The sequence below is a fragment of the Heterodontus francisci genome, chromosome 2 (genome assembly GCF_036365525.1).
Source record: "Heterodontus francisci isolate sHetFra1 chromosome 2, sHetFra1.hap1, whole genome shotgun sequence".
NCBI classification, from domain to species: Eukaryota; Metazoa; Chordata; class Chondrichthyes; order Heterodontiformes; family Heterodontidae; genus Heterodontus; species Heterodontus francisci.
In genome coordinates, this window is record NC_090372.1 from 165308721 (window position 1) to 165380809 (window position 72089).

Below are 72089 nucleotides of genomic sequence, written 5' to 3' on the forward strand. Positions count from 1 at the left end.
TTCTGCAGCTTCCTGCCATGGATAAGTTTGATGTAGAATTCCCATCACTTGAGCTTATAAAGACCATTGATTCCTTAGCAAGCAAAATGGCAGCTGGCAAGGATGGAATTCCAGCTGAATTGCTCAAGCATGGAAAGTCCCATCTATTGCCACACCTTCACGACCTCCTTCTTCTCTGTTGGAGGGCAGGATCCGTTCCATAGGACATGCGTGATACAAAAATCATGTTATATAAAAACAAAGGTGACAGAGGAAAGTGCAACAACTACAGGGGCATCTCACTTCTTAGTATCACAGGGAAGGCCTTTGCTAGGGTCATGCTGAAAAGACCCAATCAGCTTGCAGATCAAGTGTATCCAGAAGCACAGTGCGGTTCCCATGCTGACAGATCAATAGTAGACATAATCGTCTCCATATGCCCACTACAAGTGAATTGTAGGGAACAGGACAAACTCCTCAACCTTGCTTTTGTAGATCTCATGAAAGCATTCAGGGCAACACTCTACAAGATTTTGGAGTAAAATTGACTGTCCACCAAATCTCCTCAGTCTCATCCGCTCCTTCCATGACAAACTGCACTGCACTAGACAGTTTGACAGCTCTACTTCCAACAGTTTCAGAGAGAAGAATGGAGTGAACAAGGCTGTGTCTTAGTCCCTGCTTTGTTTGGCATTTTCGTCTCCATGCTCCTGATCTTTGCATTCCCTGCAGGCATGGAAGGAGTTTACCTGCATATTAGGTCAGACGGTAAGCTCGACAATCTGTCCAGGTTGAAAGCAAAGACAAAAATACAGCATGTCTTGATCAGCGAACTCAGCTACACTGATGATGCGGCACTAGTCACCCACATAGAAACTGAGCTACAAAGACTCATGGATTGTCTCTCCCATGCCTGTAACCTGTTCTGATTTACCATAAGCATCAAGAAAACTGTGGTTATAGGACCAAGTGTCACATCTCTGCCCTCGAGCACTTTGCTGGAAATGGTTCGCAACTTCTGCTACCTTGGATCCACAGTGACAGACAATTCAATTCAATTTTAATTTATCGTCCATACGGAAATTTATTTCTGCTACATTGCTCATTCATTAATATATTACATAAGAATAATAACAAAAAATTACCCTATACAAAAAATCTAACTTGATTGAAATATATATAAATTATAAATGAATTCCAATACATTACGATGCAGAATTTGACACACGTATAGGGAAAGCAGTCACCATCTTTGGCTGACTCACGAAACATACATGGAAAAACAACAAGCTGATCCTTAGGACCAAGATACTGGTTCATGAGGCCTGTATTCTCAGCACCTTGTTGTATGGCTGTGAAGTATGGATGACTTAAAACTATCAAGAAAGGAAGCTCATCAATTTTCATTTTTGATGTCTGCGCTACTCTTGGTGTCTCACTGAAGGACAAAATCAAGAATGCGAAAGTCCTCTCAAAAGCAAATATCCCAAGTGTGCTAACACTCATCAAGCAGAGGTGACTTCGCTGGCTTGGAGAACATTTACAGGATGGAAGATGGATGCATTCCCATGGATATTCTGTCTAGGGATGTAGCCAGAGCCAGAAGACAGGTAGAACGCCAATGCTCCACTTACAAATGTGTCTTGAAGGCCCTAACCATTGATTTTCATATGTGGGAGACACTAGCCAACAACAGAGGGAAATGCTGACGTTACCTGTGAGCCACCATGATGATCAGTGGCTACAACAGCTTGACAGCAGGTGCCAATGCCGAAAACAGCACCCCAAAACGACACCTGATAACTACTTGTGGCAGAAGCTGCCTCTCATGGATTGGTCTCTTCAGCCATCAGCAAAAGTGCACCTTTTGAAACTATCCCATCACCAGTGGATTTGCTGAACGTCCATAATCTCATGTAGATGGCAGGATGCCACTGCCGCCGACACACCAGTTACAGGATTGCCTAATGGGCATTCTCTTGTGTTCAATTATATTGGAGGAGGACCAGCAGCCCTGTAGGATGGTGCAAAAGAAGAAAGAAACTTACATTTATATAGCACATTTTACAACCTCAGGATGTCCCAAAGCACTATACAGCCAATTGAAGCACTGTAGCAATGTAAAAAACACAGCAACCAGTTTGAGCACAGCAAGGTATCATAAACAGTGATGTGATATTGAGCAGATCATCTGTTTTAGTTATGTTGGTTGTGGGATGAATACTGATTAGGAAAACATAGGATATTTTAAGTCCTCCTAGAGGGAACCTGGGGCCTTAGTTAATATGTCATTTGACAGGTAGCATATCCCCAACAGTGTAGCATTCCCTCAGCACTGCACTAAAGCATCCATCTGGATTAAGGACTCTAGTCTCTGGAATAGGGGTTGAAGACACAACCTTCTGATTTTAGAGGTAAGAATGCTACTAACTGAGCCACAGCTATTTTAATGATCTACTGCCCTTAAAGCTATTACCTCCCCCACCAAACAATTTGCAGTCCATACAGATCCTTTGAAGACCCTAATGAGCATCTTTGTGTTAGAAAAATGTGCTTCACCAAAGGGGCACTCAAGGGATTGTCCCAGCTATTACATGAAGACTAATGGCCAATGCCAGCTGCCAGGACAGCCTGCAACTGTGAACGTGACAGCTGCACTCAACTTTTACGCCATGGGAAATCTGTGTGATATAACCCAGGGTGTCATCCAAATAAGAATTTGTCAGATAATTGATCCACTTTCTAGGAGAACTGGGGAATTCATCCAGCTTGGCAAGGTAGCAGCGTGATAGGGTCATCCAATTTTAATATATTGCTGTGTTGGCCAAAGTGTAGGATCCAATAGATGGTACTCATGCTCCCATTGTTAACCCCTTGACTTTTTCAATACACGAATAACCATTCACTGAACATTCAGATTGTAAGTGAATACAAAGGGCTGAATTTTACCGGCCCCTCACGCCACGGGCCGCGGTGGGGAGGTTGGTAAAATTCTGTAGGGAGGGGTCCGCCTCAACCTATGACGTCTAGAAGGGCCCACCATATATTACCGGCGGCGGGGGAACCTTGATGCGGCCCCCCCCTCCACTCAGCAGCGGCACCCCAATTAGAATATGTAAAACGCTACTTACCTCTCCAGATTATGCATCCCGCCGCCTCTCGCTCCATACTTACATATTTTACGTCCTGTTCACGAACAGAAAACTAGATGGGACATCAGAAGCAGGAGTACTGGACAGTGAAGGTAAGTTCAGATATACTGGGGTCTCAGCTCTGCATTCTTAAAGGGAGAAGGGGGTGATTACAGGGTCTCAGCTCTGCATGCTGGAAGGGAGGGGGTCTAGGATTACTGGAGGGAAAGCTCTGCAGTCATGAAGGGAGGTACTGTGTACCCTCCCTCTGTACACAGTATACTCTCTGTGTTTGTTTGTGTGTGTGAAGGAGCAATGGCACTCTAGTCACCATGTGTGTGGGGAGGGTGTCAGAAAGGGTAGGAGTGTTAAAGTAATATGGATGGTGGGGGCAATTGATGCAGCTAGTAGGATCTTGATGTGGTTGTGCTGTGCCACTCTAAGTGTTAGCCAAGATGGGCAATGTCATGCCACGCCACACAGTTGATCCATGAAAGCACCTGATGTATCTGTCAACACCAATCACTGCCCAGTTAGGAACCTTCTAATAAATGAAGGATACAACTTTATCTATCACATGGAAATAGATATGGCTCATCCTACATTGTGTGATCCGCTTCTCCTGAGGGTCCATATGCGCCGAAGGCAAAATCAACTGGCAGGTGTAGTCCACATAGAGGCCCCCGGTCATGAGCAGCAGCCCCCAAGGGGAGCTCGCCATTATGGTCGCTGTGCATCGACAGGCCCCACATGACATGCCATCGGATGTCAGAGCGCCAGTTTCAGAGGCGATTGTGCATGTAGAGAGGGTAGTGACACGTCTCTGTGCCCTGCTCAATGATAACCTGCAGCTCATGGGCTTCGGGTGAACATCCAATGCCTGCGGTCCTCATTGTGGTGGCGGGTCTTAAGCTTGACGCCTATGCTACATGTCAGGGGCCCACCAGAGACCTTTGTGGGGTCAGACAGTCAGCAGTGCTCTGCTGCATTAGGAAGGTCGCCGATGCTCTGCACCGGAGGGCCAGTGAGTATGCCCGCTTCAGGACAGACTCTCACAGCCAGGCCCAGAAGGTTTTGGTACCATTGCCGGAGAACCATATGTTTTTGGGTTTATAGACGGCACCCATGTGGCCATCAGGCCTCCCGCCAGGCTACATTACCATTAAAGGAATCCTCTCAATCTAGATGCAGCTGGTATGTGATCACTGAAGATGCTTCATGCAAATCTGTGCCCGCTTCTCAGGCAGTTGCCATGACACCTGAGTCTTGCGCCAGTCCTGGCTGCCACCGCTGTTCACTGAACTGGCTCAGATGGAGACGTGGCTTCTTGGAGATAAGGGATATCTTTTGCAGACATGGCTCCCGACATCAATGAGAGACTCCACCACTGCTGCAGAGGAGAGATACAACTCCAGCCACTGAGCTACATGAGCCACCATTGAGCAGGAGATTGGCATGCTGAAAGAGCACCTCTAATGCCTGGATGGATAGGGTGATGCCCTGTACTACAGGCTGAAAAGGCCAGCTCCTTTCTTTGCTGCTCTGCACAACTACGCACCCAATAAGCCTGGCATGATCAGGAGAGACTTTAACAGGATTCCTCCGTGGACTATGAGGACACTGAGGACCTACAATATGAAAGATGCATGGGAAGGCAAATGGCACCCAGGCTCTGCATGCAGGGCTATCAGTGAGTTAGGGATGTACGGAAGTGGCTTATCAGACAAAGGCTGTCTGCTCCATAGGAACCGACATGAACTCTGCAAGCAACACATCACCCTCGCTCACCTGCTGTGCAGCAGTCCACATCTGCAGCATCCCTGTGTAAACCATTAGAGGCAGCATCTGACTGAGCCAATGTCCATGTCACTGAATCCGTGGAGACGCTCATGAGTAATGGTGGCATGGCAATGCTGTTATTACATACGTTGGCTCTCCTGAAGGGCCAATGGTGCAAAGGGATGTGACACTGGTGCTACATGCTGGCACACATCATTCACATAGGGAAAAGGACACAAATGTTGGTGAGGAACATTTAGTGAAAGATGTATTTACATTGCTGTGACACCTGTGCATTCCCATTCGTGTCAATGTGTTCTCTGTAAATGCCTGCGAGTGCTCCTTCTCAGTGCAACCTCTGTGCTAGCAGCCTGACTGGAGGAAGGCTCCTGATCAGATTGTCCTTTGGCTGTGGATGACTTTGGCGCTCGTACCCTGTGTGCACAAGGCCAAGAGGGCCCCCGCTGGCTGGGGGAGTGCTCGTTCATCCCCTTCTGGACCCTTTGACGCCGGATGGCCTCATGACTACTCACCTCCTGTGCCATCTCCAGCCCGGCTACCTTGTTCAGGCGGGAGGGCCTCTTCTTAGCTTCATTTTGGAAAAGGACCTCCTGCCTTGCCCGCACAGCCTAGAGGAGAGTGAGCAGGGGGCTTTGCTGAACTGTGGGACCATCCTAGAGTACCCCTCTGCCAACCTCAGTTTTTTTGGTGTGGTCCTTTAAATGCAAAGGTGACTTCGCCGTGAAACTGCTCTAACTTCTGGCTGCAAGGTTTTTCTTGCACATGTTTGAAAACCAGTGCAGGACTCGTGAGGAAATCTGTGCTGTTGTCATGGTTTTTCATGTAGAGTCATAGAGTCGTACAGCATAGAAACAGGCCCTTCGGCCCACCACGTCCATGCCGACCATAATGCCTATCTCTACTAATCCCACCTGCCTGCATTAATTCCATATCCCTCTATGCCTTGCACATTCAAGTACCTGTCCAGATGCCTCTTAAATGTTGCTACAGTTCCTGCCTCCACCACCTCCTCTGGCAGCTCATTCCAGATACCCACTATTCTTTGTGTGAAAAATTTACCCTTTTGATCCCCTTTAAACCTCCTCCCTCTCACCTTAAATCTACGTCCTCCAGTTTTAGTCACCCCTACCATGGGAAACAGACTCTGGCTATCTACCCTATCTATGCCTCTCATAATTTTATATACCTCTATCATGTCCCCTCTCAGCCTCCTTTGCTCCAGGGAAAACAGACCCAGCCTATCCAATCTCTCTTTATAACTCAAGCCCTCCAAACCAGGCAACATCCTGTTCTGCACCCTCTCTAGCTTAATCACATCTTTCCTGTAGTGCGGCGACCAGAACTGCACACAGTACTCCAAATGCGGCCTAACCAACGTTATGTACAACTGTAACATGACGTCCCAACTCTTGTACTCAGTGCCTCGGCCGATGAAGGCAAGCATGCCACACGCCTTCTTCACCATCCTGTCTACCTGTGTTGCCACTTTCAGGGAACTATGTACTTGCACCCCTAGGTCTCTCTGCTCAACAACACGCCCCAGGGCCCTGCCATTCACTGTATATGTCCTGCCCTGGTTTAACTTCCCAAAATGCATCACTTCACACTTGCCTGCATTAAATTCCATTTGCCACTCCCTTGCCCACTTTCCCAGTTGATCTATATCCTGTTGTAACCTGAGACAACCTTCTTCACTGTCCACTATACCACCAATTTTGGTGTCATCTGCAAACTTACTAATCATGCCCCTTACATTCACATCCAAGTCATTAATATATATGACAAACAACAGAGGGCCCAACACCGATGCCTGCGGCAAACCACTAGTCACCGGCCTCCAATCTGAAAAACAACCCTCCACTACCACCCTCTGCCTCCTATCACCAAGCCAATTTTGTATCCAATTTGCTAGCTCACCCTGGATCCCATGTGTTCGAACCTTCTGGACCAGCCTACCATGCGGGACCTTGTCAAAGGCCTTGCTAAAGTCTATGTAGACAACGTCCATCGCCCTGCCCTCGTCAATCCTCTTGGTCACTTCCTCGAAAAACTCAATCAAATTAGTGAGAGATGATTTCCCATGCACAAAGCCATGCTGACTATCCCTAATCAGACCATGCTTTTCCAAATGCATATAATTCCTGTCTCTCAGAATCCCTTCCAATAACTTTCCCACCACTGATGTAAGGCTCACCGGTCTGTAGTTCCCTGGCTTATCCCTGCTGCCCTTCTTAAATAAAGGCACAACATTAGCTATCCTCCAGTCTTCCGGTACCTCACCCGTGGCTAACGATGATACAAAAATCTCTGCCAGGGCCCCAGTAATCTCCTCCCTTGCTTCCCATAGCATCCTAGGATACACCTGGTCAGGCCCTGGGGATTTATCCACCTTAATGTGCTTCAATACCTCCAACACCTCCTCCTTTGTAATGTTGATATGCTCCAGGATATTGGTGTTCCCTCCCTTGAACTCATTAGCTTCCATGACCTTCTCCACGGTAAATACGGACGAGAAATATTCATTTAATACTTCGCCCATTTCCCATGGCTCCACACATAGATTGCCACACCGATCATTAAGGGGACCGACTCTCTCCCGAGCTACCCTTTTACTCTTAATATACTTACAGAATCTTTTAGGATTCTCCTTTATCTTATCTGCCAGGGAAATCTCTTGGCCCCTTTTCGCCCTCCTAAATTCCTTATTAAGTATAGTCCTACATCCCCTATACTCCTCGAGGGACTCGCTCGATCCTAGCTGCCTATACCTGACATATGCATCCTTCTTTGTCCTGACCAGACCCTCAATATCCCTCGTCAACCATGGTTCCCTAAACTTGCCAGCCTTGCCCTTCCATCTAACAGGAACATGCCGGCCCTGAACTCTTCCTATCTCACTTTTAAAAGCCTCCCATTTGCCAGACGTCCCTTTACCTGTAAACAGCCTCTCCCATTCAACCTTTGAGAGTTCCTGTCTGATGCCATCGAAATTAGCCTTCCCCCAATTTAGGACTTCAACCTGAGGACCAGTCCTATCCTTTTCCATAACTATCTTGAAGCTAATAGAGTTATGGTCACTGGTCCCAAAGTGCTCCCCCATTGAACAAAGAACAAAGAACAGTACAGTACAGGAACAGGCCATTCGGCCCTCCAAGCCTGCGCCGATCTTGATGCCTGCCGAAACTAACACCTTCTGCACTTCCAGGGCCCATATCCCTCTATTCCCTTCCTATTCATATATTTGTCAAGATGTCTCTTAAACGTCGCTATCATATCTGCTTCCGCCACCTCCCCTGGCAGCAAGTTCCAGGCACTCACCACCTTCTGTGTAAAAAATTTGCCTCGCACATCCCCTCTAAACTTTGCCCCTCGCACCTTAAACCGATGTCCCCTAGTAACTGACTCTTCCACCCTGGGAAAAAGCTTCTGACTATCCACTCTGTCCATGCCGCTCATAACTTTGTAAACCTCTATCATGTCGCCCCTCCACCTCCATCGTTCCAGTGAAAACAGTCCGAGTTTTTCCAACCTCTCCTCATAGCTAATGCCCTCCAGACCAGGCAACATCCTGGTAAACCTCCTCTGTACCCTCTCCAAAGCCTCCACGTCCTTCTGGTAGTGTGGTGACCAGAATTGCACGCAATATTCTAAGTGTGGCCTAACAAAGGTTCTGTACAGCTGCAACATGACTTGCCAATTTTTATACTCTGTGCCCCGACCGATGAAGGCAAGCATGCTGTATGCCTTCTTGACTACCTTATCCACCTGCGTTGCCACTTTCAGTGACCTGTGGACCTGTACGCCCAGATCTCTCTGCCTGTCAATACTCCTAAGGGTTCTGCCATTTACTGTATACCTCCCACCTGCATTAGACCTTCCAAAATGCATTACCTCACATTTGTCCAGATTAAACTCCATCTGTCATTTCTCCGCCCAAGTCTCCAACCGATCTATATCCTGCTGTATCCTCTGACAATCCTCATCATTATCCGCAACTCCACCAACCTTTGTGTCGTCTGCAAACTTACTAATCAGACCAGCTACATTTTCCTCCCAATCACTTACATATACTACAAAGAGCAAAGGTCCCAGCACTGATCCCTGCGGAAAACCACTAGTCACATCCCTCCATTCAGAAAAACACCCATCCACTGTTACCCTCTGTCTTCTGTGACTGAGCCAGTTCTGTATCCATCTTGCCAGCTCATCTCTGATCCCGTGTGACTTCACCTTTTGCACCAGTCTGCCATGCGGGACCTTGTCAAAGGCTTTACTAAAGTCCATATAGACAACATCCACCGCCCTTCCCTCATCAATCATCTTCGTCGCTTCCTCAAAAAACTCAATCAAATTAGTAAGACATGACTTCCCCTTCACAAAACCATGCTGTCTCTCGCTAATAAGTTCGTTTGTTTCCAAATGGGAGTAAATCCTGTCCCGAAGAATCCTCTCTAATAGTTTCCCTACCACTGACGTAAGGCTCACCGGCCTATAATTTCCTGGATTATCCTTACCACCCTTCTTAAACAAAGGAACAACATTGGCTATTCTCCAGTCCTCTGGGACCTCACCTGTAGCCAATGAGGATGCAAAGGCTTCTGTCAAGGCCCCAGCAATTTCTTCCCTTGCCTCCCTTAACAAATTCTTCCCCATTTGATCCCTTAGCACTAAGGCAGTCCCAGTCAATATTAGGGAAGTTAAAATCCTCGTTACAACCTATTACTACCCTATAATTCCTACACCTATCTGTGATTTGCCTACATATATGCTCCTCCACTTCCCTCTGCCTATTGGGGGGCCTATAGTATAATCCCATCAAAGTGATCACCCCTTTCTTATTTCTAAGTTCTACCCATATGACCTCGCTGGACATTCCCCCCGGGATATCCTCTCTAAGTACTGCCGTGATGTCCTCCCTAATCAATTGTGCAACTCCCCCTCCTCTCTTACCTCCACCTCTGTCACGCCGGAAGGCTCGGTACCCCGGAACATTGAGTTGCCAGTCCTGCCCATCCCTCAACCACGTTTCCGTAATAGCTATAATATCACAATCCCATGTACCGATCCATGCTCTGCGTTCATCTGCCTTACCTGTAAGGCTTCTTGCATTAAAGTAAATGCAGTTTAGCCTACCAGACCTTCCACACTCCCTGTCCTGCCCCTGCACGGCCTGCCTACTGGACTTGCTTGCTTTAACCTCTACATTTGCCTCAACTATCTCATCTGAGAGACTACTACTTTGGGTCCCACCCCCCTGCAAGACTAGTTTAAACCCTGCCGAGTAGTACTCGCAAAGCTCCCCTCAAGGATATTGGTCCCTCTCCAGTTTAGATGCAACCCGTCCTTCTTGTACAGGTCACCTCTGCACCAGAAGAGATCCCAATGATTCAAGTTGCTGAAGCCCTCCCACCTACACCAGCTCTTCAGCCATGCATTCATTTGCCCAATCCTCCTATTCCTACCCTCACTAGCACATGGCACAGGGAGTAATCCTGAGATTACAACCCTAGAGGTTCTGCTTTTTAACCTTCTGCCTAACTCCCTATATTCACTTTGCAGGACCTCATCTCTCTTCCTGCCTATGTCGTTAGTACCAATATGGACCACGACTTCTGGCTGCTCACCCTCCCCTTTCAGAATGTCCTGCAGCCGCTCCGAGACATCCTTCACCCTAGCACGTGGGAGGCAACATACCATCCTGGAGTCTCGTTTGTGGCCATAGAAACGCCTATCTGCACCCCTTACGATAGAATCCCCTATCACTATAGCTTTTCCAACCCTTTTCCTTCCCTGCTGTGCAGCAGAGCCCTCCGTGTTGCCACGAACCTGGCTGTTGCTGCTTTCCCTGGGAGGTCATTCCCCCCAACAGTATCCAAAGTGGTATATCTTTTTGAGAGGGGGATGGCCACAGGGGACTCCTGCACTACCTGCCTGTGCCTACTACTCCATCTGGTGGTCAGCCATCTCTTTTCTGCCTATGCAGCCATAATCTGCGGTGTGACCACCTCACTAAACGTGCTATCCACGACTTCCTCAGCATTGCGGATGCTCCAGAGTGAATCCACCTGCAGCTCCAGCTCCGTAATGCGGGTAGCCAGTAGCTGCAGATGGATACACTTCCTGCAAACATGGTCGTCAGGGACACTGGAAGCATCCCTGATTTCTCACATAGCGCAGGAGGAGCATATCACGGGGCTGAGCTCTCCTGCCATGACTTACCCTTAGGTTAATTAGTTACTCCCTTAATTAAAAAAATACTGATTATACTAGGGGCCTTTTTCTACCCACTTCAATCTAAAGTCCTTAAAAAAAAACACTTTAGTGGTACTCACCTTATCACCAGAGATTTTTTTCCAACAAAAAAAACAACTTTCCCATTTTTTAAAAGATATTCTAACAGCTGCTACTCACCAACCAATCACCTTGCAGCTCTCCTGTGATGTCACTGGTTGCTTTTTTTTTCAAAACTCCAGCGTGTTGGAAGAGGTTCGACTGCTCTCTGCTCCCGGAAGGTAAGAGACTAGGCCTCAATCTTCTGTGTTGATTTATAGGCTCCAATCCCGGCGTTCTCTCCACAGGTCCGCTCCGCTCCCGAAAGGTAAGAGACTGGGCCTCAATCCTCGGGGTCGATTTATAGGCTCCGCTCCCGGCGTTCTCCCCACAGGTCCACTCGGCTCCTCTCCGCTCTGCTCCCGGAAGGTAAGAGACTGAGGCTCGATCCTCGCGGTCGATTTATAGACTCCACTCCCGGCGTTCTCCCCACAGGTCCGCTCGGCTCCTCTCCGCTCTGCTCCTGGAAGATAAGAGACTGGGCCTTGATCCTCAGGGTCGATTTATAGGCTGCGCTCCCGGCATTCTCCCCACAGGTCCGCACTGGTCCTCTCCCTCCACTCCCGGAAGGTAATAATTAATTACACATCGACACATGTTCACGAACACTTTGCTTATGCAGCAGCTGATCATAGTTATTGGTATAATATTTCTAGTTGGCAATGCAGCTAGAATATGAACATATTTTTCTTGTGTTTTACAAAGATAGTTTAGTTGCATTGCAAGTATTTTCACATAGCAGTTACCAGAGAAATGAATACCGATTCCAAATGCATATTAGTCTGTGGCTTTTCACAGTCAAATGATTAGAAGCCCATAGTACGTAGATATTCTTCAACTATGGTTTTATTTCTGTTTTGTATTTGCCTTTTATGGTACATTTATGTCTCGCGTCCTGGAATGTGCGAAATTGAGATTATTCACCCGGGTGCGGCACGCCTACAAGAAGGAACATTACACTTTGAGTGGAAGAAGAGCATCCCAACTTCACAGGACACTGGGACACAGCAGGGTAAGTATGTGGCAGCAAAGCAGAAAGTGCTGGGGAAATCAGCAGATCAGGCAGCATCTGTGGAGCGAGAAACAGAGTTAACTTTCAGGACATTGAACTTGGTGACAGACCTGAAAGTTAACTCTGCTTCTCTCTCGACAGATGATGCCTGACCTGTTGAGTTTCTCCTGCACTTTCTGCTTTGCTGCCAGATTGACAGCAGCCCCACACTTCAACAGTGAGGTAAGTATTTCTTTGGCAGCTGTCAGGAAGCAGGTGCTGAGGTGCTTTAAATAGGGCCCCAGCACCTGTTGGGGGTTGGCACGTCACAGTGATGCTCATGAGCCCCCGCGCGTAATATCACGGGGGGCTCGGCAGTTACTGAGTTCAAAGGGCGCGGCCAAGGTGCGTGAATAAAATTCAGACCAAAGAATTCTTCATCAGCCATATTTGCTTTAAGTTGCCATGTAACATTCATCCTCAGAAATTCTGCTGTCCCTGAGCTCCTGAAGGAAAATTAATCAAATGCATAGATAGCTTGTAGGTGTCATGGAGGATGAACCCTATAAGAACTGCCAAATTAGTAACAGAGGGATGCTTAAATGAGACAAGGGCTTCTACCAGTCGTGTCACTGAGAGAGCCATCATGATGAGGTGCTTTTGATGCATTGATGGATTAGGAGAGGCTTTCTGATGCAGTCCAGACAGAGTGTTCTGGCTTTCACAACATTGACATCCAAAATTGCATGGAGATTCCAAAGGACATGAACTTCTGGCAATATTCGAAGAAGAAGAGCAGAGGAGTTCTCCTGATGTCCTGGCCATTTATGTCTCGCCATTTATGTTTCTTGAGGAAATGCAGAGAGAGGAATGGGACGGGAGGGGGAGAGGCAATGGGGGAGGATGATGGGGAACTAAAGGGGGAGGATGGATGGGACAGAGGAGGAGGGGTTGTAGGATGTTTGGGCCAGGCAGTATAAATAGGTTTCAAAGATATTGAATATTCTCACAGCAAGAAAAAGGGATTGAGAAATAAGGTGAGAAAGTGGGAGCTGACTGCGCTTTCAATAAGATAGTGTGTATTTATTCATATAGTACATCCTTTGTAAAACAATGCAATAAAGCAATGTGCAATAACATATTGGATTTGTAAGATTGCTGGTGCAGTTAGCAACTCTAGTCAACAAATGAGGTAAGAGACAGCATCAAGCTAAAAGAAAGGTTTCACACAAATGTGAGGAAAATGGAAATCCATTTGGGAGGGCTATAGAAAGCTACAATGGGATAGTAAGAAAGTAATAAGAGGTGCTAAAAGTGTATAAGATAAAAACTTACAAGACATATTAAAGCTAATTACGAAAGTATGTGGCAAGGGAGAAGTGGGTCCATTAAACACAGAATTAGGTGACGCTGTGATGGACAATAATGAAATAGCAGATAGTGTAAAATGAATACGTCATATCAAATTTCCTCGTAGAGAAAGAAGACAAAATACCAATGGTACGTGGGAACCTAAAATCAGTCAATCGGAGGAAATTAATGGATTTAACATAAATTTCAAAAAAAGGTAATGGGGAAAATAGTGGACATTGAGATAGACATATTTCCAGGATGGCTTTCCCAGTGGGGAATTAAAAGAACTAGGTAAGGAACTTATAAGCTCATTAATTACAATTTTCCAAAGCTTTCTAGGTTTTAGAATCGGATTGGAAAATTGCAAACGTCGCTATGTTATTGAAGAAGGGAGGGAAGGAGAATCCTGGAAACTGGAGACCTGTCAGTTTTTTCTTCAGGAAGGAGGTTAGGAAGATGGAACAAATATGATGGCCTATCTCTGTTCCTATTTGCCTACATAATTGTGATCGGAAAATCGACAAGTCATAAAATCAAATTTGTCTGGCCAATACTATTTCCTTCTGGCCATCCTGAACTTTGATTTGTTCCTGTCAGGCCGTTCCATTAGTGAAGAACTTCTTTAAAGGAGACAGTAGTGAGAACAGAGGGTCTGCTCTCTTAAAGAAGTGCTGCTGGCAAGGGGAGAGAGCAATGAGGGGCCAGTCAGACAGACAGATTGGCAAAAGATTGGCCTCAATATGCTAAGGTACAGAGTCCCCAGGAGGAACACAATGGCCCATGAGAGAGTGGTGAAAATGATGAAGATAAATTAAAATAAACAGTGGCAAAATTGTATGTAATTCTACACTTAGGGATGTTTTGGAAAGTGTGATTCTAAACAGATGTATAGTATATCCTCATCTGTCTCTGATGTTTGCTTATTACTATTCAGAAGTGGCCTAACAGTTATTGAAAATGGCATTAAAGCTCCAAATCCATTCAAACAGTGGCTTTTAACATTCACGTACTGCTGAGAACGAGCAACTTCTGCTGTACATGCATGCTTGTATTATAATATTCCTTAACTCTTTCATTACTCAGGAGGCCATATGGTACAGTTCTACTGCAATTCCCAGTACTGAACAGATGATAAATGCTGTCACTATGCAACTGTATACGCTGTAGAGAGTGATATGATAGACCTGCGATATTGTGTACTGGAACAGTTTAATATCTTCTACATATTGTTATGACCGAGGTTGGAGGAGTGCACTGTCTCCATCTGGTCCCACTACTACTCTGGTGACACCATATATTTAAAAATATTTTAACAATTTATGGATATGGCTAATTATTTACTTTTATCGATCCGTTTCAGAATACAAATCCACCAACCAGGTTTCTTTAATAAACAACAAAATTATTAATTTATTAGAAAACAAGACTAAAGATGCAAAGCTTATTAACACAGAGGTTGAAATTTGAAAGTATGAATACATTCCCTTCTAAAAACCTGACACACATACACACACACACTGGTTAAAGAAAAAATAAAGAAGCTTTTTCTGCAAAGATCAACTTTACAAAAACAAAAATACTTTGGTGAAATAATTGTTAATTCTTGCAGAAAAAAAGGATGAGATATGAAATGTTCCAGATGACTTTCAGACTGGCATTGTGGGACAAGTAGACGGGTGTCACTAGACACATGCAGTTGTCACTGGGATCTTTTCAGAAGCAGTTCAGTTCAGGAGATGTCGAGGAGTAGTCTTGCAGGCTTTTCTGGAGAATTACTGCATCTGTTGTTTCAGCTGTCACATTGCATTCTCGGAAGATTTTTCAAAACAGGTGGCAAAGGATGAGTTGGGTGGCTTCTCTCTTAGCAGGATACACACCAACAGCACTGCAAACAATATCCAAAAACAAAAACAAAACTCCTGACCACCATAAATCTAGACATGTCATTTCTCTGTGAACAACTCCAAATAGTTCCATTGTCCATAGGGTTCTGGCTGTTTACTCAGTTCAAGAAATATGACTTCCAGTAAGTGTTTTTAAATTAAGTCCCAAGTGTCCTTCCAGTGACTCTTTAAAAATCAACCAAGGGCTGAATTTTACCAGCCCCCCGATGTCAGGGGGTCATGGCGAGGGGCCCCAGAAAATACCTCCGGGAGAGACCCACCCCGGGCCTCGTCGCTGGGAAGGCCCCGCCCCATTTTACCGGCAGCTGCGAGGCTTCGGGGCGCCCTACTCCCACCACCGCTCGGCAAAAAAAATGTAATTTAAATATGTTAATAAATTGTAATGAATGAATAATTACCTAGCTTTGCATGATGGCCGTCCCACGCCAATATTCCGGCTGGTTGTCGGAAGTCCCATGCCTTCGGAGACGGAACACTGTTGGGGAGGGGTGAGGAGTGAATTTTTCTGGGCGGGGCGAGGTGAGTGACAAAAACGAACGCGATTGGTTGAGGGGATGGTGGGAAGGGGTTGAAAGTAAAGAAAGTTCTGGGGGGAAAGGTAGTGATCGAAAATCTTTTTTGTGGGGGAGAAGACAAATAATAAACTGATTATTAATTGGGGGGTGGGAGAAGATATTGGAAGTGTGAATAAATTTTTATTTTTATTTTTTGGAAAACCTGTCACTTTAAACTTTCAAATGAAACGGAAGGGCCTGAAGCCCTTTAAAAATGGTGGCAGCCAGCCGCTCTATGTCATGAGGGTGGGCGGTCCACCCCCTCCATGTAAATGAGCCGCTGTGCAAAATATCACGGCGGCTCAGCGGAGCACAACTCGCGCGTGCACCCACCTTTTTTGAAGCTCACCACCAATCTCAGCGGCAAGCTTCAAAATTCAGGCCCAAGCCTAGCATCTCCTCAGGTATTTTCCACAGTCTTTTAAACACAAGTCCTCAAAAAAATTAATAATGGAAACACCTTCATGACAATTACCTGAGATAGTGGTAAGGAGGATTGTCAGGTCATTACCTTCCTACAGGATAAAATGGAAGTGCTAAATAATAAAACCCATATTTCACATCTGATCTCAATTATGATATATTTAGTAGAAAAAATATAAATGAATGCATGATATTTGGTTGTTTCAGAACCTGTGTCTACACTATCGAGATGGAGAATATGAGTTGAGAATTCAGGTTTGTTTCCCACTATTTTTCATCTAACCCTTTCCAGAAATTTGGAAGAAACGTCTGTGGAAGTTTTAAGGGAAAATATGTAGGATAAAGTGTTAAAAAGTAGCATCAATTCAAGAGTAGATTGCAGATTTCTTTCACTTTGGTAAGTGCCTGGTTTCGAGTGGCTCATTATGTAGTGTTTAGTGTGTTGGAGAATTTCTGAGTGTTGCTTTAACCAAGATTGAGATGTTTGACTTAAGATTAGTGAACAACACTGTTCTGCAAAATACTGACTGGGGTGGAAAAATTCTTCAGGTGCATTTGCTGGTGCAAATATTAATTATGGAAAAAATGAGCACACTATCAGTTCAAATGTTAGCTTCAAAGTAATTATTCCTTTTTAATTTACATTTCTTCATTCATAAATCTGTTCAAATCTGAATTGGCACTTGACTTATTTTAACACAACAGCTCAATTCAGTGAATTTATTGAAGTGTTAGCATCAAGCACAGCATTTTGTTTTGACAGTGCAATAAATGACAGTCAACATCTTGAAATATGCCTGATTATCCTATTGTCACAATAATTTCTATAGGGGGAGAAATTTGTTTGCTTAGCAGCACTTCTAGCAGTGCCGTATATACTACCTCGGTTCTCCAGGTTCTCCGCATGCTGCTACCTGTATTGTCCGTGTGGTATTCCTCAATGATATCGATGAAGAACGCCACACAGATCACGCAGCTAGTACTGTACTCCCACGTGCCCCAGGGACTCAACATAAGTCCGTGTAGCATCCAACCTGTTTTGAAAAAAAATACTGATACATACGAACATCCGAATTAGGAGCAGGAGTAGGCCACTCGGCCCCTCGAGCCTGCTCCGCCATTCAACAAGATCATGGCTGATGTGATTGTAACCTCAATTCTACATTCCTGCCTATTCCTGATAATCTTTCACCCCTTTGCTTATCAAGAATCTATCGACCTCTGCCTTAAAAATATTCAAAGACTTTGCTTCCACTGACTTTTGAGGAAGAGAGTTCCAGTGACTCACGACCTTCTGAGAGAAAACATTTCTCCTCATCTCTGCCTTAAATGGGCGACCCCTTATTTTTAAACACTGATCCCGAGTTCTAGATTCTCCCACAAGAGAAAACATACTTTCCGCATCCACCCTGTCAAGACTCCTCAGAATCATATATGTTTCAATCAAGTTGCCTCTTACTCTTCTAAACTCCAGTGGATACAAGCCCAGCCTGTCCAACCTTTCCTCATAAGACAACTCGCCCATTCCAGGTATTCATCTAGTAAACCTTCTCTGAACTGCTTCCAATACATTTACATCTTTCCTTAAATAAGGACACCAATACTGTACACAGTACTCCAGATGTGGTCTCACCAATGCCCTGTATAACTGAAGCATAACCTCCCTACTTTAGTATTCAATTTCCCTCACAATAAATGACAACATTCTATTAGCTGTCCTAATTACTTGCTGTACCTGCATACTAACCTTTTGCGATTCATGCACTGGGACACCCAGATCCCTCTGCATTTCAGAGCTCAGCTATCTCTCACCATTTAGATAATATCCTTCTTTTAAATTCTTTCTGCCAAAATGGACAATTTCATATTCTCCCACATGATACTCCATTGAGATGGCTTGGCCATGTGAGCCGCATGGAAGATGACAGGATCCCCAAGGACACATTGTATAGCAAGCTCGTCACTGGTATCAGACCCACCGGCCGTCCATGTCTCCGCTTTAAAGACGTCTATAAATGCGACATGAAGTTCTGTGACATTGATCACAAGTCGTGGGAGTCAGTTGCCAGTGATCGCCAGAGCTGGCGGGCAGCCATAAAGGCGGGGCTAAAGTGTGGCGAGTCAAAGAGACTTAGCAGTTGGCAGGAAAAAAGACAGAAGCGCAAGGGGAGAGCCAACTGTGTAACAGCCCCGACAACCAATTTTATCTGCAGCACCTGTGGAAGTGTCTGTCACTCTAGAATTGGCCTTTATAGCCACTCTAGGCGCTGCTTCACAAACCACTGACCACCTCCAGGCGCTTACCCATTGTCTCTCGAGACAAGGAGGCCAAAGAAGAAGAAGAAGATACTCCATTTGCCAGATCTTTTCCCACTCACTTAACCTAGCTATATCCCTTTGTTGCCTCCTTATGTCCTCTTCACAACTTACTTTCCGACCTATCTTTGTGTCATCAGCAAATTTAGCAACCATATCTTCGGTCCCTTTATCCAAGTCATTTCTATAAATTGTAAAAGGTTCAGGCTCCAGCACTGATCCCTGTGGCACACCACTTGTTACATCGTGCCAACCAGAAAATGACCCATTTATGCCTACTCTCTGTTTCCTGTTAGCTATCCAATCTTGTATCCATGCCAAAATGTTACCCCCTATACCATAAGCTTTTATTTTGCTCAATAACCTTTGATGTGGCATCTTATCAAATGCCTCTGGAAATCTAAGTACAGTACATCCATCAGTTCCCCTTTATCCACAGCACATGTTACTTCTTCAAAGAACTCCAATAACTTGGTTAAACATGATTGCCCTTTCACAAAACCATATTGACTCTGCCTGATTACTTTGAATTTTTCTAAGTGCCCTGCTATAACGACTTTAATAATAGCTTCTAACATTTTCCCTATGACAGATGTTAAGCTAACTGGCCTGTAGTTTCCTGCTTTCTGTCTCCCTCCCTTTTTGAATAAAGGAGTTACATTGGCTATTTTCCACTCGAATGGAACCTTCCCCGAATCGAGGGAATTCTGGAAAATTAAAACCAACGCATCAACTATCTCACTAGCCACTTCTTTTAAGCCCCTAGGATGAAGGGTGGTGCAGTGGCTAGCACCACAGCCTCACAACTCTAGTGACCTAGGTTCAGTTCTGGGTAGTACCTGTGTGGAGTTTGCAAGTTTGTCCTGTGACTACATGGGTTTCGTCTGGGTGCTCTGGTTTCCACCCACATGCCAAAGACTTGTGGGTTGATAGGTAAATTGGCCATTGTAAAAGGTTGCCCCTAGTGTAGGTAGGTGGTAGGAGAATTGAGGGAAGTTGGGGATGTGAGAGGGAAAAATGGGATTAATATAGGATTAGTATAAAAATGGGTGGTCGATGGTTAGCATGGACTCAGTGGGCCAAAGGGCCTGTTTCAGTGCTGTATCTCTCTATGACCCTAAGTCCATCAGGACCCAGGGACTTGACAGTTCTCAGCTCCAACAATTTGCTCAGTACTACTTCCATGGTGATTTTCTTGCGTTCTTCCCTCCCTTCCATTTCCTGATTTACAGCTATTTCTGGGATGTTACTTGTATCCTCTATAGTGAAGACTGATGCAAAATACCTGTTCAGTTCATCTGTCATCTCCTAATTTTCCCTTATTAATTCCCCAGACTCACTTTCTATAGTACCAATGCTCACTTTGTTAACTTTTCTTTTTTAAATATCTATAGAAACTCTTACTATCTGTTTTTATATTTCTAGCCAACTTTCTTTCCAACTTTAATATTTCCCTTCTTATGAATCTTTTAGTCATTCTTTGATGCTTTTTAATGTTCTGTCCAATTTTCTGACCTGCCACCCATCTTTGAGCAATTATATAATTTTCTTTAAGTTTGATACTATCTTTAACTTTTTTAGTTAACCATGGATGGTGGGTCCCACCCTTGGAATTTTTCTTTCTCGTTGGAATGTATCTATTCTCTGTATTCTAAAATATCCCCTTAAATGTCTGCCACTGCATCTCTATTGACCTATCCCTCAACCTACTTTGCCAGTTCACTTTTGCTAGCTCTGCTTTTATGCCCTCATAATTGCCCTTATTTAAGTTTAAAATACTAGTCTTAGACCCACTCTTCTCTCCCTCAAACTAAATGTAAAATTCAATCATATCATGATCACTGCTGCCCAGGGGTTCCTCCACTATGAGGTCATCAATTAATCCTATCTCATTGCACAATACCAGGTCTAGCACAGCCTGCTCTCTGGTTGGCTCCAGAATGTGCTGTTCTAAGAAACTATCCCGAAAACATTCTATGAACTCTTCATCTAGGCTACCTTTGCCCTTCTGATTTTTCCAGTTAATATGTTGACTAAAATTCGCCATGATTATCACCATACCTTTCTGACAAGCTCCCATTATTTCTTCCTTTATACCCCGTCCTCCCATGTGGTTACTCCTAGGGGACCAGTACACCACTCCCACAAGTGCCTTCTTGCCTTTATCATTTCTCGTCTCGACCCAAATCGCTTCTAAATCCTAGTTTCCTGAACTTAGGTCATCCCTCTCTATCGTGCTAATACCATCATTAATTAACAGAGCCACCCCTTCACCTTTTCCTAGCTTCCTGTCCTTCCTAAATGCCATGATACGCTAAGTTTGCTGTATTTGTATTCAAGTCAGTGCACTGAAAGTGCTAAATCTAAACATTTGGTGATAGTGTTTTCTTTGCAGAGATTAGATTCTAAAATGTCATCCTGCTTTCTTCAAACATTTTTAGTCTTGCTAAAGCTTTTTTTTATTGTATCTGCACTATAGTTGTATTATAGAATACTTGCTTCTGAGTTAGAAGGTTGTGGGTTCATACTTCATTGCAGGATATGAGCACATAATCCAGGCTGACACTGCAATACATTCTTGGTGGTGCAATCTTTCAGTTGAGATGTCCCCACCTCCCAAACTCTTCTTTCAATCCTTGCTCAGTATCCATTCCCCCCTGCCTCTATTAAATGCCTTTTTTCTTTGTTTACCTATGTAATGTTATTTGTGCCTTGGTGTGTGATCTGTTGTTGAGTCACAGGAGTACAAGTAATACCAAAATAAACTTGGGTTTTATTGTAACTGAACGGGAAGATATTTGCACAAATGTTTACTACACAAGCTCATCTACACATGTCTTACTATCTCTGGCTCCACCCGCAACTGCCTGCTCATCTGTGACTTGACATTACTTCCCCTGATGACCTGCACTTGCAGTCCTTAAGGTCCAGTCTTAAGGTCATCCCACAACAACCTACACCATTAGAAATGCTTACAGCTATTTACACCTGGATGCTGAAACTCTTCAGGGAATTGGTAATAAATACCACCCAATCTCAGGTTCCCAACTTCGAACTGATGTGATATTCTGGATAAACAGAAACAGCCCTCAATAATTCACTTAATTTTGTTTCTAAATGTTATCTACCTTTAGACATTTGCACTTTTGCCCTTGAGGTAGGCAGGAGTCAACTCTTCAGCTGTACAAGTTCACATGTCCTGAGGCATATTTTCCCCAAAGTAACATCCTGCATATACTCACCGTCTAGGTGTTATTTCTTGTTTTCTTGCTTGATGGTAGTATTCCTGAATTGGAGCAATAAACTTCCTGAATTGGCAAATTTAAACATTCAAATAAAGATAACCAACGTGCCAGGAGTTAATAATATCAGTTAGTTTGTTTTCGTAGTAAGCTTTACTGCAAACAACTGGAAACCCCTAATCCCTTATATACATTTTTTCACATTGAATTATTCACTAATTTGAACTAAGCAATGTAAATAATACAGCAAAGTGGAAATGTAGTACAAAAAGTTGAATGATCAGCTTGTTTGAATTCAGTTGATTAGAATTAAGGGTAGACTGTGGTTAAGATTAAACTAAGGATTAGTACAGGAGGACACTTTGACAAAGATCCCGTGTTGTTGTTTTTGTGCCTGAGGAATTGCAAATTAAGGTTATTGAGGCCAGAGCTCCAAGTCTCTTATTTGTGACGGACACAAATAAACATGGAGATAATTTCAAACAGAAATATGTACAAATATGTCTCACTCATTAGGGGTGGCACAGGGGCGTAGCGGTTAGCACCGCAGCCTCACAGCTCCTGCGACCCGCATTCGGTTCTGGATACTGCCTGTGCAGAGTTTGCAAGCTCTCCCTGTGACCGTGTGGGTTTCTGTCAGGTGCTCTGGTTTCCTCCCACAGCCAAAGACTTGCAGGTTGATAGGTAAATTGGCCATTGTAAATTGCCCCTAGTGTAGGTAGGTGGTCGGAGATTGGTGGGGATGTGGGAGGGAATATGGGATCAATGTAGTATTAGTATAAATGGGTCATTGTTGGTTGGCACAGACTCAGTGGGCCAAAGGGCCAGTTTCAGTGCTGTATCTCTCTATGACTCTATTAGCCTTGGGGATTGTTAAATGAATCCAGTATAAAGAAGCATTTACTTTGGGTTCATAATGCTCAGGATATGTATTTCAATACATCATATTGCACCTCATTTTTTTTTACATAATAGTGCATTGTTCTTCTTTGGCCCCCTTGTCTCGAGAGACAATGGGTAAGCACCTAGAGGTGGTTTGTGGAGCAGCGCCTGGAGTGGCTATAAAGGCCAATTCTAGAGTGACAGACTCTTCTACAGGCGCTGCAGATAAAATTGGTTGTCGGGGCTGTTACACAGTTGGCTCTCTCCTTGCACTTCTGTCTTTTTTCCTGCCAAGTGCTAATTCTTTTCGAATCGCCACTCTTTAGCCCCGCCTTTATGACTGTCCGCCAGCTCTGGCGATCACTGGCAACTGACTCCCACGACTTGTGGTCAATGTCACAGGACTTCATGTCACGTTTGCAGATGTCTTTAAAGCGGAGACATGGACAGCTGGTGGGTCTGGTACCAGTGACGAGCTCGCTGTACAATGCATCCTTGGGGATCCTGCCATCTTCCATGCGGCTCACATGGCCAAGCCATCTCAAGCGCTGCTGGCTCAGTAGGGTGTACATGCTGGGGATGTTTGCTGCCTCGAGGACTCTTGCATTGGAGATAAGGTCCTGCCACCTGATGCCAAGGATTCTCCGGAGGCAGCGAAGATGGAATCAGTTGAGGCGTCGCTCTTGGCTGACATATGTTGTCCAGGCCTCGCTGCCGTAGAGCAAGGTACTGAGGACACAGGCTTGAAACACTCGGACCTTTGTGTTCCGTATTAGTGTGCCATTTTCCCACACCCTCTTAGCCAGTTTGGACATAGCAGCGGACGCCTTTCCCATGTGCTTGTTGATTTCTGCATCGAGAGACAGGTTACTGGTGATGGTTGAGCCTAGATAGGTGAACTCTTGAACCACTTCCAGACCGTGGTCGCCGATATTGATGGATGGAGCATTTCTGACGTCCTGTCCCATGATGTTCGTTTTCTTGAGGCTGATGGTTAGGCCAAATTCGTTGCAGGCAGCCGCAATCCTGTCGATGAGTCTGTGCAGACACTCTTCTGTGTGGGATGTTAATGCAGCATCGTCAGCAAAGGGGAGTTCCCTGATGAGGATTTTCCGTACTTTGGTCTTCGCTCTAAGACTGTCAAGGTTGAACAACCTGCCATCTGATCTTGTGTGGAGGAAAATTCCTTCTTCTGAAGACTTGAACGCATGTGAGAACAGCAGTGAGAAGAAGATCCCAAACAGTGTGGGTGCGAGAGCACAGCCCTGTTTCACACCACTCAGGATAGGAAAGGGGTCTGATGAGGCACCGCTATGCTGAATTGTGCATTTCATATTGTCATGGAATGAGGTGATGATACTTAGTAGCTTTGGTGGACATCCAATCTTTGCTAGTAGTCTGAAGAGACCACATCTGCTGACGAGGTCAAAGGCTTTGGAGAGATCTATGAAAGAAACGTAGAGGGGCATCTGTTGTTCGCGGTATTACTCCTGTAGCTGGCGAAGGGAGAACAGCATGTCAATGGTGGATCTCTCTGCTCAAAAGCCACACTGTGCCTCAGGGTAGATACGCTCAGCCAGCTTCTGGAGTCTGTTTAAAACGACTTGAGCGTAGGCTTTCCCACTATGCTGAGCAGGGAGATTCCACGGTAGTTGTTGCAGTCATCGCGGTCACCCTTGTTCTTCTGGAGGGTGATGATATTGGCATCGTGGATGTCCTCTGGTATTGCTCCCTCATCCCAGCACAGGCAAAGCAGTTCATGGAGTGCTGAGAGTATAGCAGGCTTGCCATTCTTGATTATTTCAGGGGTAATGCCATCCTTTCCAGAGGCTTTTTCACTGGCTAGAGAATCAATGGCATCACTGAGTTCCAATTTTGTTGGCTGTTTGTCCAGCTCATCCATGACTGGCAGAGACTGGGCTGCATTGAGGGTGGTATCAGTGACAACATTTTCCCTGGAGTACAGTTCTAGGTAGTGCTCCTCCCAGCGGTTCCATTTGTTTGCGTTGGTCAGTGATCGTTTCCCCTGATTTAGACTTGAGGGAGGCGATCTTTTTGATGGTTGGCCCAAAAGCTCTCTTAATGCCATCATACATTCCTCTGATGTTGCCGGTGTCAGAGGCCAGTTGAATACGACTGCATAGGTGTTGCCAGTAGTCATTTGCACAGTGCCTGGCTGTTCTTTGTGCAGCGCTTCTGGCTACTTTAAGTGCTATGGATGTTAACTCGCTGGGGGCTTTCTTGTAGTTCAACAGTGCAGTGCACTTCGCGGCTATGATATGTTCCAGTTCTTCAAAGTGAGATTGAAACCAGTCTGCATTCTGCTTCTCACGTTTGCCAAAGGTGGTCATTGCTGAGTCATAGATAGCATCTCTGATGTGGGCCCACTTCATCTCTGCATCTGCTGCAGGACTTTTCCAAGTGAATTTAGTAACTTATGTAACAGCTGTGGATGAGAAATTCTGTTAGTGTTGATGTGCGGGCGGCCCTTCTGTTTGGAGTGATGTAGCTTCTTTGGTTTGAGTCTAACTTTGCTGCACACCAGGGAGTGGTCGGTGTCACAGTCCGCACTGTGGAAGCTGCGTGTGATTTGAACACTGTTTATAGAGGCTCGCTTTGTGACGATGAGGTCCAGCTGGCGCCAGCGACGTGATCTTGGGTGCCTCCATGAAACCTGGTGACAGGGTATAGTACAAAAGAACGAGTTGGTGATGCAGAGGTTGTGATAGGTGCACAACTCCAGCAGTCTCTGTCCATGCTCATTCATCCTTCCAATTCCATCGCACCCAAGGCAGGAGGGCCATGAGTCATGGTCGGCCCCAACCCTGGCATTTAAGTCACCCAGCAGGAACAAATGTTCGGTGTTAGGAATGCTACTAATGATATTATGGAGTTCCTCATAGAACTGGTCTTTAACTTCAGGTGGGGAACAGAGTGTTGGAGCATTGATGCTGATTAGGTGTACTGGGCCAGAGGTGGTGAGCAGTTGGATGGACAGTATGCGTTCCGAGCCATTTGAAGGTGGCTCTATCATGTTGAGCAAAGACTTGCTCAACGTGCCAACATACGGTACCTCAGTGACTCTGTTCAGAAAACTACAAATGACCTTAACACTGTTCTCTGTGTTCTTGGATCATTGGGGATGCAGTAGTCACCGCTTTTTTTCCACAGCGCAGGCTCTCTGTGTCCCACCTCCCAGCAACAGTGTGCCTTTGTCTGTGTACACTTCCTTGGGTAGGGCCGAGACCAGTGGGTCTTTGCTTTCCTCCAACACCATTCCCTTGCCTTCGCAGTGGACATGGAACAGTGGAACAAATACCACCTCCCACCTTCCTGCAGCTCAATCTGTGGATAATGCACTCAGTGAGAAGTGGCGCAAGTACTTCCCAGGCAGAATACCAACATTAAGTAGAAGTTCCATACCCCTTGAGAGCCATTTGGGATATATTTCTGCAAGTTCCAGGTCCTGAGCTGCTCTGAGTGCTGGGCCTGCCTGCACGCCCTCTCCCCAGGTTTTGGATGGGCCTGCAGGGCGGCAAGGGACCAGCTTTCCTCGCCAGGCGGCAGATTGTGAGCCAGGATCCCGACACTGGCAGGAGCGCGTTTTCTAGGCCCTAAACCTCTGGATGGCGACCACGAGTGCAGCGTCAGCCTGGAGAATGCCGACATCAAGGAGGCCATCCTCGCACCACCTTCCCCCCCTTGCCCCCTCGCACCCCCTTCCGCCCACCCCCTCCCCCCTCGCACCCCCCCTTCCCCCCACATCCCCTTCCCCCCACCCACTCCCCCCTCGCACCCCCCCTTCCCTCTCCCTCCATGAAATCGCACAGTTTACTTGTTAGGGCCCCTGCTCAGGGATAGGAGCTAACAGCCCCGCTGCCTTGTGGGTGTCTCAGCAGAGACCAAGGCTAAGGGAGTAAACCGTAACAGAAAATCTGAAGCGGGTCCCCCAAGGCGGTCATGTGTCACCTTTGGCATGTTTCTGGCAGTTCCTGCAGCCATACCGGTGCCAAACGTCATGCTCTGCACTCCTTTGGACCCCACAAGGAAGGCCGAGAGGGGGGGTTTGATGTTTGGGCAACTCACAACCTCCATACATTCACCCAGGCATGCGCCATGGAGAGGTCACTCCATAGTCGCCTCACTGCAACCAAAACAACACGGAAGGCAGCAGTTCCGGGTTATAAGTCCAGCTCAATTGGCGTAGAGATTGGACGCCACGGGTTGCCTTTGTCGGTGGGAGAGGTCATCGCATCTCACTGGACAGCTACCGCCAGCCTCAAACTGGGCAGCTCCCGGTCAGAAAGGTTCTGTCCTGCTACAGTCCACCTGCTTCAATGGGTGCTTGGAGCTCAGGGTCATTGCCCGAAAAGTGGACTGCAACACCGCACCAAACAGCACGATAAAAAAAGGAAAGAAGGTACCAGCCCTTCGTTTTGCAAGCTGGAACGTCAGAACTATGTGTCACGGCTTGCCAGAAGACCTTACACAAATCAACGACTCTCAGAAGACCGCCATAATTAACAACGAGCTCAGTAGACTCAATGTGGACATTGCAGCACTTCAGGAGACACGCCTCCCTGCGAGTCGATCTCTAAGAGAGCAAGACTACACCTTCTACTGGTCGGGAAGGGATCCTGAAGAACCAAGACAGCATGGTGTGGGCTTCGCCATCAGAAACTCTTTGCTCAGCATGATAGTGCATTGTAAGTTACAATATATTGGGGGAGAGGTCTGCTGTTTACTATTTAAAAGTTCGAATAAGGTAAGCATTTGCAATGTTGTTATAAATAGCAAACAGTGGAAATCTTCCTCTATTATAAGTTATGTTAGTGAGTTCCTCTCAAGTTTGCTTCAAGCAGTTTAAATAAAAGTTTAATAACTTTTATTTGATAAGGAGACATTATTGTTGGTTCAAATGGGCAAATCAATCAGGGTTCCTTTTGCAGTTTGATACCCACTGATCTTTGGAAAGTATGTGCATATGTGAGTGATGGCTAGGACAGGAATGGGCTGAGCTGTGCTGCCCTCCTGTTGAATACTCTCCCAATAGTTCCTATTGATGCTTGCACATGAATAAAGTTACCAGCCTGCTGCCAACACTTATTGAACCATACCCAACAAGGGCCAATGCTTTCAGGAGAGAATGAGGGACTTTTTATTAAATGCAGCTTTAGGCGCTTTATTTTACATTAAATATCATAGCAACTAATGACCCCAATTATGAAAACACTTAATATTTTCCTTGTTAATACCCAAGAGTGTAGCCTGAGTTTGTCATCACCATGTAACAGGTGGTCAACTCTGTATTCCCTGTCAGAAAGTAAACATCAGAAAGGTGCTGGAAAAGGTGAATCACTGCTTTCTTCTGCGATAATATCTTCTCGAGGTAAACAGACTAAACTGGAGAAACAGCCTGAACCTTGTTAACAGCAATGGCTTAGTGTCCATTTCTCTGCTCTTTTCTAGGTACATATCGAAAGTAAGTACGCTTATATACTGAATTCATTTGACAATTCCCCATGTTAATAATCAAGAGACATTTGAGCGTACTTCAATTTACAATATGCTCTATGTTTGCGTCTGTCACAGGTATAAACAAGAGACTCGTAGCTGTGGTCTCAATTATCTTTACTTACAGTCCCTCAAGTGCATATGAAACACCTGGGAACTGTGTCAAAGTGCCCTCCTGTTGAATGAATATGATCTCAACACTAAAATAATAAGCTTTATAATTATGCTTCAATTACACTATTATTGAATAAAACTATAATCATGAAGGCACTTGTACAATTCATGGTTTACATCATGTATTAACTCATTCAGGACTGTGGAGTGGTTTTTATTTTGCTTCTTAATTTGCGACAATGCATTGCGTCGTAGGAATTTAGTTTGTTGTGGTTAAAAAGAAAAATGCATATATGATGGAAATCTGAAATAAAATAGAAAATATTGAAATTTCACAGCATCTTAAATACAAGTTAATGTGCCAGGTGTAATGCTTCATCAGAATTCTAGTATTCTGTTGTTTAATCCTATCAATTTTCAATAACATTGAGCAACGAAAGCTTACAAATTGCAGTTGAAGATGTTATTGGACAAATGCTTTATTATGTTCATATGCTATTCTTCTGTCTAGTCTATTAGCTGAGACATCAACATAGTTGCTAATGGGCTTATTTTCAACAGGTTAAAAGAAAGAACTTGCACTTATGTAGCGCCTTTTACAACTTCAGAACATCCCAAAGCATGTTAATGCTTTTGAACTGTAGTCAGTGTTGCAATGTAGGAAGCAAAGTAGTCAATTTATGTAGCAAACTCCCATAAACAGCAATGTGATAATGACCAGATAATCTGTTTTGTGATGTTGATTGAGGGATCAATATTGTCCAGGACTCCAGGGAGACCTCCCCTGCTCATCTTTGAAATAATGCTATGGGATCCTTTACATGCACCTAAGAGTGCAGATGGGGCCTCAGTTTAACATCTCATCCGAAACATGGCACTTCTGACAGTGCAGCACTCTCTCAGTATTGCAATGGAGTGTCAGCCTAGACTTTTGTGCTCACGTCCTAGAGTGGTACGTAAACCCAGAACCTTAGAATTGCCATTTGCATACATGCATGTATTAGGTATGTGTCCATTGGGTTTTGCCAATAGTACAGTCTAGGGCTCTAGGCTATGAGAATTTTTATGAACAGGAAAAAGGCATTAGGCCAACAAAGCATTGTTTTTTGATTAATCTCAACCCTGTCTCTTCATCTTCTTACTACGTACCTCAATTTTTGTGGTCCCCAGACATGCATGCCGAATCTATTTATAATGCCCACTTCAGTGACTTGCGCTGGCAACTCATCGTACAACTCTATTATCCTTTGCATAAGATAATTCTGCCTGACTCCTTAATTCCTAATTTGTGTTATTCTAACTCAGTATTTCAACAAAATTTCCCTCATCAACTTTGGCAATTTTCTTCATACTTTTGAAAATTTCACTCCTCAAATCAGGAAGACATGGCCTTGTATCCTTTGTATCGAGATCCCAGATTGGAAGGGCTTCAACTTGCTGAAAATGAAGCACATGTGCAATAACAGGCTGCAAATCATGGTTTTCTGGTAGTTATTATGCTGCCTTTATCCTGTGCCTGTCTTCAGTCCTCTACTTCTTTTCCACCCAGAATATCAGGTGACACTTTGGCTTCTGGGAAGGAGGGGTATCCTCTGAACATGTGGCTCATGACCCGTTCCAGAAACCTGTGCACAGATCTAGAGGAGCACTATAACAAAAGCCGTGCTCAGCCAAAGCTGTGATTGGGTAAAAAGTTAACATCCTGAAACAGAGGATCGGCTGCATGGATTGGTTGGGAGGTGTCCTGTAATATAGCCCTGCAAGAGTCTCCAGATTTGCTGTAGTTTGGCGCATGCTCCATAACTTTACCCTATAAAAGCAGCAACCTTTGGAACCACCTGTGGTTATGCAGAATGGAGTACAGCAAGATGTCAAGGATGCCAATTAGGAGCAAGGGCCATCAATCCGACCAGCTGCCAGAGCTGTGCTTGACCAATTCATTAAGGAATGCCTTGGTTGAATAATTCCTCAACTTAAACTCTAACAGTCGCTCCTACCATCAATCTCCACCTTCTAACCTCCAGTTGAATTCCTGCAACTTAAACACCAGCATGAGCATTTATGGCACATCACATGGCAAGGTAATTAGACACCAATCTAAAGAATTTTGTCCAAAAATATGATTTTAAATTGCTATCAGACGCAAATACTAATATTTGTGTACAAATTTTCAATTCTGGCCTCTTGCATATCCTCTAATTTAATTGTTTCACCATTGGTGGCTATGCTTTCAGCTGCCTAAGCCCTAAGCTCTGGAATTCCTTCCCTAAATCTCTCTGCCTCTGTACCTCTCCTTCCTTTAAGATGCTCCATAAAAACCAATTGACTAAGCTTTGGGTCATCAGTCCTAATAACTCCTTATGTGGCTTAGTTTCAAAGTTTGTTTGAAAATTCAGGCATGAAGCGTCTTGGAATGCTTTAGGACATAAAGGCACTATAAATGCAAATTGTTGTTCTTGTTGTTGAAGGTGACAGGATGGGTTAACAAAGCAGTTAATAAAGCACTTGGCATCCTGGGCTTTATAAATCGATGCATTGGCAGGGATTTTATCTGGGCGACAGGGGTTTTGGCCACCGTTTAAAGCTCTGGGAAGGCCTGCCGCATTACGTGCCAATTAGACACTTGTGGACAGCAGGCCTTCCCTAGGATTAAGGACCCCAGCAACGGAAGTCCTGCCTGCTGAGAGCTGCTGGCCAATCAGAGTCTGGCAGCTCTTCAACTGAGAAGCGCCACCCTTATCCATGTTTCTTTTCACACTTAGCAAGGTGGAAGAGTTGGTGGAATGCAAAGCCTGAATGACAGCAAGACTGAACTTTCATCGAAGCTGTCAGAGCTTTCGCCACAGTTTTATGACTGAGGACCTCACAGTTGTGTGAGGACTAAAAGCTCCATGCTCAACTGCATTGTTTTCATATCCCATGCAATGACCCCACACAAGTTGGAGGTGGATTCTGCTTTAGTTAGAAAAGCTTCTAATTCAGAGTAAGCCTACTAGAAGCTTCTTGGACATCAAATAAGGTCCTCAGTTAAATGACTTGAGGCAATATCAGTACAACTCCCAACAAATAATAAAACTCAACAAATTTAATAAAAAGTCAAAGGCCCATCTTGCAAGATCACACCAAAGTTACAAGAGTTTAAAAAAAGACAAGATAAATCAGGAAGTAGTAATTAGGTGGCAGCAAATCTGGGCTTTAAAAGCCGAAAGACTGTAGGAGGATCAATTGTTGATGATGCATTTAAAAGCAGTTTGCTTATTCACTAATGCCTGATCATGTGAGAAATGTAAATGTCATGTTGGTGTGAAATGGAGTACTCATCTGAGAGTGAAGCTTAGGCTATGTTGGGATAATATTGTAACTTCACATTTGTATATGTTTACCTATGATGATTGCACAATGTTCAGCACCATTCGCAACTCCTCAGATACTGAAGCAGTTCATGCAGAAATGCAGCAAGACCTGGACAATATCCAGGCTTGGGCTGATAAGTGGCAAGTAACATTTTTGCCACTCAAGTGCCAGGTAATGACTATCTCAAACAAGAGAGAATCTAACCATCTCCCCTTGACATTCAATGGCATTACGATCACTGAATCCCCTACTATCAACTTCCTGGGGTTTACCATTGACCAGAAACTGAACTGGAGTAGCCATATAAATACCATGGCGACAAGAGCAGGTCAGAGGCTAGGAATCCTGCGGCGACTAACTCACCTCCTGACTCCCCAAAGTCTGTCCACCATTTACAAGGCACAAGTCAGGAGTGTGATGGATTAATCTCCACTTGCCTGGATGAGTGGAGCTCCAACAACACTCAAGAAGCTCGACACCATCCAGGACAAAGCAACACGCTTGATTGGCACCCCATCGACTCCCTCCACCATCGACGCACAGTGCAGCAATGTGTACCATCTACAAGAAGCACTGCAGCAGTGCACCAAGACTCCTGAGACAGCACCTTCCAAACCTGCGACCTCTACCACCTAAAAGGACAAGGGCAGCAGATGCTTGGGAACTGCCAGCTGTAAGTTCCCCTCCAAGCCACACACCATCCTGACTTCGAACTATATTGCCGTTCCTTCACTGTTGCTGGGTCAAAATCCCTCCCTAACAGCACTACGGGTGTACCCGCACCAGATAGACTGCAGCAGTTCAAGAAGGCGGCTCACAACCACCTTCTCAAGGACAATTAGGGATGGGCAATAAATGCTGGCCTAGCCAGCGACGCCCACATCCCATGAACAAATAAAAAAAACTAATGTAAAACCCAGTATAAACATCAATTTTACATTTGAATAGAAATGCAGATATGGATTGCAGATGGATTGCAAACTTGCATTTATATAGTGCCTTTCATGATTTCAAGACATCCCAAAGCACTTTACAGCCATTGACGTACTGTTGTAACGTCGGAAATGGCTCCTAATATGTGAACTGGGCTGGGAAACCTTTATGATAAATTGTTGAGGTTTGGATTCAGCCAGGATTGTCCCTTCCTGACCTGAACTGAACCTGATCACTGTGGAGTTGAAAGTACAGTTGTTTTTTTAAATCACTGTTGCTTTTTTTTTTATTCGTACATGGGATGAGAGCAAGGCCAGCATTTGTTGCCCATCCCTAATTGCCCTTGAGAAAGTGGTGGTGTGCTGCCTTCTTGAACTGCTGCAGTCCATGTGGTGCAGATACACCCATAGTGCTGTTATATGGAGTTACATTGTGAGAAAAAATAATCGAATATTTTCAGGTACTTTCCCAGCCCTTTCCTTTAATATTATTCTTTTTTCTTACCATCTTTATGTCTTCTTTTTATATACACCATCCCATAGTCAAAAATGTGGCTTAGCAACCTGTGTCCATACATCCTCTGAGAAATGTTTGTAAGTGAATCACCTGGAGTGACTCACCTTCTCTTGCCTGTGAGAAGTTATTTAACATCAACTTATCCTACACAGATGACACTGATGAGGTTGATTACATGTCATGTGGGCAACTGCATAATGCATAGCCACATAGTGCCTGTCTGTAGCTATTGCATTAGTACACCAAGCACTATTCTATCACTTTTCATTCACATTTGCTTTGTAGAAAGTAAAGTCACAAGTAGATTTTGCTCCAATTCTTCTTCTTCTTCCTCTTCTTCATTGGCCTCCTTGTCTCGAGAGACAATGGATAAGCGCCTAGATGTGGTCAGTGGTTTGTGAAGCAGCGTCTGCAGTGGCGATAAAGGCCAATTCTAGAGTGACAGACTCTTCCACAGGTGCTGCAGATAAAATTGGTCGTCGGGGCTGTTACACAGTTGGCTCTCCCCTTGCGCTTCTGTCTTTTTTCCTGCCAACTGCTAAGTCCCTTCAACTCGCCACACTTTAGCCCCGCGTTTATGGCTGCCCGCCAGCTCTGGCGATCACTGGCAACTGACTACCACGACTTGTGATCAGTGTCACAGAACTTCATGTCACGTTTTCAGAAGTCTTTAAAGCGGAGACATGGACGGCTGGTGGGTCTGATACCAGTGACGAGCTTGCTATACAATGTGTCCTTGCGGATCCTGCCATCTTCCATGTGGCTCACATGGCCAAGCCATCTCAAGCGCCGCTGGCACAGTAGGGTGCATATGCTGGGGACGTTGGCTACCTCGAGGACTTCTGTGTTGGAGAAACGGTCCTGCCACCTGATGCCAAGGATTCTCAGGAGGCAGCGAAGATGGAATGAATTGAGACATCGCTCTTGACTGACATACGTTGTCCAGGCCTCATTGCCGTAGAGCAAGGTATTGAGGACACAGGCTTGAAACAGTCTGACTTTTGTATTCCATGTCAGTGTGCCATTTTCCCACACTCTCTTGGCCAGTCTGGACATATCAGTGGAAGCCTTTCCCATGCGCTTGTTGATTACTGCATTGAGAGACAGGTTACTGGTGATAGTTGAGCCTAGGTAGGTGAACCCTTGAATCACTTGCAGAGTGTGGTCGCCAATATTGATGGATGGAGCATTTCTGACGTCCTGTCCCATGATGTTCATTTCTTGAGGCTGATGGTTAGGCCAAATTTGTTGCAGGCAGCCGCAATCCTGTCGATGACTCTCTGCAGACACTTTTCTGTGTGGGATGTTAATGCAGCATCGTCAGCAAAGTGGAGTTCTCTGATGAGGAGCTTCCGTACTTTGGTCTTCTATCTTAGACAGGCAAGGTTGAACAACCTGCCACCTGATCTTGTGTGGAGGAAAATTCCTTCTTCTCAAGACTTGAACACGTGAGAGCAGCAGGGAAAAGAAGCTCCCAAACAGTGTAGGTGCGAGAGCACAGCCCTGTTTCACGCCACTCAGGATAGGAAAGGGGTCTGATGAGGCACTGCTATGCTGAATTGTGCCTTTCATATTCATATGGAATGAGGTGATGATACTTAGTAGCTTTGGTGGACATCCAATCTTTTCTAGTCGTCTGAAGAGACCACGTCTGCTGACGAGGTCAAAGGCTTTGGCGAGATCAATGAAAGCAACGTAGAGGGGCATCTGTTGTTCGCGGCATTTCTCCTGTAGCTGGCGAAGGGAGAACAGCATGTCAATGGTGGATCTCTCTGCTCGAAAGCCACACTGTGCCTCAGGGTAGACACGCTCAGCCAGCTTCTGGAGTCTGTTTAAAGTGACTCGAGCGAAGACTTTCCCCACTATGCTGAGGAGGGAGATTCCATGGTAGTTGTTGCAATCACTATGGTCACCCTTGTTCTTATAGAGGGTGATGATATTGGCATCACGCATGTCCTGTGGTACTGCTCCCTCATCCCAGCACAGGCAAAGCAGTTCATAGAGTGCCTAAAGTATAGCAGGCTTGGCACTCTTGATTATTTCAGGGGTAATGCTGTCCTTCCCAGGGGCTTTTCTGCTGGCTAGAGAATCAATGGCATCACTGAGTTCCGATTTTGTTGGCTGTATGTCCAGCTCATCCGTGACTGGCAGAGACTGCTGCATTGAGGGCGGTATCAGTGACAAAATTTTCCCTGGAGTACAGTTCTAGGTAGTGCTCCACCCAGCGGTCCATTTGCTTGCGTTGGTCAGTGATCGTTTCCCCTGATTTAGACTAGAGGGAGGTGATCTTCTTGATGGTTGACCCAAAAGCTCTCTGAATGCCATCATACATTTCTCTGATGTTTCCGGTGTCAGAGGCCAGCTGAATATGACTGCATAGGTGTTGCCAGTAGTCATTTGCACAGCGCCTGGCTGTTCTTTGTGCAGCGCTTCTCGCTGCTTTAAGTGCTACGGATGTTAACTCGCTGGGGGCTTTCTTGTAGTTCAATAGTGCAATACGCTTAGCGGCGATGACAGGTTCCAGCTCTTCAATGTGAGATTGAAACCAGTCTGCATTCTGCTTCACACGTTTGCCATAGGTGGTCATTGCTGAGTCATGGATGTCGTCTCTGATGTGGGCCCACTTGGTCTCTGCATCCCCTGCAGGAGTGTTTTGAAAGGCTTGTTCAAGTGAATTTAGAAACTTATGTAACAGCTGTGGATAAGAAATTCTGCTAGTGTTGATGCGCGGGCGGCCCTTCTGCTTGGAGTGATGCAGCTTCTTTGGTTTGAGTCTAACCTTGCTGCACACCAGGGAGTGGTTGGTGTCGCAGTCCGCACTGTGGAAGCTGCGTGTGATTTGAACACTGTTTAAAGAGGCTCGCCTTGTGACGATGAGGTCCAGCTGGTGCCAGCGACGTGATCTTGGGTGCCCCCAAGAAACCTGGGTTTAGTATGAAAGAACGAGTTGGTTTTGCAGAGGTTATGATAGGTACACAACTCAAGCAGTCTCGGTCCATTCTCATTCATTCTTCCAATGCCATAGCGCCCAAGGCAGGAGGGCCATGAGTCATGGTCGGCCCCTACCCTGGCGTTAAAGCCCCCAGCAGGAACAGATCTTCGGTATTGGGGATGCTACTAATGATATTATGGTGTTCCTCGTAGAACTGGTCTTTAGCTTCAGGTGGGGAGCAGAGTGTTGGAGCATAGATGCTGAGTAGGTGTACTGGACCAGAGGTGGTGAGCAGTTGGATGGACAGTATGCGTTCCGAGCCATGTAAAGGTGGCTCGATCGTGCTGAGCAAAGAGTTTCTGATGGCGAAGCCCACTCAATGCTGTCTTGGTTCTTCAGGATCCCTACCCTGCCAGAAGAAGGTGTAGTCTTTCTCCCTTCGAGATCCACTCGCAGGGAGGCGTGTCTCATGAAGTGCTGCAATGTCCACATTGAGTCTACTGAGCTTATTGTTAATGATGGCGGTCTTCCGAGAGTTGTTGATTTGTGTAAGGTCATCCAACAAGCCAGGACACTTAGTTCTGATGTTCCAGCTTGCAAAACGAAGGGCTGGTACCTTCTTTCCTTTTTTTGTCGTGCTGTTTGGTGCGGTGTTGCAGTCCACTTTTCGGGTAATGACCCTGAGCTCCAAGCACCCATTGAAGCAGGTGGACTGTGGCGGGACAGAACCTTACTGACCGCGGGCTGCCCGGTTTGAGGCTGGCGGTAGCTGTCCAGTGAGATGCAATGACCTCTCCCACTGACAAAGGCAACCCGTGGCGCCCAGTCTCTACGCCAATTGAGCTGGACTTATAACCCGTAACTGCTGCCTTCCGTGTTGTTTTGGTCGCTGTGAGGCGACTATGGAGTGACCTCTCCATGGCGCATGCCTGGGCAGATGTATGGAGGTTGTGAGTTGTCCAAGCGTCAAAACCCCCCTCTCGGCCTTCCTTGTGGGGTCCAAAGGAGTGCAGAGCATGACGTTTGGCACCGGTATGGCTGCAGGAACTGTCGTAAACATGCCAAAGGTGACACATGACCCGCCTTCGGGGTTCCGCTCCGGATTTTCTGTCACGGTTTACTCCCTTAGCCTTGGTCTCTCCCGAGAAGACCCCACTGCCACAAGGCAGTGGGGTTGCTAGGGCCCCTGCTCAGGGATAGGTGGATGCCGGTGGGAGGAGGTGGGGGGAAGGGGGTGCGGGGGGAGAGGGTACGAGGGGGAGGGGTGCGGTGGGAAGGGGGTGCAAGGGGGAGCTGGGAAGGGGGCTGCAGGGGGGTAGGGGAGGGGCTGCAGGGGAAGGGGGTGCAAGGGGAAGATGGTGTGAGGGGGGAGCTGGGAAGGGGGTGCGAGGGGGGAGCTGGGAAATGGGAGCGGGGGGGAGGGGGTGTGGGTAAGGGAGGCAGGTAATAAAACATTTCATCAGCTCCCACCATTGCCGCTAAGAAAGCTCACTGCGTCTTCCGGGAGGTGGGCGACAGCTTCGAGCACCAGTACCAGCAGGAATTCGCCGACATTGCGCTGCAGACGCCCTTCGAGCCGGACACCGCCCGTGGGTGCTTTGAAGCTGTGGCTGAGGAGCTGTTCCGTGATGGAGTCAGCTGGGGCCGGGTCGTGGCTTTTTTCGAGTTCGGGGGCACCTTTATTCCCAATAGGCCGTCCACATCGTGCAAACACATTCCTCATCCCTGATCACTGTTAAAGGCAGATCATCCAGGGTGCCTCAGCTGGTCTTTCTGTCTTTCATCGGGAGGGAACTACTTCTGATCTGAAATGCTGATTTTCTGAGGTTAATAAAAAGGAGAGCGAGAGAGGCGCACACACAATTGAGGAGATACTAAGCTTGCAATTGCTGCCAATCTGCAGAGAACATGGCAATTATACCATGGAATTATTAATGCAAGTGTAAGTCATGTGACGATAAAATGGATGTCCTGTGTCATATTTATTTTGCTTATTTTACTAACATTTGCGACTGGACGACAATATGCCCTATGACTCGAAACATTAGTGCATCAAACCTGGGAAAGCTTCAAGTTTAGTACATTTACACAGACTCTAGAGCTTCTAATTATCCTGTTTGTGAAGAAAATACTTCAAATAAAACAAATTCACAATTGCCTTATGTTGAATTGCTGCATTCTTTAAATATCCCCAGAAAGGACCTGGATTGCCAGCAGTTCTGTACGTTAAAAGGGGCTGGCATTTATCTCATACTGTAAATCCTGGATTGACACAAGCTGTCCAAATCTCCTTACAACAGAACAATCGCTTGGCTCCTCTTCACCATCATGCTCCCAATCCAAGCAGGAAGCAGCCATAAATATACAGCATAATCACTTATAAGTCAAGTATTTAATTAATCTTATATTTTCATATGCAGTTAAAGAAATTATCTTGCCAGTGGTCAATCTTTTTTATTTTTAAGCTTAACCAGAAGTGGTTAGTGATAATATTAAAATAACCCTTGGAGCACATAAGCTCACTAATGTAGGTAGATTTTATCTGGGGCTGTCCTTTGTTGCATTGAATCTTCTGTCATGAGACGAAAAGGTCAGGGTTATTGTCATTCAACCAGCAAGCAGATGCAATGAGGCTCTAGGTGATATATATTTCTTCAACATGCATTAAGATATTGAATTGGAAATAATTGTTGAAATTGGTGTGTTCTCAAGCTTTGCACAGAAATTGATTTCTAATAGCTGGCTGATTACAGATCCCAGACCTCAGAAATACTCTATGAGATACTGACGTATAAATGCTTTACCTGTTTGTCTGAAATTTCTCGCTTTACACAACTTCATGCTATTCTTTATGTTGGATTGTCTTTCCTTCTTATTGCTAATGAAAGATTACAGTCTTTCAGAATTTTCACAATGATAAGAAGCTCAATATTTGATAGTTTGATAGTTTCAGATTATCAATTGATTGCCATTTACTTACTAATTTGTAACTAGTCTTGCAGCCATTCAAGTTCCCTTAAACAGCACACAGACAAAAGGATCAGTATATGGCTTTCATACTTTAAAAATGTTATTAAAATTATTAATACTAGAATAAAATGCAATACAACACACATTTAATATGAGGTGGATGGATTATTGCAATGATATGTCTGCAGATTTAAATAAATTTAAACTGACCTTGTTGCTGTCCTTAGGTCAGCTGTTAAGAACTACCCTAAAGCTGTATTTTCACCAGGGGACAGAATTTTGACTCCCCTTGCCCGGCAAAAACTGGATAGAACAGGAGTTAAAATCGAGCGGGTCTTTTTCCTGCTCTGATACCACCCCATGGCGATTTTAAAACTAGGTCGTTCAGACATCCACCTGACTCAAGTGGGCCTTTTTAATGGCCTACTGGCTGGAGTGACTGCTGTAGAAATTTAACCCCCAAAAACAGGTGGTCTGTAAAAATTTTAAATACCTCAAACCGAACTCAACCCGCCCATTTCCAATTTTAACATAGGTGAGGTGGGGAGCAGGCAACCAACTCGCCCCCCAGGGGGCGGGTTGGACATTTAAATACTATAATGAGGTGGTGGAGAAGAGAAGGGAGAAAAAAAATCTGCAGTGAGAGAAATTGTGAAGGAAAAGTTAACCAATTAGGCACAGAAACAGTAATCCAGAGAGGCATACATGAATTGGACATCAAGAACAAGCAGTCACTGGTGGATCTAAACATGGGCAGATCTATAGCAAGGTTCAAATGCATGCGCATAGCAATAGGAATATATACATGACGTGGAGGCTGTTGTGGCAACAGTGAACTATGATGTAGTTCAATAGATGCAATATCAGAAACGTGGCTAAATAATAAACATGAAAATTAATACAACATTCAGGAGTGAAAAGTGTTCAGAAAGGAAGTGCTGCAGCCCATATCTCTGGGTCACGTGGAGGATAATAGGATTGATTCTGTGGCAGGGGATAAGCTATAGATTCCAGATCTCACCCAGAACTAATCTGGGTGATATCGCGAATGCAATAAGACCCAAGCTAACAGTAGGGGTGTGCTTGAGAACCTCCTCCCTTCCCCTCCTCCACCACCCGCCCCCCCCCCCCCCCTCCCACAAACACAAGCCAGCATGAGGAGGACAACAGATTACAAAAACAGAGGAAGAGTATGTCAGAACTGGAAAGTTATTTTGAAGGGAGATTTCAATAAGCTTAAAATAAATTAGGAGAAAATGTGCTGTTTAGAGTCAGAACAGATAAATATAATGCATGGTTGATAAAGGAAGAATTTGCAGAAGATACAGAGAACATACAACACCAATGGGGACTGGTGAAATCAATGGGAACGGTGACCATAATATGCCAAAGTTTACCATGATCTTGGAGTCAGAAATACCTAAGGTAGGAACCATATTTATAACTTCAAATAAGGCTAGATTCAGTGATTTGAGGGAACCAACTAAAGCAAATAGATCGGTGGAACCAATTCAACATTATTTTAAGTGAGGACAAGTAGAACGCCTTTAAAGGCATAATGCTGAACATGCGGGATAAATATGTAACAAAAACCAGCAGCGACACAAATGCAACCCGAAACAGATTGAGAAGCAAAATAAAGTTGAAATAAAGGTGAAACATAGCCTCGACATATCTTGCAGAGAATAACAGGAGGGGTTCACTGGGAGGAATGAAAACATATACAGAAAAAAATTAAAAAGATGATCGACGGGGCAGAGCAAGAAAATACAAAAAAAGCATAGCAAACACAGCTAACTGCAATAGCAGAGATTCTTTTGGTACCATAACAATAGGAGGGCAGTCGGGAAAGAAGTGAAAACCATAAACATTGCAAGTAGAATCAAAACTGAGGATGAGCAGAAGATAACTAATATTCTGAATAATTACTTCCTCCAAATATTGACAAGGAAATATACAAGCAACAAGGCCTCTTCAAGCAAAGTAAATAACTAAATGAAATAGACGTCTTAAAAAATGGTTCAAAACAAATAAATCAATAGGTATGACTGGCATTCTAATTTTCTGAAAGAGACTTGGGAAGAGATATACGAGGCACTAACAATCATTACACAGGAGTTAGTGAACATCAAGAAATTTCCAGCAAATTGAAAACAGAGCAATATAGTTCCTATATTCAACAGTGGGACAAAGACACACAACTAAAGACCCATTAGTCTCACCTCCATTCATTTTAAATTAGTAGAATCACTCATCAAGCTAGAGCTGGAGGAGCATTTGTATAATAATAATCTATTAAGTAGTTGCCAGCATGGATTCAGAAAGGTAAGATAATGCCTGATCAACCTGCTCCATCTCTTTGTGGAAGTTACAACTCAAGTGGATTATGGGAAGCCATTGTGTACTTGGCTTCCAAAAGGCATATGACCTGCATAAAAGGCTATTTACCAAATTCAAAGCTGAAAGGATTAGGATAAACCTGGGAAATAGATTTTAAACAATGAACAGGTTGAAAGGTAGAAAATGACACAGACTTATTACAGGACTTATATCATGGTGGGCTGAATTTTACAGACGCCCGACGCCAGGGATCATGGCGGGGCGGGTGGGGGTTGTGCCGAAAAATGCTCCTGGCAGAGGCCCACCACGCATCCTGATGCTGGGAAGGCCCGGCCCCATATTACCAGTGCCGCTCGGCGACGGGAGCCAAATTTAAATGTGCAAAGCACTACTTACCTTGCCGCATTATGCATCCTGCTGCAACTTGAATATTCAGGTGAACGGGCATCTCTCATGTGTCTTCCTGTTCCTGACTGATAAAAGCTGGCAGGACAGAAGTTGCAGTGCTCGGAGCCTGTGAAGGTTAGTGTTGCGAGACAGGTCTCAACTCTGCATTGGTCTAGGGAGGTGGAGGGGATTGGTATTAGCAGGGGCGCAACTCTGCAGGCATGTAGGGAGGTGGGAGAGGGACAGTATTACCTAGGGCACATTTCCGCATTAGTCTGGGGAGGTAGGATGGGGATGGTATTACTGGGGGCCCAACTCTGCATTCATGTAGGGAGGTGAGAAGGGCGATGGTATTACCTAGGGCTTAACTCCGCATTGGTCTGGGGTGGTAGGAGGGGGATGGTATTACCGGGGGCACAAATCTGCAGCATGTAGGGAGGTGGGAGGGGGATGGTATTACTGGGGGCACAACTCTGCAGGCATGTAGAGGGGCACCATGTACCCTCCCTCTGTAAAGGAGGGGCACTCTATGCCCTTGAATGTTTGTGGGAGTGAAAAAACAATGTCACTCCGGGAGCCCTTTGTGTGGGGTGGGTAGGTGGTTAAAGGTAATCTGTCTGGTGGGCCAGTCAATGCACCTGCAACAATCTGAATGTGGTCATGCTGTGCCACTCTTAGTGGAAGCTAAGATGGGCAATGCCATGCCAAGCTACATAGTTGATGCATGAAAGCACCTAATGTACCAATCAATATAATCTTTTGCTGTTCGGTGCCTTTGAAGTACTGATGGAACCGATTTTAACTATTACATTGAGATGAGGATGGTACACCCTGTATTCATTGATCTGCTTGTCGTGAGGAGCCATATGCATCGCAGGCAGAACGAAGAGGCAGGTGCAGCCTCCGCGGAAGCACCTGGACAAGCGCAGCAGCAGCCCCCAAGGCGAACATGCCATTATAGATCACCGAGCATTTACAGATCCCGCATGATGTACCTGCAGATGTCTGAGCTCCAGTATCAGAGGCGACTGCGGATGTCGAGAGAGGCAGTGACACATCTCTGTGCCTTGCTGAACAATGACCTGCAGCTGATGGGCTTCAGTGGACATCCTATGCATTGTAGCCCTCAAAGTGACAGCAGCTCTTAACTTCTATGCCTCTGTGTCATTTCAGAGACCCACCAGTGACCTATAGGGGAAATGTTTAGGGGGGATATGCGTGGAAAGTTCTTTACGCAGAGGGTGGTGGGCACCTGGAACGCGTTGCCAGCGGAGGTGGTAGACGCGGACACGATGGAGTCTTTTAAGATGTATCTAGACAGATACATGAATGGGCAGGAAGAAAAGAGATACAGAACCTTAGAAAATAGGCGACATGTTTAGAGAGAGGATCTGGATCGGCGCAGGCTTGGAGGGCCGAAGGGCCTGTTCCTGTGCTGTAATTATCTTTGTTCTTTGTTCTTTGTTCTTATATGGGGTGACACAGTGAGCAGTGCACCACTGCATTAGGGAGGTCTCCGATGCCCTGTACCAGAGGGCCAGTGACTATGTTCGCTTCAGGACAGACCCTGAGGATCAGGCCCAGAGGCCTTTGGATTTGGCTCCATCGCAGAATTCCTACAGGTGCAAGGGGTCATAGAGTGCACCCATGTGGCCATCAAAGCTCCTGCCAGGTGACCAGCTGCATACCTCAACTGAAAGGGCTTCCACTCTCTCTACATGCAGATAGTATTTGATCCCCATAAGTGTTTTATGCAAATCCGTGCCCTTTTTCCAGGCAGCTACTATGACTCCTTCATCCTGCACCAGTCCCAGATGCTGTTGCTTTTCATTGAACTGGTTCAGATCGTGGGGTGACTTCTTGGAGACAAGGGCTACCCCTTGCAGACATGGCTCCTGACACTGGTGAGAAACCCCACCAGTGAGGCAGACAAGAGATACAATGCCTGCCACGGTGCTACAAGAGCCATTATTGAGGAGGTGATCGGCACGCTGAAAATGCACTTCCGCTGCCTGGATAGATCAGGTGATGCCCTGCAGTACGATCTGGAGAGGGTAGCTCGTATAGTTGCTGTTCGCTGTGCTCTGCACAACTACGCACTAGATAGGTGGGAGGCTTTGCAGGACGAGGAGAGACATGAACAGGACTCCTCCTCGGATGATGAGGATGTAGAGAGCTAGCAGCAGGAAAGTTGCACGGGAGGACGGAGAACATCCAGGCAGCACATTCAGAGCAATCAGCGAACAAGGGATTCTTGCCAATGTCTTATTGATCAAAGGTTTTCCATGCCATGAAGTCCATCATGTGCTCTGCAAGCCACACAGCACCCTCATTCACCTGTTGTGCAGCAGTCCACATCTGCAACATCTTTGTCTCCACTATTACTGGCAGCAGCAGACTGAGCCATCGTCCATGTTACTGCATCCATGGAGAGGCACATGAGTAATGCTGGCATGGCAATGATGTTCTTCCGTACATTGGCAGTTCTGAAAGGCCAATGATGTAATGGGACGAGACACGATCGGTACATGCTGGCATACGTCATTCACACAATAAAAACGACAGAAATGTTAGTGAAGAAGATTTAGTGAGTCAACTTTTTACATTGCAGTGTCACCCGTGCAGACCCATTTGTGTCACAGTGTTTTTTTGAAACGGTTGCGGGTGCTCCTTCGCAGTGCCACTTCTGCGCTGGATGAAGGCTGCTGATCAGAATGCCCTCTGGTTGTGGATGACTTAAGTGGTCATCCTCTGTGCGCATGAGGCCTGGAGGGCCCCGGCTGGCTGGGGACTCCTGTGTCAGTGCAGAACTCTCCTCAGACTCACCGGCGGAGGAGTGAAGGGGCCCGTGTCCACGTTGGAATCACCTTGAGGAGGGACCCTAGATATGGCGCGCAGGCTCACCTGCTCCCTCTCAAGGCTCATATGAACCTTGCTGCTCTCCCAGGAAGGACCAGGGGCAGGGACAGTCTCCATGCCCCTGGTCCCTCTTTCATCTTGCTACTACTGCGTGGATCTCATGGCCATGGCAAGGGTTTGCAGGTCAGCATGAAGCAATGGAATCTGGCTCACCAGGAGGACGGCCATCCTCTCCATGGATGAGGACACGCGCTCAAATACCTGGGACATGGCAGCTGTCATGGCCTGGATGGACTCCCCCACTGTCCGCTTAAGGCTGCATATGGCCTGTGGCATCTCCACCAGATGTTGCCATGACTGCTGCTGCAGCCCACTGACACAGGCTGAGGAGCATGCCCTGTGCTGTTGACAAATCAGGGTCATCATTAGCCTGTTTCTTAACATGGGCCTGGACACCCACAGCCGTCTGACTTTCGGGGGCCTCAGCTGACTCAGCCTCAGTCAGCTGCTCGGGAGTCTGAGCAGTGCTCTCACCAGCTTGTGACCCAGGATCTAATGCCAATTGGATTCCAACCGAGGTGAGTGTATCTGTGCTGGTGGAAGGTGCAGGAGTGTCACAGGACGCTGTGTCCTCTGAGGATGTCTCTTCCTCAGAGGTGTGGGAGGAGTCCTGGGCCGGCGGGTTGGATTGAGAGCGTTGACCTGCAAGATACAGTGTGAAGAGCACACTGTCAGTCTTTATGGTGCACATGTAATGATTATGACAGCATTGTCTCAAACAATAAGATTTTCACTGTAATCATTGTGTATATCAAGTGGCTGTCTGTTCACCCAGGACCCCAAGCTCCACGTCACCAACGGAACGTTCTATATAGATTTCCACGTGTTCCATGGCCACCTCCTCTGCCTGTGTAAGTGGGCGTCCATCTGGCACTCCTCCACCACTCCTGTTTGCCTCACACGCATTATGGGCCATCTTTGCTTGAAGGAGCAAGGAGGCAGATATTGAGCATTGCAAAGCAACAACACAACACATGTCACAACAGAGGTGCTGGGCCAAAAGGTAGGGAAGGCTCAGTCTGCTCTACTGAGTGAGCCTGTCATGTTGGTGCCATACTCTGAGCAGCAGACAAGGGTGAGTTCTTTCATCCATTCATGTAACATCATTCCTCCCTGCCCGACCTCCCTTCTTTGGCAGGGCAATGGCACACATGTGCCACTCTGTATGGGGACACCCAGGTTCAGCGGAGCCATGCCACAAAGTGCCACTCATCTTTGCGGAGCGCACGAGATCGTTCACCCTCTTGCAGCACTGCCCCCCCCCCCTCCCAGCAAATAGCCCCACGGCTACTAACCTCCTCTGCTACCTCCACCCAGGCTTGCTTGGTCAGGCTGGAGGGCCTCATCTTACCATTGCTTGGGAAAAGGACCGTACTAGTAAGGCAGATTAATTAAGGGTGTTGATTAACACATGGGAATATGATATTATTGCTATCACAGAGACATGCTTGAGGGAAGGGCAGGACTAGCAGCTCAATATTCCAGGGTATAGAATCTTCAGACATGACAGGGGAGGGTGTAAAAGAGGAGGTGGTATTGCACTGTTGATCAAGGAGTCAATTACTGCAGTAAGGAGGGAAGGTTTCTCAAATGAGGCCATATGAGTAGAACTTAAAAACAAAAAGGGGTCAATCACTTGGCTGGGAGAGATAAAGGAGCAGATATGTAGGCAAATCTTAGAAAGGTGTAAAAATAATAGGGTAATAATAATAGGGGATTTCAACTTCCCCAATATCAACTGGGATTGTCTTAGTGCAAAAGGCTTAAAGGGGACGGAATTCTTAAAGTGCTTGCAGGAGAACTTTTTGCGCCAGCACGTAGAAAGTCCGACAAGAGTAGGGGTGGTACAGGACCTAATCCTGGGGAATGAAGCCGGACAAATGGTAGAAGTGTCAGTGGGGGAACATTTCGGGGATAGTGACCATAACTCTAAGATTTAAGGTAGTTATGGAAAAGTACAAAGAGGGACAGGAAATAAAAGTACTGATTTGGGTAAGACAGATTTCAATATGATAAAACAGGATCTGGCCAAAGTGGACTGGGAGCAACTACTTGTAGGAAAGTCTACATCAGATCAGTGGGAGTCATTCAAAAAGGAAATAGTGAGAGTTCAGAGCCAACATGTTCCTGTAAAGGTGTAGAGTCGGACCAACAAGTCCAGGGAACCCTGAATGTCAAGGGATATAGAGGATTTGATTAAGAAAAAAAAGGAGGCTTATGTCAGATTCAAAGCACTGAAGACAGCAGAGGTCCTAGAGGAGTATAGAAAGTGTATGGGGGGTACTTAAAAAAAGTAATTAGGAGAGCAAAGAGGGGACATGAAAAAATACTGGCGGGCAAGATAAAGGGAAATCCTAAGGCATTTTATCAGTATATTAAGGGCAAGAGGATAACCAGGGAAAGAGTAGGGCCCATTGGGGACCAGAGTGGCAATCTGTGTGTGGAGCTGGAGGACATAGGTGAGATGCTAAATGATTACTTTTCATCTGTGTTCACTATGGAGAAGGACAATGTAGGTGTAGAGATCAGGGATGGGGATTGTGATATACTTGAACAAATTAGAATTGAAAGGGAGGAAGGGAGCTGTTTTAGCAGGCTTAAAAGTGGATAAATCCCCAGGCCCAGATGAGATGTATCCCAGGCTGTTATGTGAGGCAAGGGAGGAGAAAGCAGGGACTGACACAAATTTTCAAATCCTCTCAGGCCACAGGAGAGGTGCCAGAGGACTGGAGGACAGCGAATGTGGTACCATTATTCAAGAAGGGTAGCAGGGATAAACCACGTAATTACAGGCCGGTGAGTCTAACATTAGAGGCAGGGATTAATCAAGGATTGTCAGCATTGCTTTGTCAGGGGGAGATCACGTCTAACAAACTTGAATGAATTTTTTGAGGAGGTGACTAGATGTGTAGATGAGGGTAAAGCAGTTGATGTAGTCTACATGGACTTCAGTAAGGCTTTTGACAAGGTCCCGCATGGGAGACTGGTTAAGAAGGTAAGAGCCCATGGGATCCAGGGCAATTTGGCAAATTGGATCCAAAATTGACTTAGTGGCAGGAGGCAGAGGATGACGGTCGAGGGTTGTTTTTGCGATTGGAAGCCTGTGACCAGTGGTGTACCACAGGGATCGGTGCTGGGACCCTTGCTGTTTGTAGTGTACATTAATGATTTAGACGTGAATATAGGAGGTATGATCAGTAAGTTTGCAGATGACATGAAAATTGGTGGTGTCGTAAATAATGAGGAGGAAAGCCTTCGAATACAGGACAATATAAATGGGCTGGTAAGATGGGCAGAGCAATGGCAAATTGAATTTAATCCTGAGAAGTGTGAAGTGATGCATTTTGGGAGGACTAACAAGGCAAGGGAATATACGATGGATGGTAGGACCCTAGGAAGTACAGCGGGTCAAAGGAACCTTGGTGTACTTGTCAATAGATCACTGAAGGCAGCAGCACAGGTAGATAAGGTGATTAGGAACGCATACTTGCCTTTATTAGCTGAGGCATAGAATATAAGAGTAGAGAGGTTATGATGGAGCTGTATAAAATGCTAGTTAAGCCACAGCTGTGTACAGTTCTGGTCACCACAATATAGGAAGGATGTGATTGCACTGCAGATGGTGCAGAGGAGATTCACCAGGATGTTGCCTGGGCTGGAGCATTTCAGCTATGAAGAGAGACTGGATAGGCTAGGGTTGTTTTCCTTAGAGCAGAGAAGGCTGAGGGAGGACCTGATTGAGGTATACAAATTTATGAGGGGCATTGATAGGATAGCTAGGAAGAAACTTTTTCCCTTAGCAGAGGGATCAATAACCAGGGAGCATAGATTTAAGGTAAGGGGCAGGAGGTTTAGAGGGGATTTGAGGAAAAACTTTTTCACCCAGAGGGTGGTTGGAATCTGGAACACACTGCCTGAAGGGGTGGTAGAGGCAGGAACCCTCACAACATTTAAGAAGTATTTAGATGTGCACAGATCACCATAGCATATAAGGCTACGGGCCAAGTGCTGGAATTTGGGATTAGAATTAGGTGCTTGATGGCCGGCACATACACAATGGGCCAAAGGGCCTGTTTCTGTGCTGTATAACTGTATGGCTCTATGACCTCCTGCCTTGCTTGCACAGCCTGGAGGAGACTGAGCAGGAAGGCATCACTGAACCGCGAGGCCACCCTGGATCGCATCTCTGACATCTTCTGGAAGTAGCAGGACGTTGCTGGCGAGACGTTTCTGTGCCTTCTTTGTTGTGCAGCAGCAGTAGACAGAACGGTTTTATTTCAGGTTTTAACTTCATGCAGGGCTGGCTGCCGTTTAAATATGGCAGCAGCACCTGCTTTCCTGTCAGGTGACACCATTCATGGCGGTATCAAGCCCGCCCCCTCCACAACATTGGGGGGTGGGGCAATGTGTCACGGGCATGTTAATGAGCTGCCGCATTTAATATCGTCGCAGCTCCACGATGTGCGGCCTGCAGGGGCGGGTTGCCATTTTTTTCACCCTTCGCCGATATCGGCGATGGGCTTATAAAATCCAGCCCGGTGTAGGGAAGCAATGAGTGGAAGATCACAGAGATGGATGCTGGGACAATTCATGGTTCTCATTTCTATAACATCCACCCAAAGGCCCTTAAACAAATTGGAACATTGCAAGCTCCTTGCCCATACCTTTCATAGCTTGCTGAAGTCAGGGATAGTTTCATCAGACTGGAAGGATGTTTTCAGGAAACTTTTGAAGATGGGAGAAAAGCAGGAAGGTTGAGGGATTTAGGGAGAGCATTCTGGCTTAGAGTTGAATTATTGTTTGATGTCAAACCGTACTTTTTTCATGTTCCCAAAGAGACCTTATTATAATAGACACCAGTACGAATTGGTAAATAACAGATTATTCTAGTTAGGTTCAGTGTCTCATCTCAGCTGTAGTTGAGTTCAGTATCTTCAGTAAGGAATAGTGACCAGGAATAGTGGTGATTCGTAAATTTGACTGTTCCGATGTGATGGCCACATAACAACTCGTGAATCTGCAATTTTAAACGGTTCTAATATTAACAATGTTCAGAATATTTTAAGAGATTTAGAAATTCAGAAAGCTTTCATAGCTTATGATCAGATTATTTTGTTGCAGTCTGGTGACATGTTCACAGCAAAGAAAACTTTTTTAAAAATAATACTGGAAACACGACACAGCTGCATGTACCACTACCATCAATCACAGCTAGCTGTTGCAGTTCTGGTTGGCTGAGCTAATTGTTTTCTCAGTAGTTGTTTATTAAGAGGAGGCCAAAGGTTGGGGCAGTCATTAACCTTGTTCAACATCTGCATGCTCAGAGGCATGTATTAGGCACTAATGAAATGTTATTCTCTGCTGACAACAATCATCAACACTCCTGGGTGGCTCCACGTCACTGTGACTGAAATAAGTTCCTCCCACCCTGTCTCTTAATTTATATTGACAGGATTTTTGGTTCCGAGTTCTAACCTAAAGCAGAAGCTGGATCAAATGAACAGCTGAAGCAGATCATCACTACATTCCCTGAGAAGGCTCCAGCAGTTGCGAGCCAGACCTAATTCTGTACAGAAAGTAAGGCCTCTGAATAGGAGGTGTTAAAAAAGCTAACAGCACATAATTTCGTCAGGTTGCAGCACTGGATAACGTTGTGTTCTGTGCCTGAGACAGAACTGTTCCTGCTCGAGCAAGTGACACACTTGGATCTAGTTTGGTATGCTTGATCGACGTCTAATGACACCTGGTCCTGAACACCTTTTTGCTGAGGTAAGCATCTGGTTTATTGCTGCAGCAGAAGGTCAGCAATGAGCCAAGTCCCACAGGACAATGCTTTTGCGGCTGTTTAGCGAATGTGACACTCAGGAGCTCAGCTGATGACTGACTGATAAAACTATAAGACATTCCTTTCAGTTGCTACCAAGTGTGCCCTCCTTTATATCTTTTGTCTGTTAAACAATGGCTTCATGGAGCTTGAGGGCTTGATCATTGTTTAATTCATACTGAAGTGTACCCAGTGAATTAAACTTCCTTTTGTAACATTGCTTTAATAATTCAGCTTTTAGGTTACCGCCACCTCTCTATTCTTATAACTTTATAGCAATCGTCAGAATTCGGAGTTGACGACAATGTTTTTTAAACTTTAAAAATGCTTTTACTAATGTTGAATTTAAACAGGCCTTCAAATAAAATTATCTGGCAATTTTCATTTTGTTTATAAATACACTATACAATGATGTAAAACTTCTAGTTATGCATCAATCATGAAAATGATGCATGCTTTTTCTAATGTTTGTTTAAAAACTTTTCATGAAAATCAGCTGGGAAAATAATCAGAATGTATATTTATTTAGCTGAACAAAGGATTTTTTTTTTACTTTTTAACACTTGTATAAAAACATTAACTGCCAAACAACTGACACTACAACTTTTGGATTTTAGGACATTTTGATCATTTCTGTCAAAAGCTAACTTCTGTCTTTCCCATTGCATGCTATATAGAAAAACCATACTCTGAAATGCAAACAGAAACTATGGCAAGGAGATAGTGAAGCAGGGAGAGGGTCATAGTGCAATGCAAGTAACATGGAGGTCCAGTTAAATTTAATGGTGGCACCTCATTTTAAAATGCTTTTCTCCATTTACCATCCAGCAGCCAGCCAAATTCAGAGGCGGACAACAGCCGGGGTGCGGAGAGGATGGAGGGAGAGATCGTGAAGGCAGGGAGTGGGAAACACCGGGGGGGTGGGGGGGGTGGGTGGGTGTTGTGGAGAGGGGATCGGAAAGCGAAGAGACCAGAAAAGCCAGGGGAAGAGTTGAGATCAGAAAGGAGGAGGGAGATCTGAATGGCGTGGGGGATGAGATCATGAATGCAAGGTTGGGGGTCCTATTGTGGGGGCTCAGGGATCCAATTGTGTCGAGATGGGGAACTGATTGCGGGGAGGGAAGCAGGTTAGCTTGTGGACGGGGGGTGGGGAATGTACTCCTGTTTTGTCTTGGCTCACAAGCAGTGCTGCAAAGGCCCTTATCTACTGGAGTTGGCTGTTCTCGCCTTCCTCAGCTGCCAGGTTGTTTGCTGTGTGTCCATCATCTTTCGTAGATGGAAGGATGCCAACCAGTTGCCAGGTTTCCTGAGCCCTGGGAAATACAGCTTGCAGCACTTACATTTAAAACTGTGGTAAAATTTGAGGCATGTAGCCTCTCAAAAATATTTAAATTATGGGCCCATCTCTGAAGAGCAGGATGATCGAGCAGCCCTGAATCTGCTTCCATTAAAACTGGAACTGGGTGCACTTTTGAAATTTTGACCATGTCCTGGGGGCTTGAAATTTCCTCCTTCAAGTCAGTGGGCATTTGAAAGAGAAGGTTAGATTAATGTATCGGGTGGGACCCTTCATCAGAACTAGCCAAATGCCCTAATCCTCTGTTTTTGGACAACTTATAAAAGATGTTGCTTGAGTCTTTCATCATTCAAAGTAATCATGCTGTCCTCCTCCTAGTTTTGAGCTGCTGATATTTTTTCATAACTGTTTTTAGATCTGGTGCTTGCACTTCAAATTAAAGAAAAGGAGGTTGTCAGAAAGGAATAAAAACAAGAAATGCTGGAACCACTCAGCAGGTCTGGCAGCATCTGTGAAAAGAGAAGCAGAGTTAACGTTTCGAGTCAGTGATCCTTCTTTGGAACTCAAGTGTCACTGACCCGAAACATTAACTCTGCTTCTCTTTTCACAGATGCTGCCAGACCTGCTGAGTGGTTCCAGCATTTCTTGTTTTTATTTCAGATTTCCAACATCCGCAGTATTTTGCTTTTATTGTCAGAAAGGAATCCTGAGCTGTTAAATTAATCTCACCGGGTATTTGAAGAGTCTGATAGCAGTTGACTAACACCTGCTCCTCAAGACGCTCCATATCCTTATTTGGTAAACTCTTAAACGTTGAAGAAGGCCCTTACAATATTAGACTGGAAGTTTCAAATTGTTAAGTGACTGCTGTATTTTTAACTCTATATACTGCTTTGGCCCATTGATGTTTCCTTTTTACTCTGCTTTTAATAGTAAAATCATTTTTATTTTAAATTGCAATACAGTAGAAGTTATGGGATTCATAACAAAAAAGAACATAGTGTTGTACATTGAGTCCTATGCATTTTTGAAAGTTTGACTTCAACATACTTTTAAGCTCTTTTGTTTGTTTTCTTCCAAACTAATTTTAGGTGCTATTAGACTTCACTTCCTAGTTTAAAAGACATAAATACACTTTAAATCAAAGTGAGTGACAGTGGAATGGCTTTGACTGGCTGATATCTGAGGCTGAGTATTATTGGTATGTTCCCTGAAACAAATGCAGGCAGGGGTGTTTTTGTTCTGCTCTTCATACACTGCAATACTCAAATATTTGGTTTTAATTATTTTTTATTATTTCGTTATTTTATCTAGAATTGTGAAAGAAAAGATATTTCAAAAATGCACAAAATGTCTTCCCTTTCCTCTCCCTCCCCACCCCCAGAAAGCAGCAGATATCTTGCCAAAATAAAGTTTACTTTTAATTCATAATGTATAGCAAAAGTGAAAATGATGCATACAATGTGCCTTATCAAGAATACCTTTTCATGAAAAATAAGATCATGACCTAGATTTTGCTGAATAAATAATGGAATGTGAACAATGCATGCCATTATTAACATGTAAATTGCCTGGCAATCTGTAGTGAGGAAGAGGTACCCCACAATTTGTGGATCGCAAGTTGTTTGTTGATTTGTGTCAGCTTTCAGCTTCACAAAAATTACATATTAGCACTTAACCCACCACTCCATCTGACAATTTTCATGACATTGCTGCATTTGCACATGTTTAGTTTAGAGATACAGCACTGAAACAGGCCCTTCGGCCCACCGAGTCTGTGCCGACCATCAACCACCCATTTATACTAATCCTACACTAATCCCATATTCCTACCACATCCCCACCTGTCCCTATATTTCCCAACCACCTACCTATACTAGGGGCAATTTATAATGGCCAATTAACCTATCAACCTGCAAGTCTTTGGCATGTGGGAGGAAACCCACGCAGACACAGGGAGAACTTGCAAACTCCACACAGGCAGTACCCAGAATTGAACCCGGGTCGCTGGAGCTGTGAGGCTGCGGTGCTAACCACTGCGCCACTGTGCCGCCCATGAATTGCCCTTTAATCTTGCCTTAGAAAGATAAGTCCAATAATTATTTGTGTAAGAACCCTTTTAACCACATAATTGTTAATGACTACTAATCAAACTCTCTTGCCCAGAAAGTAAACAACTCTTAAGTGTAGACTCTCATTCCTTCAGGTTGTGAATTTTAGTTGGAAATCTTTTAAATTTCACATTTTTGATTTTAAAATGTTTTTTCTGACATTGCCATTCTGTTTCTTTTATTTCCACTCTCATTGAATCCAGTCTTTCTTTCTCCTTCTTTGTTTCTTTTCCATACCTGATTTTACATTGAGTTTACCCACTCCTTCTCAGTTTTGAACCTAACTGAGCAACTGTCAGTCTAACTAATGGGGCAAACAGCAAGATGCCCTGCTCCAGTAAAATCTGGCCCCTTGTGTTTATTTAGCATGTTATTGCATCCCAGAAATGTTGCAAAGTGCCCCACATATAATGAATTTCATTGAGCAGTTACTATTTTTCTGTGTAGTCGTGGCAGTGCTTTAAATTTGCCACGAAGATCCTGTGACTATATAGATACCCAAGTAGTATATGTCAGAAATTGCATTTTTGCTAAGGCAGATGAATGCTTTAATCATTTCTACAACATTTCTTTATCTGCTATTTTATTGTTGTGTTAACCTGTTCATTTTAAACTGGTTAACGCTTATTCAAAAATAAAGAAGGCGTGTCCCGTAATGTAGGATTATTGGCGGGAGGCTGATGAAGCTGATTCCTGAATTTAGAGGGCTGAGTTAATGAGGAAAGATTGTCCACTGGGGGATGTTACTCTCTGGATGGGGATGGTACGAATGTTGGGAAATCCCTACTTTGGGTTTTCTTGCTAATTAACAAACACTAGCTTAAATACCATGACTGACTGTCACTTCTTTACATAAGAACATAAGAAATAGGAGTAGACCACACAGCCCATCGAGCCTGTTCCACCATTCAATATGATCATGGCTGATCTTGGGCTTCAACTCCACTTTCTTGCCTGTTTCCCATATCCTTTGATTCCCAAGAATCTGTCCATCCCAGCCTTAAATATCTTCAAAAATGGAACATCCACTACCCTCTGGGATAGAGAATTCAAAAGATTCAGTCATTGAGTGAAATAATTTTTCTTCATCTCAGTCCTCAATGCTCATCCCCTTATCCTGAGACTGTGCCCCTGTGTCTTAGGTTCCCCAGCCAGCAGAAACAACCTCTCAGTGTCTACCCTGACAAGCCCCCTCAATCTTTTAAGTTTCAGTGAGATCATGTCTCCAGAGAATATAGGCCCAATTTACTCAGCCTCTCATCATGGGGCAATCCTCTCATCCCAGGGACCAATCTAGTGAATCTTTGCTGTACTGCATCCAATTCAAGTATATCTTTCCTTAAATATGGAGACCAAAATTGCACAGAGTATTCCGGGTATGGTCTCACCAAAGCCCTGTACAATTGTAGCAAGACCTCTGTATTCTTATACTCCAATCCCCTTGTAATAAAGGCCAACATGCAATTTGCCTTCCTAATTGCTTGCTGTACCCGCATGTTAAGTTTGTGTTCCTTGTATGAGCACACCCAAGTCTCTTTGAACAGCAACATTTACAAGTTTCATACCTTATAAAGATATTCTGCTCTTCTATTCTTCTAACCAAAGTGAATGACCTCACACTTCCCCACATTATACTCCATTTGTTCTCGTTGCCCACTCACTTAACCTGTCTATATTTCTTTGCAGCCTCTCTCTCTTCGCCTCACAGCTTGCATTTCCACCTACCTTTGTGTCATTAGCAAACTTAGATACATTACTCTCTGTCCCTTCGATTAAGCCATAAATATAGGTTGTAAATAACTGAAGCCCCAGCACTGATTCAGTTACTTCATTGGTCACAGCCTGCCAACTTGAAAATGCCCCGTTTATGCCCACTCTTTCCTTGTCCGTTAACCAGTCCTCGATCCATGCTAATATATTACCCTAACTCCATGAGCCCTTATCCTGCCTATTAACCTTTTGTGTGGCACCTTATCAAATGTCTCTTGGGCATTCAGGAATACTACATTGACTGGTTCACCTTTATCTACCCTACTAGTTACATCCTCAGAAAAACTCCAATAAATTTGTCAAACGCTATTTTTCTTTCATAAAACCATGTTGACTTTGCCTGATCAAACTATAATTTTCTAAGTGCGTTGTTCAGACTTCCATAATAGATTCCAGCACTTTCCTGTCGACTGATTTCAGGCTAACTGGCCTCTAATTCCTTGTTTGCTCTCTCCCTGTTTTCTTGAATAGCGGTGTTACATTTGCTAACATCCAATCTGCTGGGACTGTTCCACAATTCAGGGAATTTTGGAAAATCGTAGAAGTGCATCACTATCTCTACAGCTATCTCTTTTAGAGCTTGAGGATGTAGGCCATCAGGTCCTGGGGATTTGTCAGATTTTAGACCTTTTAAGTTTCTGCAATACTTTTTTCCACTGATATTAATTACCTTAATTTCCTCACTCTTTTTTTATTCTGGTATGCAGCTTATGTCTTCCATTGTGAAGACAGACACAAAGGGTGGTATTTTATGCTCTTCCCCCACCCCCACCTTCCCCCATGGCGTTTTTGGAGGCAGGGAGGGCATTTAATTGAGCTGAATGGTGGTGGATGGGGACCCCAGCACCTTTCCGCATCCACCCAATTAAGTCTGTGGCGGGAAGGCCTATGGATGGTCTTCCCACTCCACCGCCAATTGAGGCCCTTAAGGAGCAAGTAATGCCCAATTAAGGGCCTCTTCCCACCTCCACTGGTAATAACCCAGCGGCGGGCGGGCCTGTCGCCACGCGGACAGCAGGACATGCAAACCTGTGCAGGATTGCTTGTGGCCTCCGGGGTGGGGTAGGTGGCGGGTCCCTCATTGAAAGGCATTCATTACCTGATCAAGGGACCCAGCATCAGAAAGGGGGGGGTGCCTGCTGAGAGTCACCCCCCTGCCCTTGCTGTCAACCCCCACCCTGTGAAACCCCTCCCACCATCACTTACCTCTGACCTGGGTTAGTCTGTGATCCTGGGCCTCCAGTGGGTGACGCTCTGGCAGCAGCCACCGCCTCCTCAATGGTGCTGCTGAGCTAAAGAAATGCCAGCCTCTGATTGGCCAGCAGCTGTCAGTGGGCGGAACTTCCCGCTTTTGGGGTCCTAATCCCAAGAAAAATCTGCCGGTGCCTTTCAGGTGCCTGATTGGCTCGTAATACGACAGGCCTTCTCCAAAGGAGGTTACTCAGGTCCCTTGTTGGCTGTTCAGCTGGCGGCCTAGACCCCTGTCGCCTTCATATAATTCCTTCCAAATATTCACTCAATGTCTCTGCCATTTCCTCATTCCCCATAATAATTTCTCCTTTCCCTGCCTCTAAGGGATCAATGTTTACATCAATTTTATTGTTAGACTTAATCTTGTATCGAAGTATTTTATTCCTCTTTATAACACCCTCTATGTAATGATAGTTTATAGGTGATCAGATGGGAAATTGTGGTTTGGGCCTTCACTGACCAAATGGTTTTTTTGGCCAAGATGTAAGCGAAGTCAAATGGTGAGAAAATGAGGACAAAATCAGTCCAGCGCAAATCCTGTAGAGTATGAAAATAGATAGCTTGCTGTGTGCAAACAGGGAGATAAAATCTGAGTCCCAGACGTAGAGAGAAACAAAATAACAGGATGCCAAGACTACTGCTTGGTCTGGTGCTAGCGTGGGAATGTTTACAAGCTGATTGGCATTGGAGCGTGTGAAGTAATGAGTATTGATTGGGTTAAATTGGTCTCTATAGATTCTGCTGTGTTTTTTTTTAAAAAAAGTATAAAAATGGGATCCCTGAGTGAAGGAGGAGAAGAGTGTTTCTGGTCAGGAGAGGAGGTACCCAAATAGGGAGGTTATCCAGCCAGAGGAGGTTTAGAACCACCCCACAAACAGACCCTCACAGGAGAATATGCTGCGTTGACTGGCGTGACGAGGGAGTGATTACGTGGAGATCAGGCTTCTACCCAGAGTGTAATGGTAATGTTGCTGTGCTTAACACTACTGTTCAAGCACTAGCATGCATCAAGTGTGATGGAAACCACACCTGCGAGATGGAAATGTATTTTGTCACATGGAACATTATTTGAATGTTTATTGGACATTGAAATAACTTGTTTAAAAAGACCACAGGACTGAGTGACTGAAAATATGGCTGCACATTAGCATTCTGAGAGACAGTTGCCCAGAGAAACAATGGAAGTACTCCAGGATTCAATTAGCCAGATGGGTTTTGTCAATAGTGATGATCAAGAGACATTATTGAATGTGTAAGAGCCAGCGTTCCACCTCTTCCACCCCTACCCTGCCATTGAGAGTGTCTGGTAAGCTTTGAGGAATCCACAAACCTCGCAGGCGAGGCTGTTTCAAACAAAAAGCTAGTCACATGACTAACCTACAGGTCTCCCTCTCTGTCTGTCTCTCTCTAACGCAAAGTTCGAGGGACACACAGAAGTAACTTAAACTTCAACACAGAAGACCCCTGCAGCCTTCCGGTGCCAGTGAGACAAATTTGAAAGTGTGCACTGGGCCCCAATGAGAACTACAAGACATAACTTCAATCAAAGCCTTACCATCCAACCCAAAACCAGTAACTGAATTCCATCTACTACTTCAAACCTTTCCCTTTTAATTCTATCTCCTCCTCTGTATCTATTTGTGTGTGTTGTTACAATGTTGGGGTCCCTCTCAGCCATAACCTTCTCTTACCGTAACACGGTTTTGTTGTTAAACACCTTGTTTTTAGATCCCCCTTGGTGAATCCTTGTTCACCACTTTTCAATTATAAGGCAAAGAAACCAGCACAAACAGGTTTTCTTAGGTTTAAAGAAGAGAAGTTGAAATGTATTAAACTTAAACTTTAATTCTGTTGACGCCTGCGAATACACAGCGCTCCCACGCTAACATGCATATGCGATACACACATGCAAATAGAGACAGAAAAGAGCAGAAGAAAAAAAGTGGAAAAGTTTGAAGCAATCTCTGAAGAGTTTTTGTTACAATTCTTTGAGCTCACTGTAGAATCCTTGATTGTAGGTAGATCTTGCTTTTCGTTGGAGCCCAGTATTCTTCTTAAACTTTTTTTGCTGTAGGAGACTTTTCTCTCTTGGGGTTCATATGGATTCAGAGGCTTGTGAGAAAGCGATAGGAGCAGACAGAAGATATCTTTTCAGTCCAGGAGCAAACAGTCTTTGAGTTCAAACTCTCTATGGCTAGTTCAAACTACCCTGGAGCAGCCAGTTAGTCATGTGACCAGCAGGTCCAACCAGTCCTGGACCCTGTGGATTGCATCACCCCAGCAAGCCCAGAATGCACTTCCCCACCCTCTCACTGTCTGGTTTTCAACATCCATTGTGGGTTGAATGTGTCAGGGAATAGTCTTTTGTCTACACAAGCACCATCTGTTAATATGCAGATGTTTTTTTCCAGCCATGGCTGATCTGTTCAAGTCATTTCCGCACTCCAGCAACAGTTTCAAAATCAATGTTCATGTGACAAAATTAATGATGCCTCATTCTTGGCAGGTGGGGGCCAAGCATGACAGTGTGGTTATCATGTATGCATGCTAGCATGGTCGCGTCATAAATTTTTAGTAGTTTTAACTGAGTTAGAGTTTTAAGGTTACTAAACTTACACCTTTCGTGTTTAAGTCTGAGAAAATCTGTCTGGTTGGTTTCTTTACAATTACAATTAGAGAACAGTGAGCAAGGACTCACTGCGGAGAAGCTAAAAACACTGTTTTAAAAGTTAAACTCTGTTACGGCCAAACTAGGAAAAGGTCGAGAGGGGAGCCCTGGACCCTTTCCTTACCTGAACAGAAGCCCTACTTATACTGAATAAAATGTAATCACTGTCACTTTATCACTTTGAATTATTACAGAATTTGGAAAAAGGGATTAAAAAGTTAAATCTCTCTGATTACCCTGAATTCCAACAGGATGAACTCTATCTAGGTCTTATTTTTTAGAAAGTTTTCATGAGGGTGGCGAGTTAGGATGCAGTTAAGTGCTGTCATCTGTGGCCGCCAGTTTAATATTAAAGGTATTAAGGGAAAATAAGACATTTAGACCATAAAGCCCGATTTTAACTTTGTGTAAGTGAATGGGTTTTGAATAAATTAAATCTCACCCGAAACGTAAGTGATAGAATTGCGGAACAGATTACTAACAGGGGTGATGGAACAGAAGCTCATGGCACCAGAGCACCAGCCAGCAGAATTAGTTAGTAAAAAATGCTACAACTCCATTAATGTCTTGCTAAGGTCTGACGACAGAAACAGGATCATGCAAGTTTCAACAAGGTATCCAGGCAGCTGTTACCATGCATCTATCCTATGAGTGTCTGCTATCCCTCTAATAGTCGACCCTCCCGGAAACATGGTAGGGTGGCTGCTCAGAGACAAGGTATCCCCTACAGACATGGATCACGATAGCTCTCTGCAAACCCACCATACCTGAGTGACACAGATACAATCAAAGCCAGAAGATCACCAGGATCATTATTATGCACACTATAGGGATGCTGCAACAAAGATTCAGGTGTCTCAAAAAGTTTACGGTCGCCTGACTATATGCTACACAATAAATCTCTCCTGTCATGGTGTGTTGCATAATGCACGACCTCACTACACGGGGAAGCGTACATTTGGAAGAGGTAAAAGAGCAGCAGCCCTCCTCAATAAATGAGGAAGACGAGGCACCAGCAGGAAAAAGAGGGCCATCTCACTGCATTGCAGCAAGAGATGTGAGGAATGAGCTAATTATACAGTCATTCCATTGACTTCATTCCCTGCCCTGAAAATTTACACAGAGCCCTTCTGCTCAACGGTCCTATTACTTCATCACTCCCATGCTGCGAACCAAAGTGAAACATGTGTTAAGCTGATTCATTCAATGGCAATGCTTTTCTTAAAAGGTTTACTAACTGTGTTACTCCTATGAGGTGCTTCCCCAGTGGCCTCAGCAGAGCTGGTAGAAGACTGTAGCTTGGTTACTGTGGGGCAGTCTAGCCCAGCTGACTTGCTGGCACCATAATGGGTTGTGGTTGAGAGGGTGGTAAAGGACTAGACCTGCTGACATCCTGAGGGAGGGCAACACCTAATTCTCTCATCATGGCACTGCCACTCCTACCCAGCACTTCCACTGATCTACGGAAAAGCAGACCGCAGAAGATAATAAGTGCCGTGAATGCACGTATCCATTTGCTGTGAGTTGGTTCAAGGTGGGTGCATGTCTCTCCAACATGGAGCACAGATTTGAGCCTGGAGTCTGCATAGCAGTTTTCACCAAAGCTGCAAAGGCTGTGAACATGGATTCCTGTTGTGAAAACCTGGCTGCAGCATTTCTGGAAGTGACTGCACTCTCTAAGGTAAACTGCAGAGTGCTGATGAGGGTAAATAACGCCACAGGCTGCAAGCAAACTCCTCCATTCATTTAACAAAAGGGCTGAAACTCTTTGGTTGATCTTCTAATACCTGGTAGAACTATTTGTGTGATGCCAGCAGCTTTAATTTCATGGATGGGCCTCTGTAGTCCTCATCCCTGTCCTGTTCAGCAGAGCTGTGACAGGACCTTACCTCCTGGTGCACTGTCCACTGGACTGTCCCTGCCGCCACTACCTGTTGCTGTTCACTCATGCTAGATGTTTCACCACATTCAGACCCCTCTCTCTCACAATCTAATCCACTCAGAGTGCCAATGTCAGATTTGGAATCTGGGAGGGATGGAGTGTCTGAAGATCCATCCTGAGGAAGATTGTCCTCCTCCTAGGTGTCTTCTGATGTAGCCTCTCGGTGCTGACAAAGATTAGCAAGAAAAAAAAAAGTGTCAAGAGTTTGGATCCTAGACAGAAGCTGGACATTTGCATGGGACAGTCTTGAGAATGCAGTTTAAAGCTGTGGAACTTGCTTCCTGTTTGAGGTAAATGAAGGTATACAGATAATACTCCCTGCTCAGTCTCACTTTGCCCAATGCTCAAAGCTTGGCCTGGGCCACCTATCTCTAGGACTTCTTGGTCTGCTTGGGTGAGAGCGATGAAGGTTGATGACTTCATCCTTTATCTTAGTGAATAATGAAAAGGAGAAGACCATCCTGTCCTGCAAAAATAAGGGGCTGGATTTTACAGACCCTCCCGGCGTCGGGTTTCGTGGCGGGGGGAGGCCGGAAAATGCCTCAGAGAGGGCTGCCACACACCTCGACGCCGGGAGGGCCCAGCCCGACATTGCTGGCAGTGGCGAGGCCTTGTGGTGGCTCCCCTGCCACTCAGCGACGGGACCCCAATTTACATATTTAAATAAATTAAAATGAATGCATTAATCATACTTAAGCCACCGCCTTCCGTCCCGCTGCGATCTTCCTGCTGCTGGCTGGCGCTCCTGTGCCTTCGGATCCCTGTCCGGGGAAACGAGGTGGAACACTAGGGGGGAGAAGGTAAGTTTCTTAGTGCGGGGGGAGGGGAAATGGGGTCAAAGTAACATCATTGGCGTAGGGGAAGGTGGGAAAGGTTTTAGGTTAAAGTTTATACACTTGTGGGGGGAGAAGGTTCAGGTGGACAAAGTAAGTGTTTTGGTGGAGGAGAGGGCAAGTAATTTTATAGTTATTGGGGGGTGGGAGTGGGGCAAAATAAATGTAATTTTTTTTCATTCGCTGTAACTTTATTTAAATTTAACGGTAGGGCTCAAAGCCCTTTAAAAATTGCATCAGTAGGGGACAGACAGCCCACCACCTCCACGTGATGGCTGGGGGGGGGGAGCGGGGGTGGCCTGCTCCCGCTATTTAAATAAGCCGCCACAATTTTGGTGGCGGGATTATAAAATTCAGCCCATGGGTTGAGATTTAGTGAGATGCTGTTGACAAGTCATGTGGAAAAACTTGCACATCCTGCGGGATGGCTGTGCAATTCCCAATGTGGTTGGGAAGGCAGTCCCTCATCAAATGGAAATGAGGGCCTGGAGTTAAAACTGCCAGGACCTCATGACAACAATGTGACGGGGGCTTCGCCCCACTCCCACCTGCTTGATTCCTGCTTCAAGTTAAAATCAGGGCTTTCTTCTGCATCCTAACTTATTTCTCAGCTCTGCAGTTCTGCAAATTTAACCCTTGCTACAAGAAACTGTTAAAGCAGTTATGCTTAAAGTGGTCTTTTTTAAGGAACTCTTGCTACTTTTTTAATATATATTAATGACTTGGAACAGTGGTACAGCATGCTGGCCAGGAAAGAGATCAAGGGATTATAATGGATTAATCTATGAATTGCGAGCGTTGATAAAGGGTCGAGACTGTATTGTTGATGCATAAGGGTCAGAGCCTGTGCATAACACTGTATGAAGGCCTACTCACCTAATTCTAAGAATATTAACGTACAGGAGGTGAGCAATGAAGATGATTCTGTCTATCAGGAATTTAAAGTTATGAGGGAAAGCTAAGGAAAATGGGCTGTTTTCATGTGGGGGGGAGGAAAGGCTGATGTGATTTAATTGAAGCTTTTGAAATTATTGGTTCCAATTGCTACAATTCCAATCACGTATGTGAGAAAAATGCTCCTGTTTTTGAGGTGATAAAAGCTGTTTCTGAATAGTCTAATTTCTGTTGATTCATTATTCAACAATTTATAATATAGTATGCTGTAAAATATAATCTAATGTGCTTAAAAATATGTTAACTATATTTAATAGGTGTAAATCCAGGAGCTCCTTTTAATGCCTCTAATGTATTTTATGAAACTTTGTTTTCACTTCACTCTGGAAAATGTTGTCCACCATATTGAAAATCATGCAATGTTGCAACATTTGCCAGTCTCCACTAGCTGCTTCAGCTAAGTGGAAATCCAGGTGTGGCTAATTGCCACATCTTGTATGCTTGTAGATGTTTCTTAAGTGAATATACACATGTGACATTAATTTCCTGTACTGTATGAATGCATTGATGTTTTCTACTAATTTTAGTGTGGCTAATTGCATTTCATATTAACAAGTAATAGGCATCGTTATTGGGTATACAATCTCAATACTCACATGATGTATAGGACTATACTTTAATTGTTTTGCGTGTTTGTTGATAAAATGGTAAGACTAAAAGCAGTGTGTCGGTGTTTTTTAATCATGACGGTCTTTACTTCCTTGGTTACTGAATGCTTGTAGATGTTAAGTGAATATACACAGGTGACATTGATTTACCTGTACTGTATGACCGTATTAAGATGTTTTCTACTAATTTTTGTTGTTCTGCCACTTTCTGGAAACAAAGATCTCCTGAAGATACAGACTAGATCCGATAGCTGAAATAATCAGAAAAGATTTCTGAAGAAGGGTCACTGACCTGAAACGTTAACTCTGCTTCTCGCTCCACAGATGCTGCCAGACCTGCTGAGTATTTCCAGCATTTCTTGTTTTTATATTGGAAAAGATTTCTCTTCTGGTTATCCAGGTATTCGGTGAATTTTATGTGGGTATCAAGACAAGTGAAAACATTCCTCAACATAAAAACATAGGAAATAGGAGCTGGAGTAGGCCATTTGGCCCTTGAGCCTCCTTCGCCATGCAACAAGATCATGGCTAATATTTACCTCAACTTCCCCTTCCTGCACTATCCCAGTATCTCTTAATTTCCTTAGCACCCAAAACTCGATCAACCTCTGACTTAAATATACTCAATGACTAAACATCCACAGCTATCTGGGGTAGAGCAGTCCGGAGATTCACAACCCTTTGAGTGAAGAAATTTCTCCTCATCTCAGTCCTAAATGGGTGACCTCTTATTCTGAGACTATGACCCCAGGTTCCCCATTCAGGGACAACATTTTCTCAGCATCTGTCAAGCCCCTTAAGAAATTTATATGTTTCACCATTCATTCTTCGAAATTCCGGAGACTATAGGCCTCGTCTACTCGATCTCTCCTCAGACAACAATGCCCTCCTCCTAGGAACCAGTCTAGTGAACCTTCATTGCACTTCCTCCAGGGAAAGTTATGTCCTTCCTTTGGTAAGGAAACCAGAACTGCACACTGTACTCCAGGTGTGGCCTCAACAATGCCTTATATAATTGCAGTAAGACCTCTTTACTCTTATACTCCAATCCCTTTGTAACAAAAGCTAATACACCATATGCCTTTCTAATTGCTTGCTGTACCTGATTCATGTACAAGGACACCCAGATCTCTCTGAATGCAAACATTTCCCTGACTCTCTCCATTCAAAAAATATTCTTCACAAACTTCACACTTTGTCACATTGTATTCCATCTGCCATGTTCTTTCCCACTCCGGTTCAAGTCCCACTCCAGCACAAAAAAAATTGAGGCTGACAGTCCAGTGCAGTCCTGAGGGAGTGCTGCACTGTTGGAAGTGCCTTCTTTCGGATGCGATGTTAAACCGAGGCCCCATCTGCCTGCTTGGGTGGATGTAAAAAATTCTATAGCACTATTTCGAAGAAGAACTGGGGAGTTATCCCCAGTGTTACACCAGGTGGGGAAGGGGTCTCAGGCTCCCCTTTCGCCCCTTCTCTTTTTTGACTGCAATAGGGTTTATCCTTGTTTAACACAGTGATTGAACCTCAGTGAGCACTTGCTTCTGTTCCTCTAATATCATTGCAAATGATCAGACAGGTTTTCTTGAGTTTTAAACAAGAAAGATGTTAGTTTATTATCCTTATTATTCTAAACTGGTTAAAATTACTGAAATATGCTACGCATCCACACCCACATTCACACAAGAGCCCCATACACACACATAGTTTGGAAGGAAAACCAAATTGGGAGGTTGAAGTAGAGTCTATAATAAATGTATTCTCAATGTCTTTAGTTGAAATTGCAGTCCTGAAATCCTCGCTGGGCCATGTGCATGGTTGCAGACTTGCTTATATCCCTGTTGTTGGTTGTAGGAGTCTGTAGAATTGAGGCTTGTCTGGATCTCTACTGGAGAGAGGAGTGATAGCACCATTCCCTTCATCGAGTTCAGTTGTAAACTGCCTTCTGAGTAACAATTCACAATCTCCCAGAGTTGTACAAGCGGTCACATGACATGACCACCTCTTTGAGTTTTAATGCGGTTCATCTGAAATTTTCTCTGAAATTCAAGGTTCTCCCCTCAGGCTGCCCTGACATACTTGTTGGGGGTTGGCTCTTTCAAAGCCAATGGGTGTCAATGGCTTTTGACAACCACATATTGACAAGGCTATCTTAAATAATTGAATCAGAGAACACCCCATTGACTCACCTAGCCAGAACAATCAGGTTTATCTCTGCCTTCAACCTTCAGCATTTTGACATTCTCTGCCACCTCCTTACTAGCTTATTGCCAACAACTATAGTCAATATTTGTAGGTCAATGGCTAAAACGGACTTAAACGCCATAGCTATTTATTTGAGTTACCATAATATGATGGTTAACCACAGATGAATGATTGAAGAGGATGGGGGAAAGAATAGGAGTTTTGAATGTTAATCCCTGACTTCTGGGACAACATGGAGCTGTGTCTTCTCTGAATTAAACTACCTCTAATGATTTACAGTATTGAAGCAAACTGAAACTGGTATAAACATGAGTCATTGCTGAACCATTCCAGCTGCTTGTATCAAAGCTGAGTTCCAAATTTCACCTCTGAAGGAAAGTTTGGACATATTTGCCCTTCTGCAGGGAATTTAATCCTATCCCATTTCTAATTCTGGATTTAAGAAAAATATTCCATTCTGGGAATAGCAAAATTGACAAATATATTTTAAAAAATTAATTTCAACCCAAAAAGGTTCTGACTCAGTGTTTTTGTTTGATACAAACTCCAAAGATCTATTGGTCTCTATTGTTCATCTTTCTGCATTCAACGTTCACCTGAGGTTAATACTAAATAATATTGAAACCCCATCATGTCTACCTTCTCTTGGAATCAGTTTAATTTTTTATTAAATTTGATTTATTTCTTAAATATTCCCTCCACTCCATTGCTCCTGAAATCTTTGATTTTGTTTGTTTCGGGACTTTGGTATTGGGAGCCCAAGTGGCCTTTATTCACATGGGAGTCTTGAAAGTGAGCACTGTTTACCCAAATGCCCTCACCTATAAATGGGTGGTTGTTGGTCGGCACAGACCCAGTGGGCCGAAGGGCCTGTTTCAGAGCTGTATCTCTCTATGACTCTATTGTTCACAAATGCACACTTCCAGTAGGGGTTGTTCAATTGCGTGCAAGTGGGACTCTTGGCTGATTTTCCTTTCCCTATTCAGGACTCTGAGGAAAATTGTAGGTAGTTCACCTGACACCAAATAATAATCACAGCCCATTGTGCCTGAAGTAAGCCTTGGAATCAGTTGTATTTTCTATTAAATTTAGGCCGGAGTACATCTCAATTACCAGCCATTTAAGTTAAGGAGGAAACAGTAACTCCTTAGAGCACTTTCTAGGGGGGAAGTGGACACTAGCAATAAGACTGAAGCCAGAGTTGGAGAAGGTTTTAGGAGGCTGCTGAAGGCAGGAAGTTGGGTGGCAAAGCTTGAGGACAGGAGCCTGAAGGATTGGTCTCCAAAGTAGGAATGGACAAGTGGGGTTGAGCAATGGAAGACAGAATGCCAATTGCCAAATGCAGCAAGGCCTGAACAATATTTAGGTTTGGGCTGAAAAGTGGCAAGTAACATTTGTGCTACACAAGTGTCAGGCAATGACCATCTCCAATAAGAGAGAATCTAACCATTTCCCCTTGATGTTCAACAGCATTAACATTGCTGAATACCCCACCTTCAACATCCATGGGGTTGCTAGGGCATTTCAGAGGGCAGTTAAGAGTCAGCCAAATTGCTGTGGGTTTGGAGTCACATGCAGGCCAGACCAGGGAAGGATGGCATATTTCTGTCCCTAAAGAACATTAGTAAACCAGTTGAGTTTTTTACAACAATCGATGATCGCTTCATGGCACCATTACTGAAACTAGTTTTAACAATTAATTGAATTTAAATTCCACCAACTGCCGTGGTGGGATTTGAACTAGTGTCCCCAAGACATTAGTATGGACCTCTGGATTACTAGTTCAGTGGCATTACCACTACGCCACCGTCTCCCCAACTGGACCAGTCTTATACATACTGTGGTTACAAGAACAGGTCAGAGGCTGGGAATTTAGCAGCGAGTAACTCAACTCCTGACTCCCCAAAGCCTGTCTACCATTTGCAAGGCATAAGTCAGGAGTGTGATGGAACATTCTCCACTTGCCTAGATGGGTGCAGCTCCAACAACACTCAAGAAGCTTGACACCATGTAGGACAAAGCAGCCTGCTTGATTGGCACTCCATCCAGCACCTTTAAACATTCACTCCCTTCATCACCAGTGCAGAGTGGCAGCAGTGTATATCAGACCAGCTTTTCTGTGGCTACAGACATGAATTCAGGATGGTATGTTGCCTCCCTGGTGCCAGGGTCAAGGATGTCACCGAGCAGCTACAGAGGGGGAAGTTGAGCAGCCAGCAGTTGTGGTCCATATTGGTACCAATGATATAGGTAGAAAGAAGGACGAGGTCTTGCAGGCAGAGTCTAGGGAGCAGGGAAAGAAACTAGCAAGCAGGACCTCAAAGGTAGTAATTTCCTGATTGCACCCAGTACCCCACATGTGAATATAGAAATAGGAGGATATAAAAGCTGAATGCAAGGCTGGAGAGATGGTGCAGGAGGGAGGGCTTCAGATTTCTGGAGCATTGGGATTGGTTCTGGGGGAGACGGGACCTGTACAAGCCAGATGTGTTGCACCTGAACAGAGTCGTAACCAATGTCCTTGTGGGTGATTTCCTGGTGCTATTGTGAAGGGTTTAAACTAACTTGGCAGGGATGTGGGAACCAGGAGGTAAATTTAGAGAGGAAAACCAAGATGCATGGTGAATTGGGAGAGACAGATAGTATTAGAGTAGGAAATAGGACATTAGGTGGCGTCAGTGTAAGAGGGAATGTTATAAGGTCTAAATTAGGTTTACTGTGCATGAATATGAATGTGCAGAGTGTGGTAAATAAGCTTAGTGAGCTGCAGGCACAGATGGCCACATGGAAATATGATGGTGTGGCTATAATGGAGACCTGGCTCAAAAAACGGCAATAAAACAAAAGCAAAATTCTGCAGATGCTGGAAATCTGAAACAAAAACAGAAAACTGTTCTGATGAAAGGTCATCAACCTGAAATATTAACTTTGTTTTTCTCTCCACAGATGCTACCTGACCTACCGAGTATTCCCAGCATTTTCTGTTCTTGTTTCAAAAAAGGTCAGGATTGGATACTAAATATTCCTGGAGACAAGGTATTCAGGAAAGATAGGGAAGGAAGGAAATGAGGAGCTGCATTGATTAAGGAGAACATTACAGTGCTGGAGAAAGAGATGCCTTAGAGGGGCCAAGGACACACACTAATCTCGCCATTCCTTTCTTGCGTCAAAATCCTGGCACTCCCTCCCTAACAATACAGTGGGTATACCTACACCACATGGACTGTAGGGGCTCAAGAAGGCGGCTCAACATTACCTTCTCAAGGGCAATTAGGGTGGGCAATAATGCCAGCGATGCTTATATTCCATGAGCGAATTGAAAAAAAAAATTACTGAGGGAAGTAGGGGTGGAAATTGCAAAGGCACTGGCCATAATCTTGCAATCCTCCTTGGATAGGGGTGGTGCCAGAGGGCTAGAAAATTGCAAATATTATACCTTGTTCAAAAAAGGTGTAAGGATAAGCCCAGCAACTACAGAAAAGTCAATTTAACCTCTGTGGTGGGGAAAGCTTTTAGAAATGATAATTCAGGACAAAATTTACAGTCACTTGGACAAATGTGGATTAATTGAGGAAAGCCAACATGGATTTGTTAAGAGCAAATCATGTTTGGCTAATTTGATTGAGTTTTTTGAGGAGGTAACAGAAAGGGTTGATGTGGTGCACATAAACTTCCAAAAGGCATTTGATAAAGTGCCATATAATGGGCTTGTTAGCAAAGTTAAAGCCCATGGAATAAAAGGGGCAGTGGCTGCATGGATACAAACTGGCTGAGTGACAGAAAACAACGAGTAGTGGTGAATGGTTGTTTTTTGGATGAGATGAAGTATATATAGGGGTCAGTATTAGGACCACCGCTTTTCTTGAACTATATTAATGACCTAGAACAAAAACAAGAAATGCTGGAATCACTTAGCAGGTCTGGCAGCATCTGTGGAAAGAGAAGCAGAGTTAACGTTTCGGGTCAGTGACCCTTCTTCGGAACTGACAAATATTAGAAAAGTCACAGATTATAAACAAGTGAGGTGGGGGTGGGGCAAGAGATAACAAAGGAGAAGGTGCAGATTGGACCAGGCCACATAGCTGACCAAAAGGTCACGGAGAACAGGCAAACAATATGTTAATGGTGTGTTGAAAGACAAAGCATTAGTACAGATTAGGTGTGAATACACTGAATATTGAACAGCAGCAAGTGCAAACCTGAAGAAAAACAACCTGAAAAAAACAGTGGGTAAGCAAACTGAACAAACTAAGATGAAATGAAATAAATGCAAAAAAAGATTGTAAAAAATGTAAAAGGGAAGAAAAAACAACTAAAAATGAAAGTAAAATGGGGGGGCTGTCATGCTCTGAAATTATTGAGCTCAATGTTCAGTCCGGCAGGCTGTAGTGTGCCTAATCGGTAGATGAGATGCTGTTCCTCGAGCTTGCGTTGATGTTCACTGGAACACTGCAGCAATCCCAGGACAGAGATGTGAGCATGAGAGCAGGGGGGAGTGTTGAAATGGCAAGCAACCGGAAGCTCAGGGTCCTGCTTGCGGATTGAGCGGAGATATTCCGCAAAGCGGTCACCCAGTCTGCGCTTAGTCTCCCCAATGTAGAGGAGACCACACTGTGAGCAGCGAATATAGTATACTACATTGAAAGAAGTACAAGTAAATTGCTGCTTCACCTGAAAGGAGTGTTTGGGGCCTGGGATAGTGAGGAGTGAGGAGGTAAATGGGCAGGTATTACACCTCCTGCGATTGCAGGGGAAGGTGCCATGGGACGGGGACGAGGTGGTGGGGGTAATGGAGGAGTGGACCAGGGTGTCGCGGAGGGAACGATCCCTTTGGAATGCTGACAGGGGAAGGGAGGGGAAGATGCGACTGGTAGTGGCATCACGCTGGAGGTGGCGAAAATGGCGGAGGATGATCCTTTGGATATGGAGGCTGGTGGGATGAAAAGTGAAGACAAGGGGAACCCTGTCACGGTTCTGGGAGGGAGGGGAAGGGGTGAGGGTAGAGGTGCGGGGAATGGGTTGGACACGGTTGAAGGCCCTGTCAACCACAGTGGGAGGAAATCCTCGGTTGAGGAAAAAGGAGGTCATATCAGAAGCACCGTCATGGAAGGTAGCATCATCAGAGCAGATGCGTCGGAGACGGAGAAACTGGGAGAATGGAATGGAGTCCTTACAGGAGGTAGGGTGTGAAGAAGTGTAGTCGAGGTAGCTGTGGGAGTCAGTGGGCTTATAATGGATATTGGTAGACAACCTATCCCCAGAGATGGAGACAGAGAAGTCGAGGAAGGGAAGGGAAGTGTCAGAGATGGACCATGTAAAGGTGAGAGAAGGGTGGAAATTGGAAGCAAAGTTGATAAAGTTTTCTAGTTCGGGGCGGGAGCAGGAAACGGCACCGATACAGTCATCAATGTACCGGAAAAAGAGTTGGGGGAGGGGGCCTGAGTAGGACTGGAACAAAGAATGCTCGACATATCCCACAAAAAGACAGGCATAACTAGGACCCATGCGGGTACCCATAGCGACACCTTTTACTTGAAGGAAGTGCATGGAGTTGAAGGAGAAGTTGTTCAATGTGAGAACAAGTTCAGCCAGGCGGAGGAGGGTGGTGGTGGATGGGGACTGGTTGGGCCTCTGTTCCAGGAAGAAGTGGAGAGCCCTCAAACCATCCTGGTGGGGGATGGAGGTGTAGAGCGATTGGACATCCATAGTGAAGAGGAGGCGGTTGGGACCAGGAAACTGGAAATT